This window comes from Molothrus aeneus, chromosome 5 (genome assembly GCF_037042795.1).
Source record: "Molothrus aeneus isolate 106 chromosome 5, BPBGC_Maene_1.0, whole genome shotgun sequence".
NCBI classification, from domain to species: domain Eukaryota; kingdom Metazoa; phylum Chordata; class Aves; order Passeriformes; family Icteridae; genus Molothrus; species Molothrus aeneus.
The window spans coordinates 59,501,344-59,573,432 of record NC_089650.1 but is presented as its reverse complement, the minus strand read 5'-3'; the positions used below and the strand labels follow the sequence as shown (position 1 = coordinate 59,573,432).

General features: G+C 38.3%; 1 protein-coding gene across 2 annotated transcripts; it reads right to left on the bottom strand.

Annotated features, from left to right (window-relative positions):
- Positions 1-15,333: 15,333 nt before the first annotated feature.
- Positions 15,334-47,659, bottom strand: GNAI1 (G protein subunit alpha i1). Of its 2 annotated transcripts, XM_066550932.1 has the most exons (9): positions 47,222-47,659; positions 27,931-27,973; positions 27,710-27,851; positions 23,152-23,309; positions 21,537-21,665; positions 18,410-18,539; positions 17,042-17,195; positions 15,931-16,145; positions 15,334-15,829 (listed from the first exon to the last, which is right to left on the bottom strand). In XM_066550932.1, exons 1-8 carry the CDS (start codon positions 47,337-47,339, stop codon positions 15,955-15,957), a joined length of 1,065 nt encoding a protein of 354 aa, XP_066407029.1. In that variant the 5' UTR covers positions 47,340-47,659; the 3' UTR covers positions 15,334-15,829; positions 15,931-15,954. The 2 variants fall into 2 exon arrangements, with proteins under 2 accessions (XP_066407029.1, XP_066407028.1); XM_066550931.1 differs by having other exon boundaries at positions 15,334-16,145; positions 47,222-47,658.
- Between the last annotated feature and the right edge of the window lie 24,430 nt (positions 47,660-72,089).

The window sequence follows — 72,089 nt, the reverse complement described above, 5'->3', positions numbered from 1 at the left end:
TTAGGAAAAAAAAATTAATCATCTTATGTTCTTTTTATTATCTTTTTATTAAAAAAAAAAACAAATTGATGTCACAACTTATTTTTGCAAACTGTATGATTAACATCTACAGTTATGAAACATTAAAAAACTCAGACTATGCAATCAAATCCTGTGGTAAGATGCAGACCAGCTTCAGAAGATTTGACTTTCAGAAACCTCCAGCAGCAAATCTGAACTTTTCCTTCTCTTCCCACACCAACAGTATCTGTTCTGCCATGGTATCTGCCATAAGATTCCTGAAAGGAATTCCGTTCTATTTCCCCAGGATTTTCTTCACCCATCAGTTCAGAACCAGTATTTCCTGAACTGAGACAAAGACAGAAGTTGCAGATTCTCAGATTTGCCATTTGGCAGCTCAGAATTCACATCTCTGTGGCAGCTTTCCTCTGCTTTGGGAAATGTAAAATGGGCCATATGCTATAACTGCATGGACTCAGTACCTCTGAGGCCATTGGAGGACACATCACCTTCCTGTGTCAGTCACAAACAGCTCACCCCAGCCCCATTATGGTAAGGCAAGGAGCAGGAGCAGCCCTGCATGGCTTGGGTTGTGTTTGTGTTGGTAGGAGGATGTGCCAACAGCAGCTGCCCGCTGGGGACACATGGTATGGGATGAAAGCAAGCAGCTGTGACAGGAGAGGGACACCACAAAACACAAGTCACCCAGCATGGAACATCTGATTACTATCCCACTGGGCATCTTCCCTGGCCTCCACACTCCACCTTCTTCCCACAAGACCACTCCATGCTTCTAAGCCTGTTTATCCTCTAGCAGGACAGCCCAGCCACAGTGTGGATCCCAAATATTGACCTCCCCAGAAGAAGGAATATTAGTAGATTTTCCTGGAGAGCCCATGCCAGGTGTTTTGCTGCCACAAGGAAGAGAAGCAGGTCCCATGGTCCCAGATGTGGATGAGAAGAGCAGCTTCCAGCAGAAGGGCAGGTTTGCTCAAAGGATGATGTGGCTACTGTGATTAATGACAGAGTGAATCCTTACACCAGTGCAAAGGCAGCAGTCCAATCATTTCCAAGCAGGCAACAAGGAAAAAAAAACAGGAATGGACCAGTAGTACCAAACCCTTCCCACAACAGACCCTGCCCAACACTCCCAACTCAACTGCTTTTCCCACAGAAAAACCCATTCCAGGTTCCCATCTCTAGGATTACGAAAACAAGATCACTCAGACTGAACACAGGGCACTGCCATCCTCTCCCTCTCCACACCAAAGGATGTTTAGCAGTAGTTAGTAAATCATTTCAGTAAAGACCCTTCTCCAAGGTGGTTGGTTTTTTTTTTTTTGGTATTGTCATCGAACTGAATATTATTAAACTTTTGAGATCCCAGTAAGCTAAGCACATATACTGGCAACAATGCATATCTTCAGAATAAAACAGGTCCTCACCACAAAAAGATCTGAGACTTTAGCCTCACCTATCCCCAGGCTTGCACATACAATTCAGTGTGGGTCATCCAGCAGCAGGCTGATTGTCAAAATGTTGCAAAAAAGAGAAGAGGGAGCAATAAAAAACAGACTCGTCTGATAGGCTGCATTTGAAGGAAGGTCATGGGCACCAAGAAAAGTGCAGTTCCTTGGTCGTATTTTCTAATCTGAGTCTTCTGCCCCAGAAGACCCCATGGAAGGACACTTTTCTGGCTCTCCAGGTGTAGCAGGTGTCCAGGTGCCCAGGCAAGTAGGCTGCCATTAGCTGACAACCTCATCCCAATCTCCTCCCTCCACAGGCTGAAAAACCCCAAACATAAAAAAGAAAATTGTTTCAGTGTTTTGATGGGAGCCTTTTCTGCTCCTACACCTCTTAAAAATATTAAGCTCTTCAACAAGAAGGCAGCCCACAGAAATCCAGGCTGCTACAGAAATCCAGGTTGCTAAACAGGAGATTTATAAAGGAGGAATGCTTTATCTCCATAGATAAAAGGCTGCAAGCAAGGAGAAACACTCAGAACTTGTAGAGTGAAAGAGCAGCCTAAGAGGTTTCACAAAATTTCATAGCTCTGTAGAACAAGGATGACCTTTACTGTCAATAACAGCAACATAGTGGTTATGCTTTTTATTATATGAGTGTCCGTATAAAGTGCCCTTATGGTTATGGCACATTTTGTGCATGCTGCAACCTTTCACTGTGGAGAAAAGATCAGTGCTCTAGGCAGGGAAACAAGCAATACAGATGAGCACAATGTCTGGTTGGGCAAGTAAGGGGACAGGGAGTTTGGAGAATGGCAGCCTTGGACAAGGCTGAGCCTGCTGAACACTTGACTGGGATGGTATGGCACAGCTCACAGCTCTCTGCACAGTGGTTTCAAGCACCTTACATTGCTCATAGAAAGTCTGTCCCACACCATCCTTCTCCTTAGAGAGATGACAGAAAACACCCTGCATGTCAACAGTGAAAAGTTAGGAGATTCTCAAAGCAAGTGCATGAGCCTCTAGGTCTGTTGGTAGAGCTGAATGGTAATGAAGACCATGGAGAACAAGTTCTTCCTTGAGGAGAAGAAATGGATCTTAGTGGAAAAAGGCTAAAGGGTAAAAGGGAATTTGTGATGCAACAGCTGTCTCTGGCGCTGTTGCAGAGACTCAGAGACACAAATCACCTTCCACAACAGCTTACAGGGCCTGTAAAGTAAAAAAAATATAATTACTACTTAATAAAATCATAATTTTATTATGAACACTGCATACAGTCATGTGTACTCCTTTCCAGTTGAGAGATCACTAATAACACACCAGTACTGATTAACCTTGGGTATACAACTGTTAAGAGACCAAACTATATTAAAAGTGAGATATGGCATCACAGGCTTAGGCCACCAGAAGATGGTCATTTGACTTTGAATTGATTCCTCACTGACCAGTGCAAGTGAAGGATTCCCAAGATCCAGAGAGCAGTGGCAAGGCTCTCTTCCAGAGGCATGCACCTTCAGTGGAAATAAGAGTGCTGGGCACTGGTTGCTGCTTCTTTCTATACCAGTGATACACAGAGGCTGAGCTTCTGTGCACAGTCTCCCTCAAGTGAGTAACCAGGTGTGTGTGTCTACACTAAGTTATGTTTACTACATTCACCAGGAATGTATTTCCAAAGGAAATGCATCCTCATTGCTTCCTAGAGTTAATAAGTTCTGCAAATCTGGTTCTGTACCAGGAGTGCACCTAGAGCTCCTGAGGGGCATTTGGTCCAAAAGAGGAGCTGATTCAGAGTAACATCTTGTGAAACAGAGACCTTGGGCATTGCACCCTTAGCAACAGGCATTTTACTTGAATAAATCTACCTCTTGCAGTCTGTGCTGCTTGCTATCAGGTATAGCCAAGGTGAGTGTGAGACAAGTGATCCACAAGCACAGGTGGACAAGAGACACACTCCAAAAAATGCCAGAGTTGGAGCTGCAGCTGAACCACTGCACTGCTCAGCCAAGCCACTGTAGAGCACAAGCAAGAGCAGCATGGTAACAAGACAGTCTGCATGCACTTGGAAGGAGGACTTAAATGCCCTCTCTGATGATCCCTACAAAAGTTAGCAGAGACACAATTCACCACAGATTCTTTCTATTTGCAAGGCCTGATACAAGTGTTCTGTTTTCCTCCAATGGATTTAAAAAGCATGTCATGCTGGAACAAGTCTGGCAATTTCAGTTTCAGCTACCAGCTGGTTTTAGTACCAGCTTTTATGAATCCTTGAAAAGATGTTCAATTTTGCTTTAACACGCAGGATTGCTGATAGATCATATTGTAAAGTGTTAGTACATAACATTTACTACCTTGTATCTGGGTTTGAGAACACTATATCTGAAGAGAAGCTATGAAATCTATTTTCTATGGAGAAGTTAATACACTCTGAAGTCAGCTATTTTTAATCAGAGAGAAAATATGATAAAACCAACGAATTTAAGATAAGGGTCATATAAACATGTTTTCTAAAAAGAGATAAGCACACATTTTCCAAGAAAAAGGTTATAGATTTTGTTTCTAAAGTAATATTTCACCCTGTCTCTTTGGAAAGTTTACATTGCTTTTCTAACTTATGCCTTTAAAGAAAGGCTGAGTACATTTCCAGGACATGAGGGTAATTAAATACTAAATAAATGATCTGAACTACATCACAGCAGCTCAGAGAACCAGATCTCAGAAATGGCTGAGGGATAATAGTGCAGTTTTAGAGATATCTAAAGAGTAAGGCTGAATATGATTGTCTTGTACTCACTCTGCCACAGACTTCACATGCAACTTCAAGTAAGAAATGTATTATAATAAGTGAGGTATGCCAGGAAATGGTCTTTCAGAGATTCTACAGAAGTCATTTTTGCCTTCTGTTTTCAGTAACACTTCATGCCATTTCCAACTGTGGAAAAGAAGTTCCAGTTTGTTTTTACAGAAAATATCTTTAACACATCATAGCACATTACAGCATGAAAAGGGATTGTTTTACATTTCACCTACACTGGACATGATATTGTTTATATAATGATTCATAATAAATAAAAACAACCGGATTCCGAATAAAATGGGGATTTTAAAATATACAGAAGAAGCATCCTGTTGCTAGCATTACACAATGTTATTGTTTATAACAGCATTTGGATTTTATTGCATCAGACTAAACAGAGACCAACTTAAATGCTTACTGGATACTAAATACTATGCTAAGAAGTTTTGCTACTAAACCATTACACATCAGACAACATCCATTATAAATCCTGCCATGTTAAAAGCTGGATGCTCACACTTACTGGCCAGCATGGGGCTTTGTGTCATCACAGGCAAGCCAGTACTAGATTAGCTGGTCACCCTCTAACCTTAGTGGAAGCAGAATTCAGCCGAGTGGGACAGACAACGCTGAACACAAAACTCCCATCTATGTTGCCAGCAAAGCAATGGGCAGCAGTGCCAGGTACATTTTAGCATTGTATTCTAGTTACAGTACCTTTTGCTTGGGTCTTGAGAGAAATTCCCAACACCTGATGCTGATTTTGAGGAATGAAATGTGATGTGTTTTGACGTTTGTATGGTTTTTTTCCAAAAGAGGATTTGTATCCCTCTCCAGAGCAGGCTAACATCTCAAGCTTATTTACTACAGTGAAACCCTCTGACTGGTAAATCATGGTGTCCCCTGCACATGCTGCAGACTCCTTTGGCTGGGATTCACTTTGTGGAATCACTTCTTACATCTCCTGAATAACTGTGAGGAATTGAATAATACCCATGTCTTATTCTCATTAAATGCTATTCCAGACAATTCACCTCAAATGATCATTTATGGGAATAAAACAAAAAGATGTTTGCTTTTGTGGTCAGAGCAGGTATTTGTGTAGGAAATGAGGCAACTTCCAATTCAGGATGGGTTTGTTCACTTTAAATGGGAAAGATCTAGAAAGTCTGGATTTGGTAGTCCTCTAACTTGTCTTGGACCATCACTGCTTCATCCTTGATTTAGCATGGTTTCACACTTGGCACTCCACTGCCTTGGGCCAGACTGACCAGCTGTGTCTCCCACTATAAAACAGCAGCCAGCCAGGAGTTTTTGTTCCATCAGCAGTGTAAGAGTGATTGAAAACAACACTTTAAAAAGTACCAATCCAAATAAAGCCAAATTATTACAGTTTGTACTGGGGCATAAAGCATTTAAGAACACAACACAGCAAGTGCTCAGAAACAGGTGCCAAAACCTTCTTTGATCATACACAAGATAGCTAGCCCAGGAGTTGCCTGGAGGACAGTCAGAGGCTGTGTATATGACCATGTAATCATAATTTGGAAGCTGTTACAGAAGAGGAAACACGTAAGGATTCCATATTGCTTTAAATGGGCTTATTCTTTATCTTTCCACAGTGTGCAGATCTGACAGCCACTTTCCCTCTGCTCCCTCTACAAAACACTAAATATGGCATTCACAAGACAGATGTTAAAATCTTATTTTTCAGCTATAACACATCCCACAGCCACCAGCATCCTCAGCTGCTTCCTCTTCCCCAAGATCCACTCACTGCATTTCCTGTTACCTCCCTCTCCCAATAAAAATCCCCCTAAATCAATTCATCACTTAGGAAGTGCATTTATTGTAGTTGTAGATAAATAACAAGAGAGGGGGCATAAAAGCCCTGTAAATAGAAAGGTACACTGGTCAAAGCTTCATGGCACTAAGCTTTTATCAAAGTGTGTTTTGTGAGTTAATGGCCCAAATTAAACTACAGAGAGATTTCAGGCAGCCTGAACTAAAAAGCAATTTTCAAAAGCATACAAGGCTTCAAGTGCAGTACTAAAACAGAAAAAGAAAACATGCATGACATTTCTAAACTGAAGAGGAAACAATTATTGTGGTCCATAATAATTGATGTATCAGCAAGACTATAAGTACTTGTGGGGTTTTTTTTGACAGTATATTCAGCACAGCTGCAGTACTATAGAACATAGAAAAGAGTGCAATAACAGAAAAAAAATAAAGGGAAACCATGGAAGAAAAAAAGACCTCTAAATTAGAGCCACGAAATATTTAAACCCATAGCAAGGCAATGAGAAACCTTAGTATAGTCATTTGAGGCATTTTCCATATATTGTGTAAGATCATAGCTCTAGAAGAGAGATAGTGATGAGGGAAAACTTTCCAACAAAGACAGTATGAAATTTTTTTAAAGCGTTACAAACTACCAGGGTCACAAAACTACCCACCTGCCTCTTGAGCTGAGGAGCCTCCAGGGAGCAGCAGGCAGCTCAGATCTAAAGAAAAGATCCATTGAACAAAGCTATTCAAGTATCCCACAGAACTACTGATTTCTGCACTTAGCTCTAGCTCTTCTGTAATCTACAGTCTTTGGCCTCAGAAGCAAACTCATCCTGGTGACAAAATACATTCTGATGATGCTGTTTCATGATTATCATTACCATGATTATCTGTGGTATGACCTTCAGGTTGTTTGAATTTCCAGCAATAAAAAAAAAACCAAATCAGATATTAATCAATGGGAGGATAATTGATTGTACCTTCTCACCATACTTCTCATGGCATTTCTCTTTCAAAGAATTCAGCCCCACTGGGCACCCAACAAAGAATACAAGAGAAGAGGTGTGCTGATAGAACTGCTAATAGAGTATTTTATTTTGGTATAATGAAATGCTATAAACATCACTTTGCTGTGCTTAAAGCACAGAAACCTGAGTAGACACATTAACTGAACAATTTTGCCTTCCAGAACAAAGCTCATAAGAAAGATCCGCCTTAGAAGTCCAGCTTATACCTCCTGGGCCATTGGAAAATTGACTTCCTAAGAGTTTCTTTTTGAACACAGCAAAGATTAATGGCTCTAAAACAGAATAGGGGTTGGCAATGAGGCGAAGAAATGCTTTTATAGCAGTCTTTAGTTAGAGCCAATTCAGGCAAGGGACAAACACCTTGCAAGGAAGCTGCATGCCTTCATTCAGCAATTTAAAAGTGTTCCATTATCCAGTTAAACTCCTGCAGTTCTATTTCATCATTCTGCCTTTCCTCAGTGTGCTACCTGAATTCTTCTGGAATGAACACAATACTCTGATTTTGTCTGTCTCTCCCTGGTCTAATGGCATCATGAGTTAATGAAGCCATCAATTAACTATCCTTGTCTCACCAGAAATTGGACAGAGGCAAAAAGGGGGTTTGGTAAGTTATCAGTTTTCTTTTCGATCAGATTTTTTTTAAAGTGTATTAAAATGTTTAGTAATCTACAAGCATCTCAAGTAATGTCTAATCTTGAGGAATGGAAAATTTTGAAGCTTGTTGAGATGATTCAAACTGGTATTTTTTAGTAAGACACTCATTTCATATTCCATCCTCATCCACCCTACCAAAAGGAAATTAAAAAAAAAACAGCTTTCCACTTTTAAACCCCTTCCATTTATAAATAACTTCACAATTCAAGATACACAAGGAGAAATGGAAACTGATTCAAGAAAAAACTGCAAGAATGAATGGACTAAAAAACTGCATTGTACAGAAAGTCTCCTCAGGCCAAATCCATCCAGCTCAAAAGAGAAACAGCTGAAGGATGACCAAGTCAGCTGGTAGCTAAAAAAATTAAGTGAGCTGGCGGCTCAAAAAATTATTAATCTCAAATTGAACTAGACATTGTGAACTATTACAAATTAGATGTTATCTCTGGGCGTGGGGTGGGTGGGGGGGGGGGGGTGTGAAGTCTGTAAGGATGGTTTTGTTATGATCCAAAGCTGAAGAGGAGGGACAGCAATATTCTCACACACCAGAGCACCACCAGCTCAGGTCCCCCTCAGGATACTGACAGAGTTCAACTTCAGCTCAGAGCAAGGAGCCGAGACAGGATCTCACTCTGAGACCTTCTATTGAACTTATTTTACTCAGTAAAGGATACAGATATTTATTGCAAAGGAATGAATGACTAGTATTGGTAACTGTGACTCAGATTCTAGTCCTTGCAGGAGGTCAGTATCATATAAATGAAATCAAATTAACAAGGTAAAAAAAATAAAATCAGAGTATTTACTTACTCACTATGTCACAAAGATTTTCTCAGATTTCAGCAGGCCAAATACATTTCAAACATCAGACTGAGTTTGAGCCTTAGCATCCCAACTGCCAGCTGAACATCCTTGCAACTGGAGTACAGAAAATACTGTGAGTGTCATCATCCATCATCCCCTCCCTTTTGTAGAAAGTATGGCAATGAGAAATGCTACCTGGCACAGATCTATTTCAAAAATTGAAAACTGAGTTTCTGAAATGCTGGCATAATGTGATAATGTGTGTGTTATTGGAGGAATGCAAGTCCTAGTTACCTAGTACGTAATTTTAATTCTGCAAAGTTTTTCCTTAGTGATCATGCCTTCCTTCCTTCTCAGAAGTACAAGTTTTGTTGCTTTAAATAATGTGAACTACACTGCATTTGGTAAAGGCTCAGAAAACATATTACCCCATGCCAGCTGACAGCAATCACTTGAGAAACTCTTTTAACTCACTTGAAAAGCTGAACATTAAAGTGAAGCAAATTATGCATTTCTAGCAGGACTGCTCATTGCTTTCTGCAGTCCATTTAAGGTGATGGAACAGGTAGCTCCTTTCAAAGCCTTTTCTGAAAGTCAGTTTGTGTAAACAACCCATCTGCAGCAGCCATCACAGTTTGGCCTCAAACAACCTGAACGCTTGGACTCCTGTAATTTAGGGTCCTACATCATTGATACAAGTGCAGTGGTTCTCTCCTCTTGGCCAAGCATGTCAACTATCAGTGTACTGGATTAAAAACACCCATGCTATCAGTTCTTTGTTGTAATTCCACAGGAGACACAAATGCCTCATTCTGCTTCTCTTACAGCCGAAGGAAGCATCATATTTCAACACTGGTCTTGAGAAGACTCACCCAGAGCACTTGGAGTTCTTTATTCATCTTCATTTCACAGAGCTACTGGGGGAAAAAATGAAGTGATATAAAATACCTTATTCCTGTCTCTGCACTTTAATATTTAAAACACTATAAAACTCACTTAACCTCACAATTTATCTTTCAGATCATCTTTGAAATGCTGCAACACTAAAATTTCTCGTGGTGAAGACAAAACTCATTCAAGACTGGCAAACCTCTGCTGCTCTACTTCCATTTTTTCTGGCACAGCTTTTAAGTAGAGGAAGAAAGATCTTGAAGGACTGAGAATCTGGATAGGACAAGATGCTCCAAGTTTAAGTGTACAACATACCAACAACTGTCTCCTAGCAGCACCCAAATACATCATCTCTACTTGTAAAATTGTACTAAGTCCTGATAGCATCCAAATACAAACTTAATAGACATCAGAAGTGTACCTGTGATCCTCCTCCTCCTCCTCTCTTCACTGCTGAAGAATGCTCCCTCTCTCCCCTGTCCAGGAGGATCAGGGTGCCTCCTCCTGCCCATTTCTTTTTGCTGAGTAGCTCAGACCCTTTCCCTGAATATATGAAAGATCAGGCTTATGTGCCTTTAACACACAGACATCAACAGCCTCACCTGGGAAAGGGATAAGCAGCTGAGCAACTGCACATACCTCACTGTTACTGTCTCACTAGAGCTCCACACAACAAAAGCAGGCAAGAATATACCAAAAAAACAACTTTATGCCACAACACACCCTCAAAGCTGCTTTCTTCAGATGTTGGACAGAGCTGTGAAGATCATCACTGAATATTTTCTTTAATGCTTTCCCAGAACATTAATCTCATATATGCCCAACTAAGCAAAAACATTTTGAAAACAGTTTTGTTTTTTTTTTTTGTCTCAGTAGATAATAAAATTTATTACTTTCTTCCATTCCTTAAATTGAATCAGATGGCCAAAGACTGAGAACTTTACAAAGAATTAAGTTAATAGGTAGAAAAACAAGGCAAACTAATGACATTTAAGCTAAACCAACATAATTTGGCTATGAAAGATATGGGCAGAATCTATATGCAACAACTTCAGAATTTGATCAAACATACTCATGTCCATGTGCAGTGCCTAACAAATTCAAATTTTTTTCAATAATCTGCCCAGAATTATGAAGGATTAAAATCACATTTTTGGTAAATGCCAAAAAATAGTAGAAAGGCCATCATTAGAAACTGGATGTAACAAAATACCCTTGCTGACTTACAGACCTACAGGCCAAATTCACATCTTCAACATATGTTCTAATATTTACAACAATAAAATCACAATGTAATTTTTTTCTGGTTGTTGTGTTCAGTTTTACACTCTAAATTATGCAGTTGATAGCTACAGTTCTTTTTTTTTTTAATAAATTCACCTTTAATTCTCATTAATAGGAATAGAAATATAAATTTTGGCAATTCATACCAAGTCAAAGTTAATAGTACTCTCACAAAAAATTCTGTGTTTTAATAAAGCTCTTGAAAGTTAGACAAGGTATTATTATAAGTTTGTGATTTATAGAATCAAAACAGGAATCTTTATTTTAATCTATCAAAAAAAAATCCTGACTTACAGGACAAGTATTAACATTTTTTAATCAAAACTATTTAGCATTCTCAGGATGACAGTTTCATAGCATTTTTAGAATAGATTTTGTGGGCTGGGGTTTTTTTAATCATAATTCAAGAGAATCATGACACTGGAACAGAGGAAGAGTGAAAATTTGTGACTGTACCTCCCAATATTTTTTTCACAGGAAGATTTTATAGCTCCTGAGACAAATTATTATGAAACTATGTACAAAATAGATGGTTTATTAATTTGATTTAGTCTAGAAAACTGTTCCTTTTTTTGACAAATGGAGAAAACCTAGAAGTATGCTTCTATTTGCAATGTGTTTCCTTCTCAGTCACTTGTACAGTACTGTCTCACAGTGCATTCTGTAGACAGGAGGACAAGAGGTATTTGAGATGTGCTTAGTGTGACGTGAAGACTTCTGGTCAGACTGTGGATCACAGTGGAACTGTAAAATACAGAACTAAAAAGCTTCACCTGCTCAGGTTCCTGGTTTCCTAGACTTTTCTTCATGCTTTTCCATACAAACACAAGTAGTTTTAAATATACTTATTTTCTAATCCATCTGCATATTCTTACATTACCATATTAATAATAATCCTAAATCAGGCATCTGCATATTCTTTATCTGCAAAAGAAAGTGATCAGCATATCTGTAGCAGGATTCAAGGTACCCATTCCTCAGATGTCGACACAAATAGCACAACCCGTGAGGGAAAGCACAGTGACACCACCTCTCCCCAAACTTCTCTTAGTGGGAGGATAGAAAAGGAGGAAGACTAAGGTAGCTGGGAACAGCTAGTTCTGTGAAGCTGCAGTGGCTTCCAGTGACAATGTATTTGGTTTTAAATGCCTTTTGTTCCACTGCAATTAAAAAGAGTCAATTTTCAGATGGCACATTCTTATCAGTACATCCTTGCATGCATAAATCTTTCTTTTGTAACAGATGCTCTGACATTCCTTTCAAAATTGACACAGTTCTACAGACATGTACTTCTACACTGTGGGCTCAATTTTTCCTGTCCTAATACCCAGAAGGGGTATGCTATACCAAAAAACTGATATAGTATTACACTGCCCTATATAGATCTCACCTTATTGACTTTTGAAAATAAGCCTAACTATGCCTTAGATCAAATAAATTACTCCTGCAATAAACTGCTCAATAATCCTGATCTCTGTTGTGTCAGGTAACAGTCAAAGTCTTCTCACTACCACAAAAAAGAAGACATAAGCAGAGCAAACCAGCCAGAAGCATCTTGTCTGGAATGACCAACTTTGAAAAGCACCGCTTCTAAATACACCAAGGACAAAAAGCTTGATAAACGAAATTTAACAGCCATTTTTAAGTACAGCATATTTTCATTACTTGGAAATATAACTAAGTAAAAGTCTGTTCGTAGTTTCCTCTATGTCAAGCCAGCTTCTTTGCAAGAGCTCCAGAGGCAAAACCACAGAATGGTTTTCTTGCACTTATGCAACTGAATTTTCAATATTACTGTTCATCAGAGTCTAAAAACTTGACAATTTTGCAAAAACTACAAGCACTGCTTATAGTCCTGATTAAGCTCCTCTTTTACCAGTCTCATGTTCCACATTCATGGACCATGAGTGCACTTCCACAGGCTATGAATTATTCAAGGATGAGGTCCTTAAAGACTCTTGTTGCACCTTCTATACCTTTTTAAAAATGAAATACAGTCAAGGCTTTGAAGCTTACAACCCTGCAATTACTCTTTGACCCACAGGATCTCAGCTACTAATATGAAGTATAACAACTTCAAGACACATTCACACAGTAGGATAGCTAGTATCTTGGCAGGGTTTCCTTTTTGCTTGATTTGAAACAGACAATTATCCTTTAATTTTCCCCAGTTCTGAATGCACACCAGCCACCATGCTGTTCAGCATGCTGGAGATGGATCTCTTTTGCTCCCTAAGGTTTAATGTAGACTTTAAATCATGAAGCTGCTAATTGCCTACATGGAACCAGAAACAGCAATCCAGAAAATCTACATTGCTCCCATGCTGTGATCCTCGACCTTGTTTTAGTTAATGAGAGATTACTACATTTAACATCAAATTAACCTCCAGATTCCATAGGTGGCATAATGAAGCCAAATAGCAAATTTTCCAAACCACTCTTCCACAGTGTTAAGCCTCTTAAAAATAACTACATGCTTAATGACAGCTGCATTTTACTGAGAGACTTCAACCACAGCCATGCACAAGATCATGGGGCTGGAGAAGTTTCCACAAAGGATATTGTAAATGTACTATAGGTAAAAAGATATTTTTTTTTTTACATATAGTACATTTACAATATCCTGAAGGAATTTCTTAGGTAATAGAGAGAGCTTCTTTGTGTCATGCTACAGAAAGTAGTTTGCCTGCACACTCTGCATGAAGAAATCAGAGGAATGGGGAACTGGAAGAGAACAGAGCTCAGGCTGCTGAGGGCCAAGATTGTCTCTTAGACAGTGGAGTACCTGCAGCATTTCCTCCATTTTCTGCAGTGCTCTGACAGGGAAGCAGGCTCCTGATGGAACAGAGATATGGAGCCTTATTACAGCTGCAGTGAAAATTAAGAGTGTGGCTCACACCACAACTGCATGGAAATCTTCTTGGAGCTTTTCCTAGAGAAGAGGCCTAGGCTGACAACTTCATCTCTAGACAAAGATTGATCTACCAGTGCAGCACCTCTACAAGGAAACATCCCTGCTGGCTATGCATCAGGTCAGAAAAAAAAAGATTATCTGTGGACTAGCAAGGCAAATTAGCTCACAATTTTGTTCTGTGTTAATGTACAGATGCTTCGTAAACCACTAGTTACAAAATTCCAAAAATTCTCCAAGTGAAGGTGCTAAGAAAAGTACTAATTAATCAATTAAAAAACCTAATGCTTCTAGCACAAAGTTTTTCATTTACTCTTGACTTTCTATCCTCTCATTTTTACTACCTAGTTACCTCCACAGAATGGATGCAAAAAGATTTCCATCAGCACATTTAATGAAAAACATTTCTTTCAAGCAAGGCACAAAATTTAGATTTATTTAATTTGATTAATCCCAATTTTTGTTTTACATTAAGTACAAAAACCAGCTGGAACGTAGGTGTAAATACAATTCCACAAAGTAGTTCAGTGAGATTTAAAATCATATCCAAAACCATAAAGCACACTTAAAAGCAGCCCAGGATATACAGACTGCTTACCATAACTGCTGAAAGAGCTCAATGTATCAACATGTTTAACAACCTCCAGCAATAACTTATCTCCTTTCTAATCTTTCATTTAAAATGCATTTAGCAATTCTGTACCTAACAAAGAAAGCATTAAAGAATGAGAAGGGCAGGTAAGTTTTACTCAAGCAGAGGCCTAACTTAAACACATACACAATCAAAATTTAAACAACAGAACAATGACTTCAATATTTTGAACATTCTAAGAACATAAATGCTAAGATAATATAGAAAAATAGCCACAGGCTCCAAGACTTATTTACTTCTCAAAGAACTTACGGTGTACTGTAGCTGCCTGAAATATTTTAACAATTATAGAAAATTTTATCTCCAGGTTTGGTATGTTCGTGTTTTCTAGATGACAACATACATTTAAGACAACCATCAACTTATTTACATTTAGAAGCTTATTCCTTTTAAAAACTGTATTAAAAAAATCAGTTTTGGCACTATCCCTAAGGCAATGGATGATAGCTACCTAAGACAGCAAATCACATAATGAAAGCATAACCAGAAGAAAATCATCTTTAACTTATAAGAAACTGTGAGGCTATAATTAAAGAGGAAATTAAAAATCAGCACTTCTAACTCACTAAAACACCCTACCCAAAACGTTGAAGATTCTTGCTATATGCAACAGGAATTTGCTTTAATCTGTGAAGCCCCCATGTCTTGTGGGAGAACACAATCTTTCTATGGTTTTAAAGTTATCCAACTAGTTTTATTACCAGAAAATAGCAAAAAATTTAAGGAGAACATGAATTTATGTTTAAAGTAAGCAGAAAAAACATTACTCTGAACTCCAGCCTGTGCTATTTAAAACACCCCAAAGGTAATTTTTCCATTTAATCCGCTGAGTAAAGAGCACAGTATCATTTTTTTTATTGATATGAATAGTTTTAACAACTTCCTTTTTGCATTTCCATTAGCTTCAGGGGTAGCTGACCCTTAAAGAACAATTTCCCAGTGTTGCCATATTTCCACTGCAAAGACTGCAAGCCTGGATTTCATACACTATGAATTTCATTTGAATTTTAAAATAATCTTTGTGTTTATCCTAAATTTATAAAAAGATTTTTTTTCAATACTTAAGGCAAAAAATAAGTTTATTGGTTATGTTTCTTTAAGTCTGAGAAGGTGTATGAGGCTGTTTAAATATCAAAAAAGCTAACGCCATATACAGTATTACCAACAAAAGTAAAGAATAAGGCAGCATGCACCCTTAAGATGAAAAGAAAATTTAATTTTACAAGATGTTTAAATAATCCAAAGGCAAAAAGTGTCTGTCTCCTCTAAGAGTATCTTCATAAAACATGGAAATTTTAGAGGAATGTTTTAGAGGACAACAAGTTACTAAAATATTCCGTTCAACGTTTATACAAATACATTACTACAACTGTAAGTTTACATACAATCAACTGACATCTCAGTGTTAACTAATTACTTAAATTTACAAGACAAACATAAATAAAGCTGTTAAAACAGGCAAGTACAGTACTGATCTATCATTGAGCACAATGCATTTTGTACTTCTTTCACCTTGAAAAGAATCAGATTAGAATTGTGCGAAGTCTATCTCCAAACCTAAAAATAAAATAAAAGAGAATTAAGTATATCTATGCAGGTTTTACACAGCGTGGGCATATTCCAAATGTTTAAGTCCTGTTTTCAGGCATGTAATTTACCATTTAACAACCTTTTGTCTGTTCTCAGAAGAGGCCACAGTCCTTAAGGTTATTTTTAATAATGACATCAGTTACAGCATCAAAAACAAACTGCACATTTTTTGTGTCTGTGGCACACGTGAAGTGAGTGTAGATTTCTTTTGTGTCTTTCCTCTTGTTCAGATCTTCAAACTGACACTGAATGTAAGCAGCTGCTTCTTCATAGGTGTTTGACCCTAGAAGAAGAAAATTGCTCAGTAAGCAGATTTCCAACAGAGGAAGAACAAGATGCACTATCTTTGAAGGAAGGGGGGTTCTTTGGAAACAGTTAACCTAAACCTGAAGAGGAGAAATTCTACAGCCATTGCTTTAAGATACCATTAATAAAACCTTGGAAGGAGACCTTTTGGATGCATTTGTAATAGTAAAAACTTAGCACTCAATTCAGTTCCAGGTGCAGGAATAGTCTTTCAATTTACTCCAGTGCCAGAGGAACAAGTCATTAATGAACCATCACTTTCCTAGTTTAGGACATTTTATTTCCTTCATTTAAGTTACTCCCTTTAAATTTTTATGCGTTTAAAAGCTTTGGGGTTTTCCCACACTCAGTTACAGACACTTGGCATACAAATTTCTCCCAAGCTTTTTACTTCCAACATGTTATTTTCTGTCTGAAGTTACAATGAAAATGATACATAAAAATGCTAAGACCTGTTAAATGAATTAATGCTCTTTTGCTGTATATTTCCTGAATAAGCCACAATGTCAAAATGTATGTACACTCCCTGTTCAAAAACCTCTCATGTATCTCAGGAATTCCTACTTATATCAAAGTACAAAAGCAGTTTGTTATTTTCTTAGAAATAACGGGCTAAATAAATGAGCCTGAAAAGTTGCAGCAGTAACATGTAAATGTTTATCAGTGGACCAGCATATTTCACCTGGTTAAAAAGACTTAAGCACTGTTTTATTTGTAACCCATCAAAACAACCCCCATCTAAATTTTAGGTCATATAAATATTTTAGATACCTGAAGTTATGCAACTCCTCATGATCTGTGCATGGAAAATCAGGTATATTCAACAAAAAAAAACCAAAAACCAAAACCTTGACATCTACACCCCTCCAATACCTGCATATTCAGGGTAGCAAATAGTGAGAGGACTTCTTTTGATTTTTTCTTCAAAAAGATCTTTCTTGTTCAGGAACAGAATAATAGAAGTGTCTGTGAACCATTTATTGTTGCAAATACTGTCAAACAATTTCATGCTCTCATGCATCCGATTCTGTAAGTGAAAAAAAAAAGCCATCACTTTCTATTTTATCAGACTTCAGTAGTAACATAAGGATACATATTTTTGACTGCTTACAAATGAACCAGTTACAAAACTAAGTTTTTAGCAAACTAAATCATATTTTACTGCAGGGAAATACAGAGAAGCCAAGACTACCACAAAGATCACTTCCACAAGCAGGGTTTAAGCAACTACTTTTTTTCTCATTTCCAGGTTTAAATTCTCAATATTTCATAATTTTTTTGTGTGTTTGACATTTTGCTGTACAGATATTTTACAGGAATTGCTGAGTTACCTGTATTTGTCTTAACACTGATTAGATCTTCTGGAAATTGAAAATAAATTCTGCACCTAGCTGATATTCCAGAATAAGGAAGAAAGTTCTACAAAGCTAGAGAATCAAGTAAGCAGGTATTTTAACTCTTACCATAATATTTAACTCTGTAGAAAAATTATCCAACATGTAAGTACTTTGGCCAAGTTCCAGTCATTTAAGTAGCAGGATGCTAGCTACGACCTTCTTTGACACTATATTTGACTTGAAAGGTTTTCTTATTTCTCTTTCCTCCCCAAATTATATGTTATAGAAAGTTGCAGAACACAAGGAAGAGCACAAGAGTCTGTTAATGATTCACATACAGAGGTAAGCATCACTTCAGACCACTCAAGAGAGTAAAATGCACCCTGTGCACAGTGACACGGAAGGAGTTAACTCTTGAAAGAGGAGAAAGGAGCCGAGGGTGTTGGAAAGGAAAAAGAAGAGAAAGATTTCTGCAACTAAGACAAGAGATTGGAGAAACACAGTTAGAAAGAAACAAAAACTGAAGACTGAGGAATGAAATGAAAACAAAATGTGGTAAAGCAGATACAGGTAAGTAAAAAAATTTCTTACTATGCACTTCTGGCATCAAGAAAGAGACTAAAATGTATAATACTGACAATACATCCTCATAAATTTATGGTTCCTTTAAAACATGAAAAGTGTGGCTGAAAGAATACTTATCTTTTAGTATTCCTTATGAGAATATGAGGAAATACTTTAGAATTCATGCTTTTGGGTTCCATCACCATTTCACCAAGACCTTTTGCACAAACCCCACACATCTTACAAAGCAGTAATACTGCAAAAGACCCATTTATAGCCTTCCTTCAAAGCTTAGCTTCTGTGCAACAACTATTCCCTTCTTCAGCATTATGGTACTTGCCATTTCCTCGTCTTCAGCCAAGACCAAGTCATAATCACTCAGTGCCACACAAAAAATAATTGCTGTAACACCCTCAAAACAATGAATCCACTTCTTCCGCTCTGATCTTTGGCCTCCAACATCAAACATTCTGCAAAACAGAAGCAAAAAGGAGAATGAACTTTGGAATTTTTAGCTTTCTGAAGCTAAAAATCTCAAACTATCAGCTGTGTAAGTCTGAGAACAACATCTTAAAAAGAAGGCAAAAAACTCTGTATTTTCTCAGTTTACACCTCAATTTTAAGCTTTGAAAGTCTTCCTATACATTTTAGAGAACATGAGAAAGTATGAGATGAAAGACAAACAAAATTAACTATTTATAATATTATATTTCATTAACAAAGTTAATTTTAATCTGTATAAAATAAAATATACAGTTAGCTTTACTAAAAAGTCTATCATAATAAAAGATATGATCAACAATGTCCTGGTGAGTTTCAGCTCCTCTCTCTTCTAAGTCAAATTACAACTTAAATCTGTTCTTCAATTGGCCATGTGATATGAAATATTTTTAAGAGATTATCTTAGAAGACAAAATAAGCATTATATAGTAAAAAATCTCTCATTTTCCCAACAATAAATGCATTTTTTGAAATGCAATTAAGTCTCACATATGACACTTACTGAAGCTGACTTGTGTTTTTTATTAGCCTCCTTTCCTGTTTTCCATGAGTTGTAAGGTTGCAAGTACAGGGCAGGTAAGAACCCTGACTGATTTAATGTTAGTGCACTACAGAAACACTGTAAATTGCACTTGAAGGGATTCAATTACAGTTGTTATTTTTAGATATCTTCAAGTGTTCCAAGTTGCTAGGTTTTAATAGGAAAAAAAACCCACAGTAAAAGTAAGTGGAGAAGGAAACAAATTAGAAGAAAAAAAAGACCCTTTGCTTTTTCATGGAAAACTGTCAGAAACACTGTAACCTCTAACAAGGTCTTATACTTGGAAAAACTACTGCAGAAGCGACAATTCTCACTGCCATTTTAAGCTTCTACATTGAAATAATGCCATGTCAAGAACACTGGAAAGATAATTCCTGCTGAAAAAAAGGATTCCTTAGAGGTGCTCCTTACCTTCAGAAAAATCTTTGAAGGGAGGTCTTTGGATATCACTCTATACAAATGTGAGCCAGCCACCTACTACTCAGTTCTCAAGTAATTAGCAATGGCTGTACCCAGAGAATATATTTTGTACTTAATGCTGTACTTTGTACTGTATCTTAATAATTAATCCCTTAAATTTCAGTAATTACTTCTGTCAATTCTAACGCTATGTTTTGTAACTTTATACTGAGACCTGATTTTCCATAAGAATTAACACTTCTACAAAAAAAGTGTTCTTTGAACACAAAACTAGTAAATAATCAGACTCAACTTTTGGACTAGGCTATAGAAACAGGATGAAGATGACTTGCTATTTGCAATTCAGATTGAATCAATAATCAAAGCTATGTTAATTGCTTTATGGAGAAGGCTGAATTGAGGCCCAACCTGAAGGAATCTAAACACACAGAGCAGAACAGGAAAGAAAGGGAAAAAAATTGATTCTGTGCAGCTAGTCATACTTATGTACCCTTGTCTTAGTATAATCAAGCCTTTCATGTGTTTGGATGATCTTAAAAGTTCATTTCAAGGTTATGTAAGAGTGTACTGCAGGCTCTCCTAATAACTCATTAAGCCTATTGCCTAAGGCACAGGTACAGATGTTTGAATGTACAACATTACAGTTAAACAATTCCACAGGCCTGGCTCAAAGACACATTTTACAGCAGTGTAACCATATGGTCCTTGTAACAGTCCCAATAATCTGTAAAGACTAGACCCATCTTCAGGAGGGAACAAGAAACATTTGAAAGTAAGTGAGAAGATGGAGAGTTCCTGAGAATACTAAAGTTCTCTCTTCAGGCTTGGCTAAGGACTACTCTTCTTAGGTTTGCAAGAAATTCATTACCATTTATCAGCTATTCTTTTGTGGATTTATACAAATTTTGTATTCTTAAACCCTAAAACAAGGAAACAAAAGATTTTTCACAGTCCTGAAGTATCCACATTTCGGTATTTGCCAGGCATTTCCATGAAAAAAAAATATTTTCTATAAAGATACTAAACAAATATATAATACAGACATGCTGAACAATTTCTGCAGAACCTAAATCCATACTTAAAGTGTGTTTGACTGAGTTTTCTTCTCATTCTTCCTCATCACTAGGAGGTAGAGTGCACTGATGGTTAACACTATCTTGTGTTTTCACCTTGAATGCTGCACCTGAGTCAGGGCAAACTTTTTTCAAGAGCATCTTGTGAGAGGACAAGGGTGAATGAGTTCAAAGTGAAAGAGAGCAAGTTTAGATAAGGTATTAGGAGGAAATCCTTTATTGTGAGGGTGGTGAGGAACTGGAACAAGCTGTCCAGAGCAGCTACGGATGCCCCATCCCTGGAAGTGTCCAAGGCCAGGCTGGATGAAGCTTTGAGCAACCCAGTCTAGTGCAAGGTATCCCTGCCCACTGCAGCAAGGTTAGAACTAGACAATCTTTAAGGTCCCTTCCAACCCAAACCATTCTTTGATTCTGTGTCTTTAGACATAAAATGCTCAGAATATTATCATTATTTTCTAAATCTCACACCACAGAAAATGTAAGTGACATTCTTTTATGTCTAAAATACTACCTTAGAGTATAGGACATATTTGAATTCACCTCTTTGGGAAAATGGAATTACTCTTTCATACAACACCAGCAAACTCTTATAAGCTTCCAGTTCTCCAACAGAATTTAAAACAAGAATCCAATAGAACAGCTATTTAACATGGCAGAAAATGCAGTATTTTGTTCTGAGATTTAATTTATATCAAAAGTATCCTTAAAAAGCATTTTCAATATAACAAAAACATTTATTGGAGCTCCAACAACTCTCTTCAGAAAATTGAGTCAAGCATAAGTTGTTGGGTTTTTTTCCATAAAAAGGGGGGGGGGGGTAATAATCAAGCTTGTGGTTAGACAATTTTGTTAAATTACACCATTGAATTCCATATTCCATAATTTTACAGGAACTCTGATGGACAGATAACCATGCAGCATGATTTACATACTTAAAATGAAGATCCTTGAAAGTAAAGTGAGTTTCCACTATTCCTGTAGTTTTCACTCTAGTCCTGAGAACATCCTGTTGAGTTGGAATGTAGCTGGTTTGTGCTATCCTGTCCAAGTCATTCAAGTAACTAAAGATAAAAATAAACACTGCTTTCAGTTATTCATAAAACAGCAACAAAAGAATTACAAAGAATTACATAAGTTTTAAGTCCATTCATTACACTGTGCTTGAATTTTATAAAAGTTTTCTCTGAGACACAAGATGCAGTATTCTACTCAAATTTCCAAGTTTTTTCAAAATAAGCTTTTGAGACACAATGAGATTTCATCCTAGATGAAAGGAAACTTAAGCAATTTATTCCATTACAAAGAATTCTTCTTTAGAAATTCCTAAATGCAAACATGGTTCCATAAACATACATGTTATTGGCATTAATGAGAACATCTTCATCTTTGCAACCTACTGAACTGCAGATTACTTTGAACCATAAACAAAGCCCAAAATCACTCTACTTGATAACAGATATGAAGAGAGTAACTCAGTGTTTTGGCCAGAATTAATGTGTCTGAGAAAGTGCCTAATACATGACAATTAACTTTCTATTGAGAATTCCTAATTGCATGTATTTTTTAGAATTAGTATGTTTTCATTGCCAAACTCCTTGCAATGCAGGCCAAGTCCAGTGTTTCCAAAAAACTATACAGCTCTTACTTGTGCTTTTCCCATAGTAAACAGGGAAGGCATTGTGTTCTATTTTCTGTGTAACAAGATGTTAACAATTTTACAGATACATTTATATGGCCAGAAGAATAGTTTTCTTATGAAACTTGAGTCACAGTTGTCTAACACAACAAAACAGACCACAGACAGGACAGGAGAGTATGTGAATCTCCAAATTAAGTGTTCATATGGAAAAAAGTTATACAACTGAGAAGCAGCTTCAAGTACTACAAAATACTTCAGAATCATTAAAAATGGCACTATCACTGCTACTGCCACCCTACCATCTTACATTTCCTTCAGTGGACTCTTTTCCTTTACTGACTTACCATTCCTTACTCCCATGCCACCTTATTTTTTGCCTTCCTAATTCCTAAATGTTTTATTTTCTTACTTAAGTGCCCTGGCATAAAAGGTACATTTTAATTGCTACTTGGCTCAACATATTTCCAATAGACACCATTAATTAACAATGAAAACATAGCAGTGTTCAAATAGGAAAAACTTTATTATGAAAAAAGGTAGTATCCTTGGTAATAGAGATACAGATCATGTAATCACAGTTTTTTGGACACACTCAGATACTAAAAAGGTACTTTAGTCGTGCTTTTTAATAGAAAACCTATTAAAGCATCTTAAATCAATCTTTACCATCTTTAAGGGAGTGAAACATGTGGTCAGAACATGACAAGCTCATAATTACACTATGCCTTTTCCTTTCTAACCTCAAAGCTTTGCTGCAGCATTTTGACCCAAGCAGACACTGTCTTTGTCCAGATACTTCTGTGGTTTGCATCTACGTGGGAGCAGAATTTGTCAAAACATGACACCTCATACTGCTTTAGCTACTAGCTAGAAGGCAAAGAGAATCTTGTCTGTCACACAGTACTTACTAGGCAGCAGAGTCGTTGAGCTGGTATTCTCGAGATCTGTTGAAACAGGCTTGAACCCCGGTGTCTTTCCAGAGTCTCTTGATAACTCCTGCAAGCTCTGAAGTCATAAATCCTTCTTCTGCTGCTCCAGCCAACACAAAGAGCTGACGAGCATCATCCTTTAGGATGGAAACACAGGGTGAAGAGAGAAATATTGAGAAATACAACTGAAGTATTATCACCTAAGAACTAGATCCAGCAAATGCATTACTTAACCTGGTAAATGCAAATGTAATCAAACAAAAAAAAGTGGAAGAAAATTTATTTTAGTGTTCTGCATTAGATATTAATTCCCACATTTTTTAACAACAGAAAAAGACTAGTAATCGAATTTATCATTAGCTGACAAAGCTTCTGGTCTGTTTATAACTTGAGTGAGGTTTTTATAAACAGGAGTAGTAACATATTTTGTGCTCAAACCTAAAGCTAACCATACATGCTCATATAATACCACATCCTGGATAAAATGGTTACAAGACAAACTAGACCCTTCAGAAGGGTAGCTGTATACTGAACAACTGAAGAAAACAAATTAAATGCTTGATTTTAATTAACTACACAACTTTGAAAGGGACAAATAATCACTTCTTCCCAATAATACATCAGGAATTAGAAAAACACTTCTAAAAATCTTTTCAGATGAATCAGCTACAAATACCCATTGCCTTAATTATTCTACTGAGACCAGGTTCTCTTGGTAATGCAATATCAAGCAAACATCAAGATTTTTAAGAGCAAATGCTGGATTTTAAAACTATATACAATAACTGGCTTTGAGAGTGAGGCTAATGGAGTACAGGATGTAAATCCACTATTCCCCTTTTATCAGCATTTGACCAGTTCACCAGCAACATCCAACTATGACTGAGCAACAAAACTTAATATTTTATTTTCTAAAGTATTTCTATTATATTTAGGCCTGTAAGGCACTGAAGGAAAGACAGCAGATGGATATAGGGAAAATCCACATTAGTACTCTCCTGTAGGTAGCTGCTTGACCTTGCTTATTAGGGGAACATGATCCAATGCCAAGGTACGTCAGCCAGAAAAATCAGCTTGTAACAACTATCCACAGCATGCACTGTTTGTCCAGTAATTAAAAGAAAGAGAACAATGAAGCTGGAAAGGAGGAAGGATAAAAGGGAGACTCAGACATGTCAGTTGGGAACTGAAAGTGTTTCAAGAAAGAGGAGGATTTAAAAAGGCAACATATAACGTTATTCTCACAAAATGTACGTGAAGACACATATGCAAATCTGTAGAAAAATCTGTCACTTTGCTGTTCCAAAACAAAGCTGTGGAGAAAATAAAGCCCATTTTCAGGATAAGCACAGAAAGCAGTGATTGCTCTAAAGATACTGTCCACTGTCGACTTAAATAATCAAAGACTGTGTGAGCTGACAGGGAAATTGTTTACAGATGGATTGGGTAATACTGAATTTCAGAGGCTGAAAATGAAAGGCTTGCAGTTCAGTGAACTCAAGCCAAACTTGAAGAGATTCAAACATATATATACATTTGTAGGTATGCATATGAAGAATGGGTTGTTGATGTATAGTTGAAAGTGTCTTTTGAAAGCTAGAGTAGGTAGAAATCTAAAACAACATTCATCAAACAAAAATACTGATTACTATACATACACAGAAAAAACTGTGAACAAATAATAAAAACTTAACAGATTGCAATAATAATTACATATAAAATCCAGAGCTCTAAAGATCAAAGGGTTGGATAGTCAGATTTCAGGAGCTTTAATTTGAACACTATGCCTGCATAAAAGAAACCTGAATGACAGTTCTGGTCTTGAATACTGTTTGCGGATGCAAATGCAAGAACCTACAACTCACAAAAGCAGCAAATCTTTAAGAAAGGACAATATATTAAGACACATGATGGAAACAGCTTAGAAACTGACAGTTTTGTCACAAAATATGATGACATTTTATACCTAAGATGGTCTGACTTTCATGTATCTCTACATGCTCTCAAACAGGGGAGTGGGGAAAGGAAAGGCAGAAGAAGATAATTAATTTCAGCTTTTTTAAAGGCCAAACATTAAAATGCAAAATGGTCTCTGTTACCCCATCTTCCTTTTGCTAAAATGACAACTACCACAGACACCACATGTGAGGCAGTATGCAATGATCAAGTTCTATTTTAATTATTAATCAATGCTAGAGAATTTCCTTTAGTTACACTGAAATAGGGAAACTTCCTCTACAGTGTCATTTTTTTAAAGAGATTCCATACATAAGGTAATGTAAAATAACCAATTTAACAATCTCTCCAACGGGTGCAAATCTCACATTTAGAAAGTGGTTCACAGGCCATTGAAGCACCTTCACTAAATGCTTCTACTTAAACTATCCTGTAGCACAAAGGAAGATACACCAGATTTACAACTGACCTGCTGGTGTTACCTATGCTCCCTTGATTCAATAACTTCAAAAAAGAGAACATCCAACTCACTGTTCTACCATTAGTCTTATGACAGAAATAAGAGTATGTGATTTTCAAAGACACCTTACCCCATTTTAGAACAAAACCATCAGAAATTCACCTCATAATTTTAAGAAAAATAATCTGAATGTAACACTTTACACCAGGAGTTACAATTTTGAGCTATTTTTTCTGCTAAAGACAACAAAATTAAAACAAAATTGAAAATAATTAAGGTATGAACATGCTACTACTAACATCTAATGCTAACATTCCATAGCAATGTTCCCCTGAAAAAAAAATAATTTGGACCACCAAGACCTGACTAATTACACAGGGATGGACAGCTATTTTAAGATTGTTCCTGACACAAGTTTGCCTCATCATTTATACAGCTCTCTGAAGTCAAAAAACTCAGATGACTTAAAACTGACATCATATATAACAAGGCCCTCAAAATCTTGTTAGTCATTTTATCAGCTAACACCTAAATTTACTCCTCCTCCGGTTTCTCTTACTACGCATTCAGTAACATAAGTCTACCATCTGCCTCTTTCCAGCATCAACTGCCAGACTCCAGAGAGGGCTGCACAAACACTGAACTAACAAGTAGTGAAATACTGTCAGTGCTCTGGAAAACTTTGGTCTCAAGGGCAGACTACAGCAAACATGAGAGCAAATGTAGAGAGGAATAACCAGTGAAATTGAAGCTTTTACTAGTTATGCTTATAACTGAAGAAACATCAGGTAGAATTAACATATGTACATAAAATAATGGTTGTAATTAGCTTTCAATCAGATTTAGATTTCAGATACAACTTTATGACTCACTATACATCATTTTACAAGCATCTTCCTTATGACAACCATACATACTGCATTTCACAAGGTTACTGAATGAATACTGTCTAACATTTATAAACTGCTTTTCAAACAATCAATAAAATCTTGAAGACTGTCAAGAATGAAGAATCTACATACTGTTTCTTTTAAAAACCCTCCTTGCCTCCCAAACTGTAATTCTACCTTAAAGTGATGGAAAGAACTTATGACAAAATATTCCTGACTACCTTACATATACTTATGAACATGTTCATGAACAACAAGATCCTTCCTCCATCTTTCCTGTGAGGCAGTCACACTGTGGCAAGTTCTGGCTTCCAAACCAGTACTGGCAAGCATTCTGCACTGTGATTTCTGATTTCTGTGGGGAGGAGACAAAAGCATACATCCTGAACCAAGTTTAACTGCTGCTCAGACCAACAACTCTGGGGATCAGTTTCAGCACTGCAGCACAGACTGTATAGAGTTTTGTAATGAGAAGACAAGCAAAAAAAAAGATAAACTGAGCATTTTACAGAGATATTCCAAACATCTCCCTGCCTGACCAGATGTGGATGTAATCAGGGTCACCATAAGTAAGAGCACAGGGTTAGGACTGGAGATACCAGTAGGTGGGATGGCAAATAAACTCATCAGAGATTTGCACATGGGACATTAGATGAAATAAGATGGAAAACGTGCAGAAAAGCTTAGGAAAAGGTCTAATTTCTTGGGAAAAATCCCAGGATTAGTATAATGAAAAAATGGCATCCCAGCAGCAGGTCCATGCCCATGTCTCTTTGAGCAAAATAAAGACCTCAACACTGGAAATCAGTATGAAACAGGATCCAGCTCAGAGGCTGGCAATGTTCAGGCATTACTGTGTCTATGACCTAATAGAGAGGTGCAGGCAGTACAGTGCAGAAGTAGCTAGATGCCTCCCTATTTAAGCTGTATTTTTCAAGGTGCCTAACCTAAATTACCTACTTAGTAGCCCCCAAGTCCATACAAATAGAGACATGACTGTGGAGTCCTTAAGATTCAGATGTTTAGATCTCCAAATTTAGACAGAATTCAGAAAATAGTATCTAAACCAAAAAGTTGTTGTGAATCAACCCAGTGCTGACTGCTCCACAGGTAACCTTGTGTGTAAAGACCAAAGGCATTTAGTTATCAAACACTGTAACTCACAAAGATTTCTGAAGGAAATAGTATGGATATTTCAGCTGTATATCTGTGCATGTATTTCAATACTCACAGCCCTGACTGGATCACCAAAGTCTATCTTCAACCTCCCCATTGCTCTAATGATAGCAATAATGGACTGAATGGTGTTACTGTAGACAACAGCTTTGTACTGTTTACATTCTTCTTCTGAATAACCAGCTTCATGGATAATCCTATGGAAGAAAAAAATAAATAAATTCTCTATTCAAATTAAAAAAATATTTATCTATCACCGTATTCCACCACACTTACTTCATTTGCTTGACAATTGTGCTTTTCCCCGATTCACCAGCTCCTGAAAAATAAACATGTGAAAATTCACTATTAGGCTTTTACTAATCTTTGAAAATACATTTTGATTCTATACTTCGTGTATTTAACCCGTATAAAAACCTTCAACAGGTTACAACATGCTGAACATGCTACAAACTGATTTTTAATATAAAAATGCACCTTCATCTGGTAATTGCAAAATCAAGCCATTTTAAGAACAAATCTCAGTTCTAAAAGTCTTTTCTCTTACAGAAGAGAGCATAATCTTTACACAGTCTGCTGGTGTTTCTAATGTGAACAGGTGATAAGCTGCTCAACTTCAAAGAGATCTAAAGCTTAATTCCTCTGTCTTTTTAACCAAAACGTAACCAAAATCCACTCTTCACACTGTATTAATGATCTTTCAAAACTGCAAATGAACACCTTAAAATTCTTCAAGGCTTCAGTCCTTGTAACCGTCTTTTGACCCTAGCATGAATAAACCAACAGTCAGCCTACTTTTTGTTAGAACAGATGGCATGATGTTTGCCAGTCAACCTGATATCATTTTAAGTGCTTAACAACAAAACAAAACAAGAAGCTATGTTAAAATACAAAGCCTAGAAAAACAGTATCTGTTAACAGACAGGGAAAAAGATGCAGTTTTTGCTGTCTCAACAATCTATCTTTAGTCTGCTTCTTACCCTAAAAACATGTGGAACTCTTACAGCTGCAGTCTAATCCCTTTAGATAGCACACTCCCAGTTTTTCTGTGACTTGTGCTGAATTCTCCCTCTCACAGTTCCCTTTTCTCAATATAGCTTTACAGAAGTGAGTACAATCTTCATACAATCTACAGGTATTTCTAATGCAAAGAGATCACCCATTGTCCAACTCCAATATAACCAAAAGAACACTCTGACCACAGAAAGGCACTGACAAAGGCTGTACTTATTTGTCTCCAAAAAAAGGGCAAGAACCTGACTCGTGACAGTCAACCTCTTCTTGGATAAAATAAAGGTTATTGAGAAGTGTCAACACAGGTCTACAAAGTACAAACTGTACTTACTAAGTTTTCATGAGGAAACAGGTGGGTTTGGGAGTGAAGAACATTTAACAGATGTAATTTACTTTGACTCTAATAAGGCTTCCAATGCCACCGTCCATGGCAGCCCTTGTACCCAGCTGGATAAGTACCAACTTCAGGGTGTCTGAAAAACTGCCTAGACAGTCACATTTAAAGGCTTGTGTCAATGGTTCAAAAATCTAACTGGAAGGTGTTTAGGCTGTCTCCAGGAGACAACACTGGGCTAGCACAGTTTAGCATCTTCAACCAATGACCTGAAAGCAAAAGTAGAATGCACTGACATCAAGGTTGCAGCTGACATGAGCCTGGGAGGCCAGGAAGTGGTTGCCAGTGTTAGATAACAGAGGTGTTATTCAGAAGGTCCTCACATGCTAGAGGACTGAGCTGAGGTATCTCAGAACACAGACAATTATGAAGTCCTGCAAGGGGCACTGAGTAACACATCCAACACATTAGATTTGAGACTAATAGGTTAGGAAAACTGTGGGGCTCAAGAAACTGAAGAGTCAGCAGTGGGGCCTTGTGGTGATAAAGATCAACCACATTACAGGATGCTGCACTGGGTCTATCTGGGACAAAGTTAACTCTCTTCACAGCAGCCCTTATGGTGCTGCACTTCAGGTTTGTAGCTAAACCAGGGCTGGTAACACTCATTAGTAAGATAAAGTGATGGTTCTCTTATAGCTGAAAAATGCATGCACAGCATCAAGGCATTTTGTCTTTTCCACCAGGTCCCCAGCCCTAGTGAGTAGGCTGGGCTTGGACAAGACCTTGAGAAGGGACACAGCCAGGACAGCTGACCTAAGTCAACCAAAGGGACATTCCATACAATATGATACCATTCTCAGCAGTAAAAACTCAGGGGGGAAGAGGGGTAGTCATTTGTTGTTACAGTGTTTGTCTGAACATTTCTTTGCTAAAACCTTTGGAGGTTGGTTATAGTGAAGGGTCTGGGACATAATTCATACAAGGAGAAGCTGAGGAAACTGGAGTTTTTTATCCTGGAGAACAGGAGGCTCAGGGGAGACCTCAACACTCTCTACAGCTACCTTAAAGGAGGTTTTAGCCAGGTGGGGTAAGTCTCTTCTCACAGGTAGTAAGTGATAGGACAATAGAAAATGGCCTCAGGTTGCACCAGGAGAGTTTAAGGCTGGCTATTAGTAAAAAAATGTTTTCATCAAAGGCATTGTCAAGCATGGAAACAGGCTGCCCAGGGAAGTGGTGGAGTCACCCATAGCTGGAGGTATTTAAAAACTCCAGCTCTGGAAGCTGGGGACATGGTTTAGTGGTGGGCTTGGCAGTGCTGGGTTAATGGTTGGACACAATGACATTATAAGCTTTTTCCAAACTAAAGGATTCTATGATTCTTTCCACACAACCATTCTGCAAGCCAAGGCCCTGCTTTCCAGGAAGTGGCCAAACACCTGCCTCCCAGTGAGAAGGAAGGAATTAACTCTGCTCTTTGCTCTGCTAGTGCGTGCAAGCCATGGTTTTCCCTATTAAAACATCATTATCTTGACCCATGTATCTTCTTGCCTTCCTTCTATTTTTTCCTTATCCCAAGGGAGAGTGACCACACAGCTGTGTGGGTGTTGGGGTTGACCCTGGCCAACAGCTTCCACTGCTGCAGTGGCAACAGTGCAGACAAGTCAAAGGACACTGCTCATCCCCAGCAGTCAGCATTCATTATGCTGTATCCAAGTACTGTATACAATTCTCCCCCTCAGCACCCAGGAAATGAGATAGACAAAAAACAGTTGAAGGTCACTTAGATGTTTAGAGGGCACGTGACATTCAAAGAAAAGCTACAAGGAACTGGGCATTTTAATCCTAGAAAGATTGGTGTGGGGAGAAGAAGGTTGGATATCTGTAAATTTCTGTCCTTGCCATAACACCCACTTCTGACAGCTTAAAGCAGAAGTAAACTTGTCAGACCTACACAACAAAGAGATGTGAGGCAATTAAGAACCCCTAGCACATCTAATTTCAGAGAGATAGGGGAAGGAGGTGCAGGGAACCTGCTCCATGAAGAGGCTGCACTGCCCACAGAGGAAGTAAAAACTGAGCCTTGGAGATCTTCAAGGTTCAACTGGACAAGGCTCCAAGCAACCTTATCTATTTTGATGTTAGTCTGGCTTTGAGCCAAGGCCTAAACTAGATGACCTCTACGAGGTTTCTTCCAACTCAAGTATTTAACTTCTGCAGAACAAAGTATTGCAATACTTAAATACTATAAGGTGATGCTTTTAGGATATTCCTCTTATTAAACCAAATACATAGCTTCAGGACAGGCTCAGCCCAATTTAAGACTGGCTGTCAGAGGCTGTCCCACCACATGGTGCTGAGTTGTCTTCCCAGCACTGCTACTGACGTGGTTACACCTTTCTTCCTCCAACACCAGAGAATGAGTGCTGGAACCCAGAGGAGACACTGAGCTCAGAGGAATAGAGCTAAGGAAGAGAGCAGGCCTGTCAGCATCAATCTAGATTGCTTAATGCCATCTTTAGCTCATGTCAAAGCAAAAGACTTAGTTCTTTATAAATATGCAAGTTTCTTTATAGAGCAGCAATAGTTCTCAAAATCTGAGAATCTGGCCATGGGAGTACATTAATATAAACAGAAATCAGACACCAGTTCAAAAGTCAGTTGTTATTTAGACACCTGAAGCATTTATAAACCAAATGATCTCAAAATAGCTAATTATGCACTTAAGTGCAAATAGGTGACAAAAGTTTAAAGATTAGTTTTATTAATGAAATTACTATAATATGCTTTGGACTAATATTTTTATTCAAATAATTTGAAGATGTTATATTCCCTTCATTCAACAGCAATTTTGGAGATATTAAGAAATATACTACAGCATTTAATTTGCATAACCTCATGAAATGTTCTGTTAAAAATTTATCATATTTGACTAACCAAGAATGTCAGTGTCAGGGCTAGTTATAGTTTAAAAATTTAATTATTTTTGTCATACACCTTGTACTCCATTTTTTGAGTCAGATATGCATGTTTCTCCGTGGTGGTAGAATTCACATGTATCAAATACCTACAATTATCATAAAAACATTCTCAGTTTATAACCACATACACCCATAATACACAAAGAATAATTAAGTCATTTATTACAGAGTACCTAACATCAGCAGTGAGTTCCTGGAAGGTGCATTCCCCTATGTTATTTAATGGAAAACAGAAATGATTGGTTTGGGTTTTTCCTTTAACTGCACACTGAAATGACTGCAGCATTCCTAATAATCTTTGCAAAGTAGACAGGAAAATTTCACCTTACACATTGAACCATACTGAAAGGAAATGCATTATTTTTGCACTCCTGAATGTAGAACTCTGCCAGGTTTTCTGACAGTATACTTTGTAAAATTCCCTCTTTTATCTCAGCATAAAGAAGTTGCTCATACAGCAAAATGAGAACAGAACTAACTCTGGTTTAGAAAGTTTTGGACAGAAGCAAGCAGTATTAAATATTACATGTGACAGCTGTGTATAAAATGTCAGAGCTAGCTATACTGTCACAACCAAACACTTCTAAATTTAGACAGACTTGATTGACTATTCCTCAAACATCTAGTAAATGATGCTATTTATTGCTTGCTATTTAAGTGCGATACTTGATTTTAGATCACTACTGTCAAGAATTTGAACAGTCTTACTGGCTCTGTTACTATTTATTTATAACAAAAATATTTTTTAAAAGACATGACAGTTCTGCTTAGACTAGAAGAACAGCAGCATGTAATTTCTGAATTTAAAAGAGTAGTGGGCATTTTTTGTTTGTTTACTTTTAAATGGAAATTTAAGTTAACTGTTAGGTCATTACATTAATGGAAGTTTCAATAACTGATTAGTCCTTTCTTTCTCTTGCACCACTTTTATGTCTTTCATGTGCTCCTCAAAAAGAGGGCTACACAATCTACAAAAATCTAATTTAAAGAATTTTAAAACTTTTGTTCATGTAGTTGAGTAAGAACATAAATTGGATTAAATCTAATAATCTTCTTATACCCTCTTGCCAGAAAGCAGGTAGATCCTTATGCTTCCTTATGCAGACTGCCAAAGTATGGGAGCAAAGCATATCCAACTTAAATAGCAAAATTTCACATTATCCCCACAGATTCTACTATAATCTGAAGGGTCTTCTGCATCAAAGTTTAATACTCAGGCTCTACCTTCACATGCCATTATTTCCCAGCTAGTATTGTGCTATCCAGAGCAGTATTTGCCTGGATGCAGCATGAATTCTGACAGCGCTCCATGAATTGAGAGCCAGCACATAAACCCAGGCCTGTGACCAGCCCCACCTGCAGCATGGTGAAGCTGACGCTCAGCTAAAGAGGGACTGAGCTCATATTATGATTTTTCTTCCAAGGCCAGCTCTCTACTTTGGAAATAGAAAAAAAATCAAAGCATTTTCATGTTCAAAAAAAGCCCCCAACCCATCAAAAAAACATTTAACAGATCAGTCTCAATGAATCTTTCCCTTGAAGGAGCCAAGTAAGACAAGCAGAGCTCAAATAAATTTAAGAAACAGCTAAAGCAATATTTGATCCTCCAAGCTGTAAATTGGTCAATTCTAAAAAGAAATTTAAAAACAATTAAAAAGACTGGGTTGGACTCGATCTTAAGGTTCTTTTCCAACCTAAATGATTTTATCACCCTATGACTCATTACTATGAAATTGTAGCAAACACCATCTTAAATTCAATATTCTTTCCAAATGGAGCAAATCTGTGTTTAAAATGAATTGAAACATTTAATAATTTGATTAAAATTAACAGGTAAGCAAAAATGTTACTTTAAACTACTTAGAATGTCTCATGACTCATTATCCCACACACTGCCTACATAGGAAGCATTCCAGAACTACTAATTTCTGGAACAAATGTTTTATGCACCCGTGTACCAAAAGGAAGGGCTGAGATCTTAACAGTAACACTTCTAACTTGTGACACATTTGCTAATTGGCTCCTGAAGAAACCAATCAAATACCAAAGTAAAAAGCAAGGCAAACTTCAAGTTCACAGTATCCCTCTTTGGACAAAATCAAATCTCAAGTACAAGTATTTCTAATTGAATAAATATACTCCTCGTAATACTTACATAGAAAAAAAATGCAGACTAAATTAAAATAACTTAAGCATTAGATAAAAACTAGAGAGAAAAATTGGGCTGGCTTTGAAATAACACCAAATAAGTCAGACTAAGGAACAGAATCCACAAAATGTAGAACAGTCTTGTATGTTACCAGAAGAGAGTTCAAGTATGGACAAGAGCAATTCATTTAAAACTTTCAACAGATGTTTGCCAGCTTTTCAGCCTTGGAATAGGACACTTAGACCAGACTGACTTAAGCATAAAGACACAAGTGAAATTTAAAATAAAATACATGGGCGTGTAAATTTTTGGTTTCAGGTACTGTAAAGTTCTCTTCTCCACACCTTTCCTATCCAATTCTGTCAGACACTTGACCTTCACAGTAGAAAGCACAAGCTGAATTGTGCCTGTTTCTCAGCTGCCACTGGTCACAGCACAAACTAAACACCCAGTGCTTTCTACCCTTTCTGCTATGGGGTCAGGAATCTCTTACAAAATCACACGGTTTTGTACCTTGGAAGTGTAATTTCTTAAATTTATCACTTCATGACACATCATCAGACATGAGATTAAAATTAGAAGTCAAGCTGCCAATCAGTGTTACTATACTCAAAATACATCAAGGCTAGTACAAGAAACCCACGGTGGAAACTTTGCTACAACACACTCTGGACAGGTTGAACACCAAATGAAACATTCTCCAAAACCCACATTGCTCTGCCTGAATTTTCTTATTTTGTCCACTCCCCCTTTTTGAAGTTTCCCAACAGTAACAGTTATCTACCACCATCTGGCATTCTTCTTATTCTGGAGCAGCTGCTAGCCCTTGCAGTTTATGTCCCTTTTCCCCTTCCCAACTGTTTTCATACAACCAAAGGGAGATATATTTCATTACTTCTAAGGTGGCATTAGTCTTGGAATTTCCACAGCTACTGGAATGTGAACGTGCCAGGAATCTTTCAATGAATTAAGAATCCATATGATTAGTATCTGGCAGAAAATACTTCAGTAAATTAGCCATGTAGTAATAGTGTGAATCACAGATTACGTCACTGATTTAAACCAGAGAAGTGACAGATTCTAAAATTACGGCACCAATCTCTTTTTAGAGATAAAAGAACTGAGATAATTCTCAAGGTTTCAGCAAATGCAGGCTTAGTTCTACAGAAGCAATACCATTTATACCCATACACCACTGTCACTTTTGTAAATTCCCTAAGAAATCAAAAATTAATTACAACTAATTTTGTCTTTCCTAGGTCTTCAGTATTGCTCTTATTAGATGTTTGAAATCAACTGTATACAATAAAATAGTCAATCTATTGTACATAAAACATAATTTAAGAAAACTGTTAAGATAAAATGTCATCTCAAGAAGCAATCACATATAAACTCGTAGTAGCATCCTGTATGTTTATTCAGGTCTAGATATCTAATAGACTGCTCTGAGTTTCTTAAATTGGTATTTAGTCTGTTACTAGAGCAAACACATAGGCAAGTGATAAAGGCAGTGTTAATTAGTTTAACAAGAAGGAGAAAATATTTGTTTACATTTAATATAACCTCTGGAACCCAATGAATTCTAAAAATAAATTTTATGGTGAAACAAGGAGGGCAGAGACTCCATTTTGCAAACCTTCAGGTAACTTCTATTCATATCTTTAGAAGTATAAACTGAGTTTTGAGCTACTTGCAATCTTCAATTAGTGCTTCATATCTTTTTATGACAAAGTGTTATGAAGTGTTCTTTTTGCTTAGAATTCAATCATGTGATAAGCAGACATCTAGCAGAAATTATGTGCAATTTTATGTACCATACAAAATTAAATGCATGCAGCTTTTGAATACAAATTCTACCTTGCTCTTCAAACACATTTCTATATTCCTCAGGTGTTTTAAATAACTAGCTCCTGCTACTGCTACATAGTAGGAACTCTTTTATCATTATGTGCATCCCTTATAACTGTACAGGGGAGTCATCTCACTCAAAAGGAGAGCACCAGTACAATGCCAAGTGTCATATTTCAGAAATTTTGTGAAACATTCAAAAGGAAATGTGGTACCTTGGAATTGAAGCTACTTTAGAAAGGTGTATCTGTCCAGAATGTACAGGAGATCTCTTAAACACCAGCATCACTGCCTTAGACAGGGACAGTGCCATTGTACTTTTTGGTTCAATTAAGACAGAAGCATAGCTTCCTTCATGTGAAGTGCCCAGCCCCGCAGGACCACGACAAGCTGAGAATCAAAGGCTTGGAAATAAACCTCTCACTTATGCCAGAAATTAAACACAGGTGCTAATGCACCTTTGGGGATGCAAACCACTTGGTAATCATGCTTGCTGCCTGACAACTACATGGCACATCACCAGCAACTAAACTTGCATGGCTTCAGGTTTATCTAAGATGCCAATACTGACCCAGCTTGATAAGATTAGCAGTTGGCTACTTAAATGTATCAGAGGCCAGCATCCACACTAATGTAATCTAAAATACTTGGAAATCTCTCCAAAATTCAAAGCCCAAAAACTTGTTAGGATTTTGAATGGAACTTCAATACAGCAAATAACTATCTGCTCTACAAGACTGAAGTAAGATTTAAATTTGTTACTTAAAAAAATCAAAGTAGTATGCTCAGAAACAATTACTACATAATTTAAAATCATGGTATGAAAGAATATGATTAAAGATCTTCTTGAACATGAGTTCCAGTGGTTGTTGTATGTGAGCCCAATCTAGGAGATAAATGCTGACTGCTCCAACAGAAAGAACCAAGTCCTTTACTCTTACAATCTCTATCAAGAGAGTTACCATCAATTTCTGTCAACGGAGTACAGCAAGCCTCATCCAGTCTTTCAAATGTGTATCTAATAAACCTTCCAAAAAACCACAGTGCCTTGGCATTGCTCTCCACAGTGTGGTTGGCCTTCATGGCCTTTAACAATGCACCATGCTATAAATACGGTGTGCAAAGATGGCAGGTTCAGAGACACCAGGGCAAACTTACTAAGCAGCCTACCATTAATCACAACAAAAATGCTTTATAAAAAATCCTCCTCTGCAACAAAGGCATACTTTATGGAGGTTGTTCTGGCAGAGAGATACAACAAAACAACTTGGAATAACAATGTATTTTCATTGCAAGCCCCACTTCCAATTCAGAACAACACTACTGTTGCTCTATCTACGATTTTGACAGAACCTACTGTCCCAGCTATCTCATATAACTATGTAACTGCAGAGTTGGGACAATCAGAAAACTGAGTGTGCATTTCTAGCAAAACAGGAAAAAGATCTCTCACGTAAATCTCAACTGATTTTATTCAAAGCTCTACTTGGTACATAACAACAAGGTATTTGTTGCAAATGTGATAAATGGGTACTGTCAAAGTTCATTTCAGGGAAAATGAAATTACACTAAAAGCTGTCCCATTATTGTAGAAACAAAGCAATAAACTTCAGTTCATGTTAATTTTCAATATTCATCCACATCTAACTTAAGAGTTTTTCATCCTGTAGCTCAAGGACTAAGATCTACAAAAATAAGGAAAATAACCATATTGATAGTTGACCTAAATTCACTTCAATGTCACCAACTCCACCAGAACTCAGATGGATTTAAAGTGACAGAGATTAAAATGTAAAAAGTTCCTAGATAGCAGTGAACAATTTCTTTCAAATACAAACATTTTCATAACTCCTATTTGTACTTGAAGCAAGAAAGAAAATTCATGAGCATAGTCCACCTTATTTTTTTGTACCATGCACATGCATTTTACACACAAAACTGCCCTGGAGTAGGGTGAACAGTACTTAAAAAATACAGCTTTTTTTGGGGTTTGTTGTTGTTTAAACAGCATTTGTATTTAACCAGTCTCATATTAAACTGAAACAGCTCTTAAGTTTATAAAAATGTCAACCCCCTCCAAGACACCCAATAATCCCAGAAGCAAGGAGTAAAACAGACACCTACAGAAGCAGGTGTTGGGCTTCAAGCAAGTATGTCATCAAAGGCTGATCTAACCTAACCCCAAATGCTGCTATCTTCCAGAACAGCAGATAGAGAAAATAATATAAATAGACTCTCATCTAGGAATTAGATGACAGCTTTTGCTAGCTAACACTGCAGCCCTAAAGCATATTAGAAGGGATCCATGTCAATGATTCAAGAGCTTTATGCTTAAGCATTTATATGCTTTAGAAAGAATATAACACTTTTGCCAAGAGTTTACCAGATTTATTAAGGATCTGCACACAGCTGAGAAATCCACTTTCAAAATGCTTCAAGAGATATTTAATGCATCAAGAATACAGTCAGCACTTCAATGAGACTTCACTACTAATTTTCAGTTCAGCACTGTATAAAACATTACTAGCAGACATGAAATCAACAGGATTCAAAATAACATTTCTTTAAATAAAACCTATAAATACGCAAAACAATTGTCTGGTTTACTCCCAATTTGTTTATTGCAAGGCCAATATCTCCAGTAATAGCAAGTTTCAATACTGCATTCACACTATTTTAATATTACTACAACTTTACAGTTGCCTCCATTCTCTTCTCTACTGTTTGGACACTGGGCTGGCAGTTGTACTTCTTGCCCACTAGCATCTTGCATTCTTCACCAAGAAGTGCTAGGTAGAAGAGGATTCTTCCTAGTCAAGCCTACAACCTACAAAACACAAGAGCATGAAGAAGCACAGATCTGATGCTCCCTGTATTTGGAACAAAAAGAAGCTCCTACCTCTAACTGGCAATCAGCACATTCCTTAACGTGGGCTATCTCTGTCTCCTATTATAGCAAAGAAATCTTAAAAAAGAGGGTTTTGAATAGAGTTTAACATGTCTACCAAGTGGACCTTGCAGGTCCTGCAAATTTCACATTATTCCTAATCCAATTCTACAGTGAACTGTGACACAGCAATACAGAAATTGAAAGTATCCTATTCTGCATCCATTTTCCCCTCCACCTGCTACTCTGCATTTCCAGCACATATCTCTGCTCCTCATTATGCTTTTAGTCAGGTCCTCATCAGACCATTATCAAATACCAGTTGAATTGACTACTCCAGCAGCAAACTAAGTCTAATCAGGACAGCCAGTTTGACTACTCAACCAGCAAAAAAACCCTGAATTAAACATTTAAAAGTGACAGGGACAGGGCAAAGCTATTCAGCCAGATGCTGCAAGAGCACTTCCCTTTTTAGCAACACAGAGCTTCTAGAATAGCTCTGCTGCTTGTAAGACAACATCCACTGCTTATTTCCAGCATTCCAATACAGATTTAGAAAGTAGGCAAGAACCTCTTTAGTTTTATTGGAAACTATTAAAAACCCCCAGAGATTCAGAATGTCCTTACACAGTGACCAATAAAAAACTTGCAGCATGATTCAAACAACTACAACAGCTCTGTCCATGTAAAAACCCCAAAGTTGTATGCAAAAAAATATTTCATCAACTTTGCAAAAGGAAGATAGGATTACAGGTAGCCATTTGATAGCACCAGTACTTTCAAGTCAAGAAACAGGTCATAATAAATTCTAGACTATTAATTATAAACCCACTTCACAGTTTCAACAGGAATTTTTATTACAATACATTGATTACTTCGATAAAAACAATCTGCTTAGAGCAATGATTGTAAAGCCTTCCTGTCCATTCTGGTTGCCCAGATATTGTTATATTTCACTTAAGATTTAATCAGGTACCTTTGCTAAGTATATTACTCACTACAAAGGCAACACTACATTTCTAACCAGAATATTTGAAAAAGTAATGAGGTCTGGTCTATTTCAGAAGTTGAAGCACAGTATATATGAATGTGTTGATTCCTTTAAATAAGTTGCTTCACAAAAAGTATTTTCTAATTTCAGTACCAACTTTATAGGGACATACAATATTGAAGTTTACATGTATTGGTAAATATAAACACCAAGTACCCATGTAAGCATACACCTGTGAATCAACACAGCAACTTGATGATCAAGTTAACAAAGCATATCAGGGGTGGTCTTATTTAAAGCATCAATGACTCTTAAATTTCCAAGCCAGAAAACCAATTCACTTACTTATCGCACATTTAACTAACTTATCGCATATTTAAGAATTTACTGGCTTATAACTTCTTTAACAAGTCTCTTATTAAAAGAATTGGTTCTTAACTGCTTTACGTCAATTAGCCCCATCAGCGGAGATCCTGAGTGAATTATACCAAAAGTAACTTTAAAAAATAACAGAAATACGTTTCAAAGGAAGGGGTAGTCAGCAATTGAACAAAAATGAAACAAAGTCAAAATCTAACCTCAACAGGTAACACACTTTCAAATCAAGGACTGGTGCAGATAGCAGCTACCTGTGAGTTTTAAGCTATAGATAACTCTAGAGACCTTGAAGCTGGCTCCACAACTTGGCAAATTCTAAAGGCAAAACCATGATGATGATGGGAAGCATCTTCCAAATCCCCAACTCTAATACTTCATACACCTGTACTGTATAAGGACTATAAGCACTCACAAATTTGGGTAATTAGTCTACAAAATCACTCCTTTACTTCCCATCCTTGCTAAGAAATCTTATTTTGTCTTGCCTGTTCCTACTTAATGCTCAAGGAGAACAAAATATATAGCATTAAGAAAAGATGAGGTCAAATCTCTTCTTGCAGAAGCATACAGTCGTCCTGGTACACAAGCGTGCCAGCAAAACCAGTTTATATTCATCCTAATAGTCTAATTTCAGTTAAAATCTCAGTTATCCTTCCACTCAAATGTCACTAAGTTAAGCCACTAAAAAAAATTGGACTTCTAAGAGTGAAAAGTTTTGAGTGAGAAAAATCCAGTTCAGATTTTTCCAACTACTCTATATACACCTTACCAACTTCAATACTTTGTGGATACAGAATCTCTCAGGTAATATCAACTGAGTTCCATTCACAGAATAATTGTGTAACTTACACAAAGCCTGAGGTAACAGTAGGGCACCGAGCAAACAAGGGGAATGAATAGAACAGCAAACCTAGGTAAAAGCTGGACAATGACTAAGATTCACAATTGGAAGTTTTTATTCATACAGGTTCTCCTATACATGTCTTGGGGAAAAAACACAAACTTTTAATAGCTAATTATCAAGTCAGTTAAGATCTTTATTTCAGTGTTTCCAAGGCAAAAAAAAAAAAAAAAAAAAAAAACAACCAAAAAACCCCAAAAAAAACACCCTCACATTTAACAAGAACATCTTAAATACCTACTTTCTACATCCAGTTTTGCTGTACCACAACATTTGCCAGGTAGCATGTTACAGGAAACACTGCAGACATCCATTAGCTAGACAGCAAAACTGACTTCAGAATTCTATGCCCTCTGAGCCAGACCCGTGGTTCGGTTTCAAATCATTTAGCCAGACTTATATGCTGGCTACTCAATTATTCCTTCTCAGAGGACCAAAACAACTAAAAGGTAAAATGTAGCAGCACAAGAACAACCCACTCTGGCAATACGAGTATTTAAATCACTACAGCCTAACTAGAGCACAGAGCCCCAAGTTCAAGTCGTGCCAACACAGCTATGCAGGGAGCTGCACTGTAAAGTCTAGCTCTGATGTGAGTTAAAAACAACTTCACAAAAGGAGGCTAGCTGAAATCCACAACAACTTTGGTTCTACAATCCATAGGACAAAATAAACTGTCATATATAACAAGGATATAAATATATCAAATGATGATACAATAAACTGTGCTGCCGATAAAAGTAGGAAGACACTAATTACATCATAGTTTCTTACAAAAGTTATGAGGGGTCTTGAGGTACTGCTGCTGCTGGGAGTGGACAGCTTATCAAAAAGTACCTTACTAGAGCCTCTAATTCAGAAGGAACACAGCAGCAGCTTTACACTGTTTTTGAATGAAAAGTTAAAAAAAAAAAAAACCACTTCTCAAGCTTAAAATGTTTTCTAACTCTTAAAATACTAAAAAAAAACCCCTTAATACCTGGTATAATACAACTAATTTTATGTATACATGACTAGACTTTTTAATCAAAATTTTATAAAAGCAAAGTCACTGTTACTGGTAACACAGCAAAGCACATAATGCACAGTTTCTCTTAAACCCTTCCTAAAACAATAGGCACTAAGGTAAATTTTGTCTTAAGAATGCTAAAGAACTAACATCATGATATAATCATAAATAGTGACTTTATAAAGTAACTTCCAAAAAGAGGAAATATAGTAATGCAACAGAAGACCTGAAACCACTAAAGATAATTTATACTGAAGTCTATACACACATTAAAGACCAATATTATGATGTTGTGAAGTTTTACACCAACATTCAAACAGATGGAGACAAGCATAAAAGAACTCACACTGCAGTAGTACAAGCACAACCATAACTAAATGGGTTTGCTTACTGCACATCCCTGAGTCTCCTCTCACAAAAGCAAGGGGATTATTACACTATGACAATCAAGTCACTCCACATCAGGAACATCCTGATTGGCAGAGTCCAACTGCACCACAATAAAATGCAAGAGAGCTCCTAGTTCAGAACTCCTGCTAAATCTAAGGAGACAGGCAGGAATGGGGGGCAGGGGTGTTTACACTAACACAGACAAGACCAACAAGGAAAAACCAAACCCAAACATTAAACACTTCTTTTAGGTATCAGAAATCAGCTTTTAAATAAGAGGTGAACTTGGTAAGCATCTGTAGATGGTTGTCTCTGAAGGCAAGACAGGAAATAGTTTCGTACAAATGTTTTGGACTAGGCTGGCATAATTCATGAAGATAAGGTCAACATCTCTGAAATCTGCCATACTTGTGAGAAAAAAGCTTTTCTGAGAGGTCTCTTAAGTTCAGACTCCTAAAGTCTTTCTTGTCTGCAAGTGCAGAGAAAAAGAATATTCTAGAGGAAAGGCAAGAGAAGTAATGATACAAGCAGCATAAATGTATTTTTTTAGTCCAATTGCAACAGGGTCTGGAAGAAGCCAGGTACTGCCAAGCACTGTGAAGATGATGCTGCTGAAAAGATGAGTATGCAGCAGGATACACAGTTTGGCTGAGCAGACAGAAAGACAAAGGTCTGGAACAAAAGAAAAGCAGACAGAAAAAGATGCCTGAGATGTGAAGAACTAGAAAAACAATGAAATAGAATTGTTCTAGCTACCATCTTAAGGAACAGGAAGCTGCAATGGAAAAGATTAAATGCAGCACTGCCTGCTAAATGTCACTTATCTTTAAGAACGACATGCACACATTCCAGTATGAATCACAAGGATCTATTCAGGAACAGAAAAGTGGCTCTGCTAATCATGAGCACAAAGGTATCCACTGAACTCACATCTACAACTGTGATTATCCAGAAAGGAGACACACAATGACAGCTGTCAAACACATGGCCTGTGACTTCCTGGATCCCAGGACCTGCTCCTAAAGAATGTTTAGGACACATTTATTGCCTTTTTCATCCAAGATACAAAGAGCCTTAACACCAATTTGCTAAGCTTGGTGAAGGATGTGATAATTCAAAAGACAAAGTGCTAATCCTATAAAGTCATGGTGCCAATTTGAATGTATTCATAAAACCTCATGAGTTTAACCTCATACCAGAAGGCATTCTACTAAATGAGGTACTGCCTGTTCTCCTGCAGTTGGCATAAATTCAGCCTTATGTGCTCTTGCTAATTCAACAGAAATGTGCTTGGGGATGCACACCTGACCAGGATCACATGCCTACTAATGCAGCCCACAGACTGGTCACTCAGAATCACCACCTCCCAACAAAAGAATTACATTCATTCTGCAAGCATCACTAGAATTTTTATTTGTTAAAAATTAAAAGTTAAGATGAGGAACCACGGAAGAAAAAAACCAACTTGGATCTACTACTTTCTCTGTCTGGAAGCTAGCCAAAATATAAACTGCTTTTCAGAAATCTTACACTAAGTATAGGAGTTTATCTGTTAAAAAAAATAGAAAAAGAGAAAATATTACTTCAAATACGACACAGAAGTTTAGGAACTGTCAACTTGTCACAAATAAACTGCTTAACAAAAAGTATATACTTTTGTATGTTGAACTTTTAGTGTTGGTCATATAATATATTGCACTTATATATTTTTTTTCAGTTCTCATGAAACTTAAGTTACACACTGATTGAAAATAATATTAAAGTAAATAAGCTTGTTTATGTAATAGTTTTAAAAGATAAAATCATCAAATCCCATGTATAAACAAGCATTTTCCATCTGGCTTACCAACTACAAGATCAAGTTCAGCTTCTAAGAACGATGGTTCTCAGAAATTTTCCAGGAAAGGCTCTCCTGCTGTTGGGATAGCACATGGAAGTGCAGAGAATTAAAGTTAAAATAGCTATAAATGGATAATGCTTAGAATCCAGCATTTTTATTCCTAATACCGGCATTGAAAATTTTATGAAGTGATGAACCAATTTACAGATAGGACAAAAGAACTTAGACAGTCCAGTTCAATAGTATTTTGTGCACATTAAATATATCTGCTTATTCCTAGAGACAGGAAAACAAAATATATATCTAACATGCATCAGTGACATTGTGACAGTGATGGTTCAGGTACAGCAATGTCACATCTCTCTCAATTAAATCCCTGCAATTTCCTGTTTTAGAAAAAAAATTAGAAAAGCATATGATGGAATAAATTAAATTTCCAATCTAGAAATCGATTGATTTTAGGAAAACATCTTCCCTCAACTGAGCATTCTAGCTTAAACTTCAGGAGGATTCTCTAATCACCATGCAAAACCAGAATTTTCATATATGCTGGAATAAATCCAATTTAATGGGTCAATTATAATAATAATAGGTGTACAGCTACATGACCTTTTTCTACATAAACAAGGTGTTTCAGATGCCACTCGCACACTGCATTTTCCTGGCAGCAGACCACAATTTCTACTTTTCCTTTCACTTCAGTATCTTCTTAGCAGAACAAACCCACAAATAGATGCAGGAGTACAACCGAGTAGATGATAAACTCTGACATGTGGGCTGAACAAGCAACTGGGAAAGTGAGTGGTGAGAAGAAAGTGACTCTAGTGGAAATAACTTTAAATACTTTTGCCACCAGATAAAGCATCCACATCACATTCAAGACACCTGACAGACTTACAAGGAAGAGGAAGGGAAAAAGCTTTATTTCCAAAACACGTGAAATACATACGTGCATCCATGGGTGTAAGCACAAAACCTCATCCAGAGTCCACTAAACATTTAGGTAATCATTGTTTAAACAATCATGCCAGCACTGGTCCCAGGAGAAGCCAGGCTGTCAGCCTTCACACCTCTTTTTAGCAGGGGAGAGGGAAATGCTAACCCAAGCTGAGCTGCTGCTCAGAACACCCTGAGAGCCCACATGTATTTGACCATTTGTTCATGTCCTCAGATCTCATGAGAGCCCAGCAGAAAGCCTTCCCAGCCTTAGAAACAGAGAATTTATCAAATTTAAGCTAATAACATAGGACTTAGTACATAAGAGCATTAAAATAGTGACAAAATCCATTCTTAAGTTTAAAGCATCTTTAAACAGACATCATCTGTACCCAAGAATTAAGATGAAAAATAGGAAAACAAGTACCAAACTACAGGCACTACAAGTTCCATACAGAGCACCAAAAAACTGAAAATTAATTTCAAATGCCAGATGACACAAAGTGTTATCTTCCCACTTTTTAAAAAGGCAGTAACATCTGCAGTATTGCTATTATCACATACAGGAAAACATTTCCATACAACAAGCTGAGGATTCCAAAGGTGTTCAGGACTAGGCACAGAACCAGCCCAAAACTTAACAGATTTAGGTTTCCACCTCTCAGCTGACCCAAGAGGCTTCCACTTCCATTTCCTGGAGAAAAATTTCAGCTTTTGTTTCTGGCTTATTCCACAAGTTAAATTTTAAACCTAGAAAATCATTTTAGGATCTTTGTTTTTCCCATTCTAGGTTTGTTTCATTTCTTCATCTAGAATAAAATTTGCTCAGTCTTTTGTCCCTTCCTGGAGCCATCTTAGAATTTAGCAACAGAAAGTTATTTAAGCAGTCTACTACGTTTGTAGTGAATAGAGCACTACAGGAGAGCAAAATCAATGTCGAGGGGAGTGAGATATTGTGCATCATTTAAAAAGTTTGCCTGAAACGTCACCTCTGAGAGGGAAGCTGCAACTCAACAGCTATTTTAAGTCGCTATTAGACCCAGTCTGGTTTAGCTACACAGAATATACTGTGAAACTTCCCACAACATTAATTCAATGCAAATCTTGCAGCATTCAACTGTCCCCAGCCTACAGTAGTTTTAGTCCTGAACAAATGTACTCTACTTAAATTTTCACTTCCTTTTTTCTTGCAATTTTAAAAATAACCTTACCTTTACACACAAAGCATATCGTAAAACATACAAAAAGGCAAGCTTCAAGTACTTGTGAGCAAAACTGAAGAACACACGATGGCACGCTATAAGTCATTATATTACACATGTAGTAGCTCCATCAAGGCGGTACTTCCCGTTGTAAGATCCCAGAAACACAAGCAAGTTCCACAAAATTAAAAAAAAAAAAAAAAAAAACCCCACAAAAACAAACAAAAAAACCTCAGAAGTTAAATGGTGCTTTGCCTTTTTTTTTCTTCTGACACTTTTCTATACTTTACTCTTGCAGCAACAGTTTAGATGTTGCTCAGGTCTACAAGAAACATTAAGAGTAAATATTCCCCCTACGTAACGTTTCCTTCCTTTCAACAGAGGAACAGAGAGTTCAGGTCAAAAGTTTCAGGCGTTATCCCTTTGCTATGGAAGTCAGGGCCCGGCCAGCCCACGCCGCGCCGCTTCCCCGGGGCGCTGCCTCTAATCCTTCAGGCAGCCGAGGCGCCCACCTGCTCCAAGAGGCTGCAGTGCCTCCCGCGACCCCAGAACTTCTGAGGGGCCCCGAGCACGTACCCCGGTCTCCGAGGGCAGCACCGCCCCCCGCCCAGCCCGGAGGGTTCCTATAAAACTCTACCCCTCGGTAGGCGAGGGAGCTTCGGGGAGCGGCTACCTCAAGAGGAGCCTCCCCTGACGGCATCCCTTACCTAAGAGGAGCAGCTTCACTTCCCTGGCCGCCTTCTCGCCGTCCTCCCGCAGGTTCCTGTCGATCATCTTGCTCCTCTCCACCGCCGCCTTGTCCTCGGCGCTCAGCGTGCAGCCCATCTTGGGAAGGGGCTGTTTGGCTCCGCCGCGAGAAGTGAAGCAGGGAGCGGCGGGGTTCGGCGGCGGGGAGGCGCTGAGGAGGGAGGGGGAGCGAGTGCTCCCCGCTCGCTCTCTCCTTCCTTCCCCCGCTCCCTCACCTGGGGCGCAGCGGCGTCGCGGGTACCGCGCGCCGGGCTCGGCTCACGGCCAAGAGGGGAGGCAGCGACCGGGAAGGGCGTGGGGAGGCTCGGCCGGGGGAGCGCGGAGCGGGGACAGCGGGGCTGCGGACGGGCGGACCGAGGCCTCGCACCGGGGCCGCCGCTCCCGCCGCCGGCCCTGAGGCTGCTGCGCGCGCGGCACCGCCCCCGCCCCGACGGAGGCGCGCGACCGCGCGCGCACCGCCCACGCCGGGAGGGGAGAGAGAGAGGAGGGGAGCGCGTGCACGGCGGAAAGAGCGGCGGGCGCGGCCGCGCGTGCGCACGGCGGCGGCCAGGCGTTTTGGGGCGGGGGGCGGGATGGGGGGAGCGCAGCGGGAGCGGAACGGGGCTGGAAGCGGGGGCACAGCGGGAGCACAGCGGGAGCGGAACGCGAACGGGGCTGGAAGCGGGGGCACAGCGGGAACGGACCGCGAACGGGGCTGGAAGCAGCGCGGTCGGTGATACCCCCGCGCACTTGCCGGGGAGGGGCTCGAATTTAAACTGCTCGCGCGCGGGAGGTTCCATTGCTCGGCGGGGCGGGGGAGCACCGGGCTGGGCTGTGCCAATGGGGTACCCCGGGGGGATGCTGGAACCGAGCTCCTCGTCCCCCTGTCCCGCCCTGTCCTCCTGTCCTGCTGTTTCCGCTGCCGGGATCCAGGGAAGCACCTCGGGGTGCAGCCCCGCCGGCGCTGGGTGCTGGCAGTCGGCCCTCAGGAGGGGCAGTAGCAGGGCTGGCTCTTACGTGGGCTGATCGGTCAGCCGTACTTTACCTCACGAGCCCAAAGCCAAACGAACCGCCCCACCTCGCGGCTCAGAACTTCTCATCCCGCTCTCTTTTCTGATGGACCTTCCTTCATCCGTGTATATAAGAATTTAGATAGGGGAGGGGGTGCCAGGAGAATAGAGCAGTTCCCGGTGGTACCAAGCACTAGGACGAGAGGTTGCAGGGAAATTGGTGCACACATAGTTCTACCTGAACATGAGAGAGCTTCACTGTGCGGTGGCCGAGCACTGGTACAGGTTGCCCAGGGAGGCTGTGGAGCCTTTCCCACTGGAAATACTCCAGTAAATTGGATGCAGTCCCTGGCAATGTGCTCTGGGATGACCCTGCTGGAGCAGGGAGGTTGGCACAGATGCCCCGCTGTGGTCCCCTCCAACCTGACCCACTCTGTGATTCTCTGCCCTATCTCAGAGCCCTGGCATGGGGCTGTCCGCACATCTGTGACCTGTCAGACGTTGTTTTATGACTTGTTTTGCTGTTTATTATAAAAGCCCTAAGGAAACTATGCAATGTTTACAAAGTCTTTCCCCAGCACGCACATGTTGCACTTGGATTGCAAAAGAAAGATCCCGTTACCCGATAATAGTATCACAGAACAAATGGGGTTGAAGGGACCTCGGGATAATCCAGCTGAGCTGCGGTGTCACTGGGACCCACAACCCCATCTGGTCAGCACTGATAGGGTGAAACACTGATTTCACTGAAATTTGTAGATAGAACTGTGCACAACTGATAAAACTTTGTGAATCTCAGGAAAAACGTCAGTCAAAACATAAGGCGCAAAAGCCTACAAGGCAAATCTGTTAAATTAAGATTCATCATTCCCGTGAGTCCTTAGGATTTTTTTTTGTTTCTATAGAATTTCAAGAACTTCTGCCCCCAGAACGAGCTCAAAAAGAGCAGCATTTTACAGCACAGAAGGTGTTTTAGCATTAGAATGCAAAGACTTTAAGTCAGACTCAGCTATTACTATAATTAGCAAATTAAAAAGATTTTTTTCCTGTAATACTCAATGGAAAAGTGTATCAAATGTTCTATTTTTATTGGATGTCTTGGTCTTTCTTCTTTGCAGGGGTCCTTGGATGCTGACAATGAATAAACCATAAGTAATGGTATAAACAATGAAGTAGATAACACTCAAACTATAAGTTAAATATTTTTCACATCTTCTGATTGGTAGGCATGCTCTCAGCCCTAGCAAAGGATGGTACAGAATTCTTTCTTAAAGAAACCCCAAAGTTCATCAGTTCTCAAGACTTTATAAGACCTCTGACATTTTATTTGGCCATCTTCATTGTCCTACTGCTATGGAGAATGCCAGGGCACCTGAAAGGTGTTTGTTGCTTCTCTGCTCTCCTAGGTTGTTCAGGTGCTTAGTCTATTCTGTGTTCTCTTGGGCAGACTTCCACCCTGGTACTGTGTGGGATAAAAGCTTTTACAAAACATCTCATCTCACATATGGAAACCTAGTCTTGTTTTAGGGTTCCTGGCCTCCCCTGTGGTAGAGGGTGCAATATCAACTGCTGCTCATGAAAGAACAGTTAGTGGAGATGAAAATTAATAAGCTTAGGGATACTTTTCTGATTTGGAAATCAAGGATAAAGAATGATTTCTGAGATAAACAACACGTGGTTAGGGTATTTGTAAGTGAAAGTACAGATTAAGAGATAAGAAAGTAGTAAACAGAGATTATGGTAGGTGGAAATAATGTGATAATAAGAGTGGCAGATGTGACAGAAATGGAGATACTACAAGAAGGACACCTCAACTTTGCATGGATTTTGTTTCATTTAATCATGTGCATAAAGCACACATTTCTATGCTTTTGACCAGGAGTATTTATTAGGGTGTTCTCTGTCCTTTTTCCCCTTTAGCACTGTCACTACATTCATTGGCAAAACACATGAAACAGACCCAAGTTCCTTTTCTTTTTATGACCCTGTATTTGGAAAACAGAACTGGATAGTATCTTCTCTTTTAAACATATAGCTTAGTCTTAAAGATTGACTTCTTAGTTCTATTTAACCCAAGCCTACTTTATTTCAAAATTAGGACTTTTCTACTACCTTTTCCTAAATTGTAATTTAGGAAATTTTCTTAAATTGTACCTGGTTGTACATGGACAATATTACAAAAAACAGGGCAACTCCTGAGCATTCTAATGTGCATTCCTTTAAAATTTGAAGCCAATTGGTATCAATTTTTAATTTTTCAGAAGTGGAAGTACTACATGGCACAGGTTCACCAATATTATTTCCTTATGCAGTCTTCTTTGAAACAATAAGAGATCTTTTCAACAGTGTTCACTAATGTCAGTTGTTTAGTCCCACTTATGCAATAATGGTGCAGGGGATAAATTATTGTATTCTAGTGTTACTTCACACACATGGCAGCTCTCAGGAGCATGGAATAGCAGAAACTCTTTTCACAGTGCCCAAGAGGGCTGAGGAATGATTGTGCTAACTCTGTTGTGGCCAGGAAACTCCCAATATTCAGAACAAATGTTGTCAGTGCAGTGCTTTGTAACAAATAATGTCTTACATGGTGCTGTGGAGCAGTGTAGCTCTGAATCACCACCTGGAGCTACCACAGAGCTGTACCTGATGTATTTTCTTCTAAGATAAAATAATTTACTAGATAGTGAAAGAAACTATAGTTAAGTAGATAAATGTGGTATGTATTTGATCAGTACACCAATGATCCCTATGTGTTATCCAAAACATAGGGAATGTGTAAGCTCTAACTCAGGGATTAGCATTGCCTCACAGCAGTATGGTTATGTGAGACAATGTATTTCATCCCTGCAGTTAGAACTGTACAGCTTTTACCTTCTTCTGACGAGTTGGGAGATTGCTCAGGAGCTGTGTGTTTCATGGCCTCATTCCTGAGAGGCGATTATTTCAAGAGATTTTGTTGTTTTGCTTGGTTTAACAACAAATAGCTGTTGTTTGATATGACCTCCTTTTGAGACTGCATCACCAGCTCCTGGGCTCATTTTTCTGTAAGATTATCTTTAGCTGCTTGCTGCATGGGCTTAATAGATAAATTTCTTGTGTTTGCTATGGAATGCACAGTGTTTTATGGGGATAATGATCAGCCTTCAGCCTTCTATTTTGCTGTTTTTCAGATTTTAATTTAAATTATCTGATTTAATAGTCCTTTGCTCTTGTCTTTAACCAGACACAGTACACAAACACATATATGAGAAATTGAGGACAATTGTTACAAAGGAAATAGAGAAAAGTGGGTAAGAATTTGAATTTCTGCCTTTGAAAAAGTAAATAGAGCAAGGTAAAATACTTTCTGAATAAAGCATGTAACTATATGCATAATTATATCTCAATACCTGAACTACAATATTTTTTACTGAAGTTATTTTATTTCCTTTTGTGCTGAGAAAATAAAATGTTCCCAAAGTATAATTCAAGGTATCTTCTTCCATACTGCTCATTCCAACCCTTCTGCCATGGGCAGGGACACCTCCCACTAGGCCAGGCTGCTCAAAGCCCCATTCAGCCTGACCTTGAACACTTCCAGGGATGGGGCATCCACAACTTCCCTGGGCAGGTTGTTCCAGTGCTTCACCACCCTCAGAGTAAAGAATTTCTTCCTAACATCTAATCTAAACCTACTGTCTGTCAGTTGGAATCCATTCACCCTTGTCCTGTCACTGCATGCTCTTGAGGAAAGTCCCTCTCTGTCTTCCTCGTAGGCTCTCTTCAGGTACTGCAAGGGCACAATGAGCTCACCCCAAAGCCTTGTCTTTTCCAGGCTGAACACACCCAGTTCTCAACCTTTCCTCGTAGGAGCAGGGCTCCATCTATCCAATCAACTTGGTATCCCTTTGAAATTGCTCCAACAGGTCCATTGGTTTTCCTGTGCTGGGGACCCCAGACCTGGATGCAGATTCTCAGGTCAGAATCCCCTCCTGACCTGCTGCCCACGGTGCTCCAGATGCTGCCAGGACATGGCTGGCTTTCTGAATCTGAAACAGCAGCTCTAGTACACCATTTGAAACTTGAACAGATGAAAAAATAATTAAACAGAGCAAATACAAATCCTCCACGTGAATTAAATGTCAAAGGCCCCTCTGCCCCATTGCTGAGTCTTCTGGCAAAGTGCTTGCAGTCCACCTTCAAGAACCTCTGGATTACACTGTATGCATACACAACGCTGATTCTTCTCTCACGTTACTGTGATTAATTAATGGATAGTGGATACTTTAGATATTAATTAGCTAGGATAATGTCCCTGTTCAGCAATGTCACTAATGACAGGGCAGAGCTCATGCAACACCTCTGTGAAGGGCCTTTCTGACTAAGAGATTTTATACGCTTAATTCAAAATGAAATTTTTCTTGGAACCACAAAACAAGTTTGGCTTTAAAATGTCCCGACGCTGCAGATGAGCAATACTGAATTGATTAAGCTGTAGCTCAGTAGCATGCTAACACCTAAAGTGCTTGTTAATATGGATGCAAATAATTATTGTCAGCACCTTGGAAGATTCCAAGGTGTATATTGAGTGCAGGAGGTGCTGCTGGCAGAGAGAGGAGACGTGTGCTGTGTATGCCAGTGAGTGCTGTGCACATCCTAGTGCTCACTGTTGCCTTGAAATACACAGTGAGAATTCTGTTAATTTTAATGAAGGCAGTGTAATTACAATGATGTGGGAAGAAAATCGGCTTTGTGTATGCACACTGTGTAATCCAGAGGTCCTTGGAGATGAACTGCATGTATTTTGCTAGGAGAAGGCTGAGAATGGGGAAGAGGGGAATTTGACTCTTCATTCATTTTATGTTAATCTTTCCAAGAGATCAGGTAATGAATTGTGCAAATATCTGTTGATGATTTCAGTGTTCAAAACACTGCAGATAGGTCCTCTCCAGAATATGATAGAACCAAGGGTAAATGCTCAGCAAAGGATATTTCTTTTTTTACAGTTGCCATGTTTTTGAAATATTGCCATGTTAGATTTAATTCTGAGTAGTTATAGCAGAAGAAACTACATAATCTACTGTCTGTTCTACCCTGACCTGTGAATTAACTAATCATGGTACAGACTTCATAGTATAAATAAAGAAAGGAAAAACTCATTGAAAAAATGAGCACTTTATTAATGAAGATTGTATTAATCTATAAGAGAAAGACACACACACACACACACACACACTGATAGACATTTGTTTCCATAGTGTTAAAAGTCCAGCAAAAAATCCAGAATTAAAATTTCAGGACATAATGTCTTTAGTATATCTGTAGCAGAAATGGATTATACATAAATTAAACCACAAAAAATCATGTAAACCTGTAATATTATGAAATATATGGCTTTTTGGGATGTGATCCGGGTAGTTACATTATGTTTTGTTCCTTTGTATGTATTAGTAAATTGAAATTATTTTCCAGTTAGTATGAAACAGCACTGAAACACTAAATGTTGTATTTGTAAATGTTATTGCATGTTAATAAAAATTAGATACATAAAGAGGTGCATTCATGTGCAATTGTCACACCAGCAAAAACTAAAATTATAAAGTGGAAATCATTTAACTCCTGTAAAATCTTTTTTATAGTGCCTGTATCAGTTTTGAATTGTAGGAAGTAAACATTAGCATATATAAGCAAAGCTACCAACCAGTATAATATTTCCTGTTACGATGCTAGGTCTTCACAAATTGGTGTCTTTTTAAATTACTTTACAATAATGTATATTTATTCAAATTCATAAAAGTACAGTAAATGAAACAACTGCATAAGATGTTACACTAAATGAGAAATTCAGGAAAATTGCTGCAGGAATGGTCAATTTTTATCTCACATAAACACAATATAACTATAAGACAATACAGCAACTTTTTGACTGTCATATCTAAGTGTCTTCACACATGCTCTGAAAGGTAATTCATATTAGTAGATACCTTAAATAGTCAGTTTTCTTTTACTGCATATGAAGATACTACTTATGATAAATTAATTCTCTAATGTATTAATACAAGCATTTAATTCCAGTTATAAATATAGTATAAATCCAGCAATGATTTTGCTGACAAAACATATCAACAAATCAAAGAATAGGACTGATTACTTACAGAAATTCAGAGAGTTTTTCAATAATTTCAATTTAAAATAATTTGTAGGTAAAGTGTATTCTATAAAAGGAGTAGATTTGGACCATGTTATCAAATAAATGTTATTTGTTTTGTTTCAAATGAAAGTTGAACAATATTTACATGGAAATGAGAAGTACTTTCTTAATACATAGTCCTTTTTATTTTTGCAACTCTTTATGTGTGGGCTATGGCAGTAGTCTTTCCATTTTAGAATGCTGAACAACTGTGAGTGCTGATTATAAACACCAAGTAAAACAACTTTGAAATATTTATCAAAGTGGGTTTGTCCTTCTCCCTAGGCACAATGACAGAGACCCTAATACTAGACCTTGGGATTTTTGTTTTATAACTCTAAAAGATTCTCCAGATTACAAAAGATGAAGAAGAAACAAAGTGCTAAAACCGCTTGCCTTCTTCCGTGATTGTTGTGAAGCAGAGGCACGAAGCAGGTCTGAAGGAAGGCCTTTGCTGTGGTTTTGTGCTTGCTTATTTGCTGAATCTTCAAAATGTTCCTCTTCATTCTCAGGTCCCAGATTCAATCCAGAGTTATACTTACACCTATACATTCTTCTACTCTCAGCTTGTAATTAGCTCTGAATTCTGCAGCTTTTGAAGAAGGGCTTGTGTACCCCAAATATTTTCTTTTTTTCCTTAGCTACACCAATTAATCTAAATAAGCCAACAAGCCTTAGTTTTAGGCACTTTGTTAGAAGTAATGAAGTTCTGGGTACACTGGAGTCAATGAAAATGTGACTATTACTATTACTTTATGTAAATTACTGTATGTAAATAGAGCCAGAATTTCTCTTTTGGAGCTGCTCAAGTGCTTCAAGTGACACATGTGTTTAAGTGCATTCCTGATCCACAGCCAGACTCCTCAGCATCTTTTGAAATTGTTTTGTAGTTAAAAAAATAATGCTGACACTGTGTTGCAAAAACATTGTTTTTACTGGGTGAATGAGAAAGGTTACTATACTTTTCATCTAAAATCTGATCCTAAGTTTTTTGGTAGGAAAGATACAATTCAAGTTTAGAACTTGAAATAGGAGCATCTAAGTTTATTTCCATTCAAAATGTTGTGGTTTTGTTGACTGAGTAATTTTCTCATTTAATTCTCCTTAAATGGCCTAAAAAAGGCAGAGCACTTCATGTCATCAGAAAAACCCAGATAAATATTCAGGGTATTTTCTAATGCAGTGACAAGACTGGTTATATCTTGTTTATTTATCTGAAGGTAATAATTTCTCAGAGCAAAGCAGGTATGAGCCTTATTGCAGGAAATAGAGGTTTTGAATGTTATTTCCTTTGTCTTGCAAACGGGAACACATAAACCCAGCACATATTTGGTTATATTCCAGTGCCCCTTTGTTTGTTTTGCCATTTGCTTCACTTTTATATAAATTAGTAGAAGTTGCCTGGGTAATGTTTTTCATTCTATTGTTTGTTTACATTTCCAGTGTTCTTAAAGCTTGTTAAAGACTTTTTTTTCTCATGTAGACTGTAGTTCACTTTTCTCATATCTATGCACAATACAGAAAATCAATGGTTGCAAAGTTATTAATTTTTAATTTTTATTGTGAATTGGATACTATTATGGTGTTCAGCTGAATAATACATTATGTCTAATGGTGCCTGGTATTATAAATTACATTTTGAGCATAATATTTACTTTGAAAGCTAAGCAGTTTTACCTTGGAGTACTCTGTTTATCTGTTTAAATCTCACCCTTCCACCCCCCCAAAAAATCTACATGTGCCAGAGGAGGATCCTGAAAGAAGGTTTTCTTTTCTTGAGTAAAGTTTGTAGAATCAATTGTGTGAACAAAATAAAATCAAGAACACAAGCAGAGGTTTTTTTTATAAAAATGCAAAGGTGAAACAGTCATGCCATCTATTTGTAAAAAACCATGGAAATATGTTCAGAATTTTTTTGTCTTAAAAATATTATTATTACAAATAAAAATAAAAAGCATTAGCTAAGCACTGTCAACATTATTAATACCAAATCCCACGTCTACTGTAAGGAAAGATGACCACTATCAACAATATCTGTAAGACTTGCTTGTAGCTTTGCATTACACTATGTTGGAGACAGTGGTAAAAGAAGCTAGAAATAAAAACCCTGTGTAACAAAATAGATTCTTCTCTCCAGTGTGCAAAAATAATTCTTCCTTGTCTGTCACAAGATCACCTGATTGAATAATCTGGCAAATACTCTACACAGTTTACTCCATCATGTTGAGTTCTGGCTAGTACATTTAGGATTTGTTCCCAAAAAAATAGATGCTGTTTGCAGGCTTCTCTCACGAGGGATATTTGGAAGATCCAGATATTTCCCTGGCTGAGCAGAACTATAAAACTGAGTTGTGAGCCTCTGCTGCAAGAATTTGGAGAACCCAGATTAAGAAAATTATGTATTGATAAAACTGTCAAAGGGAACAAAAACAGGAAATGTTTTTAGATGAGAAAGAACTATCAGGAATTTAAACAGGAAAGGCTGAGTACTGTTTGTTACTGGAGAATGCTGATGCTGTGTGCATAATGACCATTGCCCTGACTATGAGAGCTTTGACAGACACTCTGTCCAAGGATAGGCAGTCCAGATCAGCAGTGCAAAGTTGCTCATAAGGTGCTTCACTGGTTACATAGCTTAAAATGGAATTAGAGTCAAGGGAGTCAGGCATCCAACTATCCCCTAAATTAGCAGGATCAAGCTGCAAACAAGAATTATGACCAGAAGAAAGATCTTGGGCATGTTAAAAAAAGCACAGTATTGCAGTCAGAGGAGGTCAGAGGAGTCAGAGGCAAACTGAGGGAACCAGACAAGCAGTGTGCTCCAGCTGGAGCTGAGTGTTTGAGTAGGGGAGAGCAATCCAGAGCTGGTCACAAATGCAGATACAAGCAGGTACAGTGCTAGCACTCAGAATGGTTTGTCCTCTGCAGGACAGAGAGCCTTGGAGAGAAGGAGGAGAGCTCAGTGCCACCATGGCAGGTGCTCGGTGGTGGGAGTGCAGAGCTGCCCGAGGCTGTCACGGGTGGGCTACGGACAGGCCCACCTGGACCAAGGGCTCACAAGCCCACTCATCCCTTGTGGGCTCTGAAACTGGCTGGCTGAGACAGCTGTGCAGGTCTCAGTGGTTCCTCTAATGACGGATGAGGATGGTTCTGTCAAGGAATAGCTGCAATTCTCAGGTTTCAGTTCCCACAGCTCACAGCAGCCTTCCGGGAGCAAAGGGCTGGGGCAGAGCTCTGGTTTCCCAACAGACCTGAAAGCCATGGGTAGCTTTCCCCCAGAACAGTCTTAGAGTGAAAGCAAATCAGTGCTGTAGGAAGCGAGCAAAAGAATTTGGAATCCATAAAACTGCGTTTTTACAAAAAAATCCCAAACAACCAAACAAAAAATCAAACCACAAACAACTCTCATCCTCCACCTTGCAATCTCCCCCCCAGCCCTCAAATCATTCTCAGAAGTTCTAAGCTGACTTATTTGGTAGGTTTCCTTCATATTAAATATGCCTTCTCACTCACTGATCTATGCATCCTTTGTATATTGGAGCAAAATAAGAGTAAGTCCCAGCTCAACTCTTAGTTTTGCTAGGCAAAGTTGGCATGAGTCTGTGCTATTCCATTTCTTTTCCATTTCTGAAGTATTTTCAATTAATGTATAAAGAATAGATCTCTACAAGCATCTGTTCCTACAAAACCAGATCTGATGTTATTGTATTATCAATTATAAAAGCAGCAATGAGATTATACATATAGAAATTTTTTTTTTTTTTTTAAATATGGTTATAACATTGCAATAGTGCTGCTAAGATATCCCCTGCTACAGTAGGCTGGTCAGTCTGACCAAAAATAACAGAAAACAGATGCACAATTAACTTCTTTATGAAGTAAAAGATAGGAACAAAATCAATTCCAACCAATATTTTACTGAATTTTGTTTTCCAAAAATGAATCTTTTTGCTTTTGTGATGTCTAAGGTTTTGACTAAATATTCCATGACATTCAGACTTCAAATGCAGCAAAATGCTTTTCCCATGATTCAGACCTTAGAGGGATTGCAGAGAAGTGAGCTGGCAGATTTTTAAAATGCATATGAAATTTTGTGTCTTTATATAGGTATGTATTTTTGTTGTTTGTGACATATATGTAAATAGTTTGTCCAGATTTTCATAGATGGTTGGAATTTGTAGAAGGGTTCTGCAGAAAGCAGGACTCATTTCTGTTCTGTTCAATGTAGTGTACAATAACTTCAAATTAGTTCTCATACCATATCTGATAAAATGTGCACATGACACACAAGCCAACAAAACATTAAGTAATGATGAGGGTAAAGAAGTTTTTTGCAGGATCCTAAAATTCTTGTTCTGCAGGGAAGGGGGGGTAAAAGTTGTTTATATAGCTAACAAAGAGTAAGTGTATGAAGAGGCAGTTTTATCTCTCCTTGAGGTTTTAATGAGACCAATATTGAAGTACTACATGGAGAACTAATGTGGATGCACAAAAAAAAAAAAAAAAAAGGAAATTGAAAGTCTGCAGTATAAATCATCATTCAAATGTCCAAGGAGAATTCTCTAATAAAAAGGGTGAGCAATGTGAGCAGCAGCAGCAGAAGAAACTGGTTGCCCTGTATCTGACAGCAGCTTGGACAGACTCTCAGAAGGTGCCACACATCCAAGGGGTACCAGGGAACAGGCAGGGATGGATGAGAAGTGGCTGCCTCATGCCAGGCAGGGCACAGAGGAGACCACTGAAACTTTCTTTCTCAATGACAAGTACACAGTTTAATAGTCAGTGAGAGATGGAATATTAAAATAGCTAATACACTTTTTATACTTCCTTAATGCCAGCATGCCTATAAATAATAAGTGAAATAATTTAGGAATAAACTGTAACAAATCTCTGATTAGAAATTGCTTGAATATGATCTTGCAAAAGAAGAATCCTCCAAGTGAAGCAGATTCTCAAAGCAGCATGATTGTCCCCTAGTTAAAATAAAGTTGTGTGACTTGCCACAGAGAGCTGTGATACAGAATTCTGTAATTTGAATAAAAGGAACCTTTTAGTTCATTCTGAAACATGGTGGAGATACCTGGCAACTTTGATGTTCCTTTGAACTCCCTTTTAGCTCATTACTAGCCAAATGGCTGCTGGGCCTTGCAGATATAGTTCAAAGCCTGATTTATGTTACCGATTAAAAATAATGTAAAAGCCTCTGGAATAAAGGAAGTCTGGGCACATAATAATGCAGTACGGGGCTATTCACCAGCTTTACTGAGCTGTTTTCTGGATCTGGCTGCTGAGTTTTGATTCTTACTTACTAGTTTCAGATCTTGGTAAGTGGCAGGAAAAAGAAATTGGTATTGGCACGAAAAACCCACTTTGGTAGTGATGTTATTGTGCAGAGTGGTCCAACTCCTCAGCCTCTCATCTGATATCTAAACAGGATAGTGTATGTAACTGAATACATGTGACAATGGGGAAAGCAGAGATAGTGCTTTCCTGTTATGCCATCATGGGTGAACCTGTGATGTGAGTGTGTGACTTGCCTGTGGTGGTTGCAGGCACAGATGGCACCAGCCCTGCCAGGGAGCTGGCTTTGCCCAGGAGTCCCCACACTGGGCAGTGCAGGAGCAGGGCAAGTTCTGAGCCAATGGGGCTGTGAAAGGAAAACACTGGAGTATTGTTGTCCAAGGAGGGCTCTCAGGGCCAGGCAGTGCTGCCATACCTGGCTGCACTGCAGAACTGGGTCCCTGGCCCCTCTGGCCTCTCAGCACAGTTTGAAGGTGTCTGTGTGACCTGGCCACCCTCTGCTACTGTGCACAGTACAAACAGTAATGAATGCTCATGGTGTGCCCTATTTAAGGCCATAAGACAGCAAACAAGGCAGATTTCAGGGACGAGGAGCTACAAAGGCGTCATAGAACCATGGCCTTTTTCTTAGGAATAGGTGTTCTTCAGTACTGCCTTTGCCACAGCAGCCTAGCCCAAACATAAATGCTATTTTTCACACCAAAGTTTTTAATTTTAACTTCCTCTTTATGTATGTGTATATATTGTTTATTCACAAGCATGTCACAGCTTCCAGTGGGTTGAAGCAGGCAGTGTGGTATCTCTATTCATACATTTCTGCTTTTTAATAGGATCTATTCAGAGCAAGACAAAAGGCTGATTGAATGCTGGGAGAAATTTTGTATCGTAGAGTCATTTAAATGTGAACTAGGACATTCTCTGGAAAATTACATAAAAATGGCTAGTGACCCTGTGTACAATACTTGCTTTCAACATTATCCAAAGCCAAGACAGCCTTTTGACAGTTACATAATGCAGATGGGTCATGATCAGCCAACTCAGAAATGTTCAGCATTGTGCAAAATGAGAATCACATTTGACGAAGTTGAAGCAAAAAAAAAGGACAAAAAACCTTTCATTTTCAGTATGCTGATCAATTTTCTAATTTATAATATCCAAATTTAGAAATATTTAGAATCATAGAGTCATTAAGACAGAAAAGACTCCCAAGATCATTGAGACCAACTTTTGAAATTTTATTTGTTTGTTGTTTGACATCTAAATACTGGTAGAAAGGCTCAAAATATAAAATCTGGGAGGTCTTCAACCTTCAACACTCCTGTTTGCAAAAACATCTGCAAAATTTTGTAAATGGCTCGTGAAGCTACAGATGAGTGATCATATCTGCTACTGATCTCTATGAATCACATATTTCTTGATTTAGAGAGATTGTACTCTGGCTCTAAAATAGCCATAGACGGATTTAGTTACAGAACTGAATTCCAGAATTCACAAATCCAAATAATTTAGTTCACTGCTAAATCTTCTTGCCACCCCTGCTTTTCTTCCTGCTTTCTCCACTGAAAAAAATTATGCTTAGGACTTTGAGTTAATGCTTGTTTGCTCTTTCTTATGCCAAAACAGTTATTTTACAAAAAAAATCAACAAAATATCTGAAAAACTGCACTTGCATCAGTAAACACCACATAGCAGCAGTGTCAGTTTTCTCCCAGTGGAGAAAAAAAGGTCTTAGACTACATAGAATTGTGGTGTTTCTGTGTATGCAATTTGTACTGTATAAGCCAAAGGCTTTACATAGAGATATAGATATATAGATATTTAGATATGAATATATAAATAAAATTACTGCAGTAAAAAGTTTTATAGGTATATATATGCATTTTCTGCAGGGATATTATAGCACAAGCTTCTTTGATATTTCTGCTAATATTTTTTCCCTGTAGCCTGAAGAGAAATCTATTGATGCTGAAGGATAATTTATGGTCTTCCTTTGCATTCTCTCTTTCTCTTCCAGAATGAAACTGTTAGTTACTTACATGCAGCAATTGTATTATCTCAAATTAATTATACTTTTGTGGCATTCCTTCCTTGAGAATAGCTGGCTCTTAATGTATCCCATTAAGTATTCCAAAATACTGTAATGGGCAATCAGGTAAGAACATATGAACATGCCAACATTTTTGTAGCTGAGACTACTAAATGGTTTTTTTATACAAACTGGTGCTGCAAGTATTAGAATCTTGATTTTGTGTGACTTAAGAAAATATTTTATTATTTACTCTTGCCTATTTTCCCCCTCTTTAAACCTTTTAGTCACAAAACTACTTTATAGTAGTGAAGAAGTGAATTAAAAGTTGCAGTGAAAACAAGATTTCCATATCTGCCTTTAGGTTTCTGATTTTAATATGTATTAACTGAATTAGGGTGATGAATTTTATCAAGAAGTGGGCTTTTTATGGTAAATCATAAAAAAGGCCTTTACTCATTGTCATGCAGTCTTCTGCTTCAAGGCTAGCTAGTTTGGATTGCTACTGCTTTTTGGAAAGATGTGTGCTGTCAATCTGGAGCAAGTATAAAAAGGCTGAATGTAAGGAAAGTGAAAATTAAATTTGGTTCAAAACAACACTGAACAGTGAAGAAGTTTTGTTTAGAACGAAATGTCTTTGTAGCTTGAGTTGTCAATCAGTGCTTCTTACCAATAGGATTGTCCTGAATTTGGTACAAATTAATGTCTTGAGGCTGTTTTTGTTTTGAAGCAGTGCATCATCCCTGCATTTCACTGTGGAGTCAGGGCAATATCGAGCACAAATTCAGGCTGAGCGACAAATGGATTGGGAGCAGTCCTGAGGAGGAGGTGTTGATTAGGTCATGACATGCCTGACATGACCCAGCAATGTGCTTTTGGAGCCCAGAATTCCAGTTGTGCCCTGGGCTGCATCCAAAGCAGCGTGGGCAGCAGGGAGAGGGGGAGGGATTCTGCCCCTCTGCTCTGTTCTTGTGAGACCCCACTGGAGTTCTGTGTCCTGGTCTGGGCTCTCCATATATAAAGGACATGGACCTGCTGGAGCAAGCCTGGAGTAGGACACAAAGGTGTTCAGAGGGCTGGAGCACCTTTCCTGTGGAGGCAGGATGAGAGAGTTGGGGTCATTCAGACTGGAGAAGAGGGGTCTCTGGGGAGAACTTTTTGCAGTCTTTCAGTTGCTAAAGGGAGCTACAAAAAAGCCTAAAAGAGGTATTTACAAAGGGCATGGGAACAAGATTAAGGGGTCTATAGTGCTTTACAACAGAAAGGATATGAAAATCTTATTTAGACTTTTATCTTGATCCCAATGAACTTATAAGTAAGAGAATTGCAGATAACTTCTGATAATGCTCTTGCTGCACAGAGTATTTAATAGTGGCCGTCATCTACTTCAAGTCAAAGAAAAAGTACAGACTTATAAATATTTAATCCTTTTCATTTCACTTGTATGAATTAATCTGTATAAGTAAAGTGTTTAATAACACAGTACCCTTTGCTGTATTTCTCAAAAGCAGATATTAAAATGCTGCCTGAACTCACTTTGGGTCATTAAACTCCATTTAAACTTTCCCTGTGGTCCTTCACAGTTGAAAATGTTATACTTCACTAACCTCTTTGGGGGCTCAGCTTGATTTTTCCATATTAAATGTAGCTAACTTTTTAATCAGTTTTCTGCCAGCCCTTTTTGACTTTGCTGCTCCACTCCATATTATTACATGTGAAACTGTCCACCCCTAGTGTAGTGTTGTTACATAAAGTTTAGTCAAGGCTCATGCTAGACAGGAAACTAAACAAGGCAGAGCCTAAAGCCCACTGTGTTCCAAAGAACCATCCACACTTAATTCAATCTATAAGTAATAATACAAAATATAAAACACCTGGTGACAGAGATGTCATTTTTCTGTTCCAGCTCCTGTCTAGCAACATTGCAATCAATGGTAATTGTGTACAATGCTCAGTTCTTTGTAGTACTCTCTAAACATAGGTTGCCATTTCTCTTAATACACAAAGATTGTTTCAACATGGAAGCAGAACCTTGGATGAAGCAGAAACAGAACATCCAATTCCTTGGATGATGTTCTTCACATACCCATACAAAAATGTAGTTTTTTTTCTCACACGTATAGGATGTAGAAGGAAGTAGATATATAGTAACTGGAAGAAAAGAGATATGTACTAACTGTTTTCAGCTGTGGAGAGAAAGTAAACTTTCTTGATATTCACAATAGGGGTTTGTTGTAAAAAAAACCACACAAAAATTAGAAAATATATAGTAAAGGCTTGTGGGAGAAAGTGTCCTTATTCACCTGTTATCTAGAAAATTTAACAAAGTGATACCCCCCCATACCATGGGAAGGAAAATCTGTAAAGGCCTCTTAAGACATATAGTGTAAATGTAAAATTGCATGAGGAAAGCAGCCTGATGAGAACACAGTATCATTAAATTTATATTGATTATAAAATGTGAGCAAAGTCAATGTTAAAGTCAGTCAAGATAAATGAGAATTTGCAAATGGTTGATGAAACATGAATATGGAAAAAAATAATGCACACAGTGATGATGTCCAAAAGTGTCAGAAGTGCTGTATTCCCTGCTGTTTGCACTGCTGAAAGCATTAAATTAACACCTTGCATCTCAAATCACAATTACCAGGCCTCTTCTTTTGCTTTTGTGCTGAGGAGAAGAGAGGGATTGCTATGGAGACAATATATAGCTAATAGCTGGAGGGTAGGTGGAATAAATTCAATAAATAAACAGTCACAGCTGAAAAGAGGGAACGAGGGATGACAACCAAGTCTGACAAAAAGCTTCTGATTTTGTATTGAAAATTTGAAAAGGATGTAGAAATCAAATGCTGTCACTAAAAGCTGATAAAGCCATTGAATCAACCTGGGAAAAACATCAGGGATTGATCCAGTGTTCAAAATGAGAAACTAGCAGAGAATCATAGGACCTTTTGCTAAACTCTACAGCTGTTTCTATGCCTTTGAATGGGTCATTTATATTATTACATTCTCTGAACATCAGATTACTATGAAATCCCTTTGGGTTTTCAGTCGGGGCATTGTGTGAACACTTGCTCTCTCTATTTAGCCAGCTCATTTCTTCCTGTGCTCTTAAAACCAGCATAAAGCTGGGCTGGTATGACAGCCCAGGGATACAATCAAACAATCTTACAAATCACCTGCTAATCTTAAAAAGCAATTATATGTCAGAGAAAGGTCATTAAATAATGCATAGTATGGCAGGTGACATAGAGTCACATTAATGGAAACACTTTACACTGTTACCATGGTTAGTGTGAAAAACATGCCCAAAAGGGGCTGGTGCTGTTGACTGCCACTATTGATTCCAGAAAACCTCATTAGTTCTGCTTCTCAATTAATTATGAAATACTGGAGAAATGCCTGTCATTGTTCTTCCGTCAATTAGAATTAAATATGACAAAAGCTTAATCTGTTTTTTGTGTCTGTATTTCTGCCCTGTATAGAGCTCCTGCCCACAGTATATTATTTGCTGTTGATCAACAGAAATATTTTAATGGTGGGAAAGGAAAGCTCTGACTGCAGACTCAATCTTCCAGTTGACTTTCTGGGTACCTGGTCTGGCTTCACATCTTTCATTGCACAGACAGATCATAAATATTTTTCCTTCAATGACTTTTCCTTCTCTCAATCAGATGTTTTTTAATCATTATCTTGTACAATTTTATGTTGCCTTTCCTCAGATTCACAGCCTGGTTCTGGGTCTTTCACTGGCCACATCTCATGCCTCGGGACAGGAGAAAGGTCATTTTGGTAGGCAGGAAGAGAAGGATGGAAAGGTTGAAGAGTTGTTGAAGTTTTTTTCCTATAGCTTCCAATTCCCCACAGCTCTTCTGTCCCAGTTATTCACCCAAACTGTAACTAATCAGGATGACAACTTGGTTAATTTTGGTGTTATTTGTAAGAAATTAACTTTGCGCTTTTTATTAGCACAAAGACGGAGTTCTCAGAGTTCATTTGAGTTTCTCATTATTCCTATGTAAAATAATACAAATCTTAATAATTTGCAAATACATCTGATATAACTATGGTTAGAAGATTGTGTTCAGCTCATTTTTCTCCCTGTCATCACCTAGTATCCTTCTAATCAAATGTGGCTGGCAGTGACCTGTAGCAGTTGAGAAGCTGAACTACATTGACTTTTGCTCCTCCTATTGCAGATGCAATAACCTGCTGCAAAGGAAGTGTACTGACTGCTGAGGGCAGAAACAGGCTGAGATGACTGGATCCAATGAGTGCTACTAACCAGGGAAAGTCGTGAGCCCTTTGCTTCATTTGCTGTCATAATTGGTGGAAGTGAGGAAGTGGGTGTGTGGGGTTGAAGGAGGAAATAGGAGGGAGTCTGGACTCATAGTGCTAACTCATCTTCATTTTAATGCAAAAGGTATCAGGAGGAGCTATATTACTCAAAATGTCTTTTACAATGTGTTGGTATGTAGTGGATGTGAACATGCATTGTAGTATTTTCTACACAGAGAAATAAAAAGAATCCTCAAATTCTTCCAGGACAATGAAAGCTAGATGTGCTCAGTTCAGTGAACACTGATCTGCAGTAGTACTCCTACTGTTCTCTGACCTGTCTATCTCAGCCTACACTTTCCATCTCTCTCACCTCTGCACTTGGCTGACACTACAGACACTGCAGCAGCACATGGCCTGTTACTTGCCCTGTGCTTGGTACCTGTAGGAGCACAGAGAGAGCACCCTGGGGCTGGCCACAGGTTTACTTTGGTTTTGGCTCAGGTGGGTTCACAGTGCAAGCTGACATCTGTGCTGCCATAGTGGTTAAAGGTGTCTCCAAACTCCCCTCCCATGACTAATGGGTCAAGGCATTTTTTTTTCTTCTCATTTTAACTGTCCAGAAATGAGGTATCTAATCCAAGCTATTTGTCTAGGGCAGTGTTACCTGGATATAAGCAATGTGAAAGAGACACTTCTGAAAGACATTTTGTCTCCTATTGTGTTCAGTCATTTGGGTATTAGATGAATCACTCCTTGGATTTAACAGACCCTTTACAGTGATTACAAAGGAAACCTGTATGACTAACCTAGATTGTGACACTTTTCAGATGTTAAAGCTTGAACACAGGAATTCCACCTAACCTGAATGGCAGGGAAATTGGTTGAAGAAGTATTTCAGTGAAGGAAGCTGAAATAAAGGGCAGCATAGATGGTAAGAAGAAAAACAGTAGAAGTACTAAAAGAATAGATCCACATCATGTGGTATGTTAAAACTTTCATGTTTCCACTGAAAAAAAAGATCCTCAAAGTTAATTTTATTGTTAATTATTATTTATCAACAACTTTAAATATTGTTGATCATTACAATTTTAATTAATTAATGTGTAAATATATTTTGTATTTTTTATATGCACTGGTAATGTTTGACAATATTTTAATGGAGTTGAGCTATGGATATGTCTAGGCAAAACAGTTCTGTGAGCAAATTATCAATTTTACAAATAAACAGAATTCTACTAAGCACAGCAAAACTGATTTATGCCGACTGTGATTTTGAAACTATGTGTTTTGATGGATAGCTTTGAAAAAAATAATTCCATTATTAAGAACGTGTAAAGAGAAATCTGAAAACAGAAATAATTGCTCCATTTAACTGTCCAAGATGAAACACAATTGCATCTTTTCTTCTTTTGTGCATTCTTATTTATAGCACACAGTAAACAAACAGCATATTGTGTAGCTTTGAATAGTGGCTGACACTACTTCAAAGAGATGATCTTGACAGCATGCCCAAAGAAATTTTTCAGCTTTAGAGCCTAAAAAATGCATTTTTTCTGTGAACTAGGTGCTCATATAGATACATCTTTTAAATTAGGAACACAGTGTTTATTTCATTGTGGGTGCATTTTTCAAGCTCGTGGTCCTACAGGAAGGACAAGGAGATCTCAGAGAAATGAGTGGAGTGCTGGTTGAACCTCACTGCTTATCTGAAATAGCATGAAAACTGTTCATACAGCTGGAGTGGCTGACTCAGGGCCGTGTTTTCATCTCCAAGAACAGCATCAGCTGCCAGGGCTGAGAGCAGGAGGCATGACCCAGCCCCCAGCGTCCCCACGTGAGGCTGTGTGAGCCCTCTGGGTGTGCACCAGCACGGTGGCAATGTGCAGACTGCAGCTGCGGGTGACCGCAAACCAGGCTCTGGGGTTTGGCATGAACGCATGTGAGCACATGTGTCTGTGAGTTCAGGGTGTATCAACTCCAAAAGAAAACTATGGCAATAAAATACATTCAAGAAGCCTGATTGTATCAGGCTGGATATTTTAAAGTTTCTATCGTATTTATGTGTTTGTACCAAATGTGTGAGAGACACCTAGTTTGGGAATGTTACTGACAGTAGAGTGAAATATTAAGGACTGCTGGACTTCCCTTTCTTATACTTACAGCTCACTGACTTCCTCTGCTGTCCAGAGAGGTGGTGGAGTTGTTGTCTCTGGAGGTATTTAAAAAAAGACTGGATGTGGCACTCAGTGCCATGGTTTAGTTGATAAGGTGGTGTTAGGTTGGATTTGATGATCTCAAAGGTCTTTTCCAACCTAGTAATTTCTGTGATTCTGTGATTCTGTGAAATGTTAAATAATTTTGTCAAACAAATCACATTTGTCAAGCTCTATTAAAACAACATTTGCTCAAAGCAATTCTAATTAGTACAGAAGCGTGTGAACAGACCAAATTCTTCTGACAGTTTTCATCCCAAATTCATCAGATTTAACATTAATTCTCTTGGTAATGTTCCCCTTCAGTCACAGGGACAAGGAATCCAAACATTGCATTGAAAAAGGCTGCAGATCAGTCATCTTCACAGAAACCACATGAGCAAGGTGTGGCCTGGAAGGTGTGTTGGGTTTACAGTAAACTGACAGGATCAACAGCAGGCTCTGCTCCTGACCTTGGACAGACCAACAGCTGCCAGAGCTTGTGTTTCCCATCAGTTTTGTAAGAAATGCTGAGCCTGGGATATGTCTAAGTATAAATTTGACTTATTTTAAATAAGTAAATACTCACTCCTGTCAGAGCGCTTAATTAAAAATAACTGTGAAATGGTGCAATATGAGACAGTCTGACATTCCAATTTTTGAAAGCGTTCAACTGTTTAATAAAACACTAAGGAGCAATATTTTAAGTAACGTTCAATGTTACATTAGCTGTATACATTTAGTTATTAACACAAGTATATCTATTAAAATGATTTGTTGTGATAATTCAGACCTATGAGTCACTTTCAGACACATGGCAAGTCTGTACTAACTGATATGCTGTTTGAAGGGCAACCAAGTTGTCCATTACTGTGCTGAAGCAGGATGCTTTGTGGCACATACAAAATGCAGCATAGCCTAAAGGGGAAGCTTTTAAGCTGCAGTTAGCTAGTTACTTCTGGCTTCAGCTCCACCACATACTGGATTTGTGATTTCAGGATTCTTTCTTACTCTTTGACCAGCTCTGTTTTTTCACAAAACCTGCCTACGGTTGCTCTCATCCTGACAGCTCCAGTTTTGGCAGCAAGAGTTGGAACCTTTTCACCTCTGAGGCTGTGGTGACCACTGGCAGCTAAATCAGACCTAGGTCCTGTAAACCTGCTCAGACAGAGGGCTAAAACTCAGACAACTTCTAAAATCACCTAGTGATAATCATGATGCATTACATGAGACACTGAAGTGCCCAGAATGCACCACAGACACTGTTCTTTGTTATTAACATAATTTCAGTATAACACACATATGTTCTTCTGGCAACAAGAGGTCAGGCCATGTCAGGTCAGATGAAAGAAACCTGAATTTTCAGCCTCTGTAAATATATGGCCTGATTTGGATTACAGGAATCAAGAAAATATTAGGCCAAACTGTAAGGTGGTGAGTATGTTTTTTTAGGGAGGTCAGTCTTTTATTTCATTCAAATTTTTATGTTCCAGGCATTTTTAGAAAACAAGTTTTTATTCAGTATGCCCACTCAAGAGAGAACAGACTTTCCATTAGCATGTCCTAATTAAGAAGGTTTTCCAGTAGATTACAAATGGGACTTTCTAGCTGAATTATGTACAATAATATTGACTGATTCAGCTCTGCATCTGCCAGTGCAAGTCTTTATTGCACTCTCATTCCCTTGATTTTCTGTAATGTGAGTACTCTGCAAATAACAGCAGTCCCTTTGTTCCTAGGAGGGAACAGACCTGCCTGGGGCTTGTTGGGTTTATCAATGTTTGGGTTGTTTTTCCAGAAACATACTGGCCTGAACATACTGGCAAGTGTGGCAAATCTGATGAAAATTATTTACCCACCCTACACAATCATGGAACCTCTCTTCATCTACTTGGAAAGGCTTTTGGGTGTATATTGAACTCTGAGCCCTACAATAATGATTGTATTTCTGCAGAAATAATGTGCATTTATCAAGCCAGAAACTGATTGTTACTGATCTGGGTCCTGTCTTCTGTTGTTTTTTCAAAGGACCAAACATGGTTCTTGTTTCTCTCTGTGCAAATGTATGTTTAAGCTTTGGAGTCACAAAATATAGGAATTATAAGAAAAGGAAAAAAAAAAAACAGAAAAAACCTGTTGTGTGTTACTTTTAGATCTGTTTATATTTTGTTCAGAATGTTTTGCCCAGAAAAGCTGCAGCTGCCCCATCCCTGGAAGTGTTCAAGGCCAGGTTGGATGGAGCTGTGAGCAGCCTGGTCTAGTGGAAGGCATCCCTGCCCGTGACAGGATGTTTGGAATTAGATGGTCTCTAAGGTCTATTTTAACTGAAACCATTCTGATTCTAGGAAAATGGTCCCTGAATGAGGCTTTAGCTCAAATTAAGACAGGCACATATCACATATTGTACCTGCTAGTCAGTAAGAGAACATGGAGCCTCAGCCCAACAGACATTTCCTCCTCCCAAACAGCATTTATTTTCTGTTGTAAATAGAAAGTGAATTCTCCTGTGAAGCCTATAATTATAGAATCAAATATTCACTAAAAAGTTCATTGCAAGAGACTTATAGTATAAACCAAAGGCACAAAAGTCAGCCAACATGTAACTATGATACCTTTGTGAAAAGTATAGGAAATATTTAGAGGTTTGATTTTTTTTTCCATTTTCCTTCCAGTTCATGTTGATTTCATATTCCTGTTTTTTCTTTTTTCTGGGTTTTTTTTTTTTTTTTGCATTTACATCTGTTCATCCATTAATAACCTAATTTCATGACTTCATGAACTACATGTTGGATGTGACCCTGGGTGAGTGTACACAAGGCTGACCAGCAGTCCCTGTGAAGGCTGCAGCGCAGAGCTGAGGGTGTTATTGTGAGATGCCCTTGGGGACCACACTCTTCATTTTATTTCCTCACTTGAGCACACTGTGTTGATTTTTCAGGGCACAGCAGGATGGAAATAATTTAGACAAGATGTTGAGGTTTTGCTGTCTGAGACTGAAGTTGCCTTTGAGACTGGGCCGGGTTGGTCCCAGCTGCTGCGCATCGCTGGCTCACCAACAGCCAGGGAATGTCCCGTCCTGGAGCACACTCAAATCAGGCTGTTTACTTTAAATATTAACTTCTTGGGGAATGAATAAAGGCTCAGAGGCAAAGCAAGCTGTGCTTAGCCCCTGTTTGATTTGCAGCAGTTGTAGTAGACTTTTCCCTTTGTGGATACTCTGCAGATTGGGGTCTGTTAAATCCTGTATTTCTTTGGGGAGCCAGGTGCTCTTCAGCCAAGGCAGGTTTATAAGGGCAAATTTATTTTGTGGAAGAGAGAAAGGAGTGGTTCAAGACTAATACAGACTGAGAAGAAGAGAACAGACAAGGGTGAAGTGGACAGTGGATGCTGTAAAGGAGGAAGTGGGAACAGATTTAGTGTTGGCTGGACAACAGGCTGCAGACGAAAAGTTATTCCATCACCATGGCAACTAAAAGCCAAAAGAAAAGAGTAAGAGGCAGTGGTGAGTCCTGTGGCCTTACTCAAGGATGTCCCACAATGCCTATTTTCATTTGAGGTTAGATATTAACTGCAGCGGTTTTATCCCTTTCCTGCAGTGCAGTGTTTGCACAGTTTGCACATTACAGGCCTGTTTCCGGGGGCTGATGGATGCTCAGAGCCCACAGAGGTCAGGTCAGCAGCACACAGCACCATATCCCATCCCAGATGGCAGGGGAAATCTGTTTTATCTATCTGGCAGCACCAAAACTTTTTTTATATTTAATTTCACGGCATCTTTAAAATGTTGCCTAGGCTTTGCCTTTACATGGGAACTGATTCTTCTCTCCATCTCACCTGTTTAATACTTGCACAATTCTAATGAGG

Bases quoted from the DNA above. Each gene is read 5' to 3' on its own strand.
- GNAI1 (XM_066550932.1), bottom strand. From the start codon at position 47,339: ATGGGCTGCACGCTGAGCGCCGAGGACAAGGCGGCGGTGGAGAGGAGC. The intron at 21,666-23,151 runs GTAAGTACTGTG...TTTTATCTTTAG, and splicing joins CTCAACGACTCTGCTGCCTA to TTACTTGAATGACTTGGACA. The intron at 16,146-17,041 runs GTATTGGAGGGG...TTCTTCTTCTAG, and splicing joins TTGCTACCCTGAATATGCAG to GGTCAAACACCTATGAAGAA.